Source organism: Vicia villosa, linkage group LG3, assembly GCF_029867415.1.
Source record: "Vicia villosa cultivar HV-30 ecotype Madison, WI linkage group LG3, Vvil1.0, whole genome shotgun sequence".
NCBI classification, from domain to species: Eukaryota; Viridiplantae; Streptophyta; class Magnoliopsida; order Fabales; family Fabaceae; genus Vicia; species Vicia villosa.
Genome location: NC_081182.1, coordinates 54,004,512 through 54,076,600, shown reverse-complemented (window position 1 = coordinate 54,076,600; position 72,089 = coordinate 54,004,512). Strand labels below are relative to the sequence as shown.

At 33.9% G+C, this 72,089-nt stretch overlaps 6 protein-coding genes across 6 annotated transcripts; 5 read left to right on the top strand and 1 right to left on the bottom strand.

Annotated features, from left to right (window-relative positions):
- The first annotated feature begins 10,560 nt into the window (after positions 1 to 10,560).
- On the top strand, positions 10,561 to 12,525 carry LOC131655757 (WEB family protein At3g02930, chloroplastic-like). The gene has a single exon (XM_058925564.1). The coding sequence runs from the start codon at positions 10,697 to 10,699 to the stop codon at positions 12,353 to 12,355; it is 1,659 nt and encodes a 552-aa protein (XP_058781547.1). The 5' UTR covers positions 10,561 to 10,696; the 3' UTR covers positions 12,356 to 12,525.
- A 10,129-nt stretch (positions 12,526 to 22,654) lies between these two features.
- On the top strand, positions 22,655 to 25,141 carry LOC131655756 (lanC-like protein GCL1). The gene is made up of 5 exons (XM_058925563.1): positions 22,655 to 22,879; positions 22,970 to 23,145; positions 23,454 to 23,565; positions 23,915 to 24,385; positions 24,631 to 25,141. Exons 1-5 carry the CDS (start codon positions 22,733 to 22,735, stop codon positions 24,970 to 24,972), a joined length of 1,248 nt encoding a protein of 415 aa, XP_058781546.1. The 5' UTR covers positions 22,655 to 22,732; the 3' UTR covers positions 24,973 to 25,141.
- A 15,974-nt stretch (positions 25,142 to 41,115) lies between these two features.
- Positions 41,116 to 43,876, top strand: LOC131655755 (serine/threonine-protein kinase SAPK2-like). The gene is made up of 9 exons (XM_058925562.1): positions 41,116 to 41,411; positions 41,576 to 41,650; positions 41,813 to 41,914; positions 42,338 to 42,391; positions 42,509 to 42,601; positions 42,685 to 42,777; positions 42,904 to 43,008; positions 43,121 to 43,219; positions 43,307 to 43,876. Exons 1-9 carry the CDS (start codon positions 41,289 to 41,291, stop codon positions 43,604 to 43,606), a joined length of 1,044 nt encoding a protein of 347 aa, XP_058781545.1. The 5' UTR covers positions 41,116 to 41,288; the 3' UTR covers positions 43,607 to 43,876.
- Positions 43,877 to 52,777: 8,901 nt separating this feature from the next.
- On the top strand, positions 52,778 to 60,148 carry LOC131661462 (uncharacterized). The gene is made up of 15 exons (XM_058931009.1): positions 52,778 to 52,999; positions 53,094 to 53,182; positions 54,072 to 54,138; positions 54,214 to 54,329; positions 54,770 to 54,836; positions 54,944 to 54,992; positions 55,115 to 55,200; positions 55,338 to 55,588; positions 55,720 to 55,775; positions 56,166 to 56,251; positions 56,920 to 57,012; positions 58,105 to 58,405; positions 58,545 to 59,035; positions 59,168 to 59,402; positions 59,483 to 60,148. The coding sequence occupies exons 1-15, from the start codon at positions 52,847 to 52,849 to the stop codon at positions 59,659 to 59,661; spliced, it is 2,319 nt and encodes a 772-aa protein (XP_058786992.1). The 5' UTR covers positions 52,778 to 52,846; the 3' UTR covers positions 59,662 to 60,148.
- Positions 60,149 to 63,931: 3,783 nt separating this feature from the next.
- LOC131658065 (uncharacterized) lies at positions 63,932 to 64,541 on the top strand. Its single transcript, XM_058927400.1, has 2 exons — positions 63,932 to 64,024; positions 64,125 to 64,541. Exons 1-2 carry the CDS (start codon positions 63,932 to 63,934, stop codon positions 64,539 to 64,541), a joined length of 510 nt encoding a protein of 169 aa, XP_058783383.1.
- Positions 64,542 to 67,916: 3,375 nt separating this feature from the next.
- Positions 67,917 to 71,298, bottom strand: LOC131661461 (ras-related protein Rab11A-like). Its single transcript, XM_058931007.1, has 2 exons — positions 70,978 to 71,298; positions 67,917 to 68,443 (listed from the first exon to the last, which is right to left on the bottom strand). Exons 1-2 carry the CDS (start codon positions 71,208 to 71,210, stop codon positions 68,002 to 68,004), a joined length of 675 nt encoding a protein of 224 aa, XP_058786990.1. The 5' UTR covers positions 71,211 to 71,298; the 3' UTR covers positions 67,917 to 68,001.
- Between the last annotated feature and the right edge of the window lie 791 nt (positions 71,299 to 72,089).

The following is a 72,089-nucleotide window of genomic DNA, read 5'->3' as shown; positions in this document are numbered from 1 at the left end:
TGGGCAAAAGTATAAACCCTATCTCTCGATTGATAGTTCAACAATGATATAAAATAAAAGCAAGTTTTTTCATTCATAATAAAGCTTAAACAATTGTTCACAGGAATTAATCAAAGTAATTGCATCTTCATAGGTTAACTACTACCTTAAACTCAACACAATGGGGTTTAGCTCTCCATAGCCATGAAGAACACACAAGATTTCATGGAAGGATTCATCTTCATCAAGGGAATGTCTTCAATTGATGTTGAATTCTCCGTCGGAAGTTGTTTTCTTCTCTAGAATAGGATTGCTCTCTGAAATTCGTTCACCAAGGACCTCTCTCTTATGAGGATTAGGGCTTCTATTTATAACACTTTATCCTTGTAACGCAACCATCGCGCCTCGACACGTATTGGCGCGGCGCGAACCCAAGTCAGAAGGGATGGCGCGTCTCGCTCCTTATTGGCGTGGCTCGGCCTTTGTTTCACCTTCCTTCTTTGTGATTCTTCCTCTCTAAAAGCTCTACATCTATGTGTTTCTTCGTCTTTACTTCTAAACTTCAATATCTGCACAAATAACACCCGAAGTGACGCAAGTTGTTCTACGATTAGCATCGAACCTCTAAAATTCAATTCTAACCATAAAATCCTTAAAAAGCACAAGATATGTTCACTTTCAGCTCAAAAGGTAGTTAATTTGACAAATGAAAACACTACTAATTCACTCCTAACAACGCCTTATTGCAAAATTCAAGTCCATTATCAGTTCCCAACCTCTTGACCTTTCTACCAGTCTAATTTTCGACCAAAGTAATTATACTTTTGAAATTCTCAAAAGTTTCATCCTTAGTCTTCTGGATGAATACCCATAATTTTCTGTAATAATCATCTACTATGGATAGAAAAATACCTTGCTCCTGAATGTGATGGACACCTTGCAGGCCCCCAAAGATAATCATTTATGTAATCAATGGATCCATGTGTTCTTTGTTTGCCTTTGTTGAACTTCACTCTACAAGATTTTCCAAGTACACATGGTTCAAAAAACTTCAGCTTTTCCGACTTTTCTCCACCCAGCAAATTTTGTTTCCCTAATTCGACCATACCCCTTTCATTGACATGGCCCAATCTCATGTGTCAAATCTCTATCTTCGACAAAGGTTTCGTGGATGCAACATTTGTCGACCACTTACAACTTTAGCCTCAAGGGTATACAAGCCTTGTTTCTTCATGTCTCTTAAGAATTCTTCGACCCCTTCATGACTTTTAGGATACTTTTCTCTCCTTGAAAAACATATCGTTTCTTGTCGAATTCACCAAGAGAAATCAAATTCTCTTCAAATCAGGTACATGCCTAACTTCAGTGAACAAATTTATTGACTCATCACGGAGCTTGAATCTCATAGATGCAACACCTGCAATCTTTCAAGCTTTGTTGTTTCCCAGCGATACATACCCACCATCTTGATAACATAATTCCTCAAACAAGTCTTTGTTTGGAGTCATGTGCCAAGATACAACCTGAATCCATAATCCGCTCCTTACAAGAGTCACTTCTCGAAACCACAAGAACATGAGATAAGCTGAAATCATCTTGAACATTGGTTGCATTGCCATTATCCTTACCTCCATGATCTTTCATGCGTTCAGGGCACAAATTTCTTGTGTGATCCTCCTACTTACAATGATAACATCGAATACCAAATGCTTCGCCACTGTAAGACTTCTACTGACTTTTACCTTTCTTCTTGTCGAACTTACCATCCTTTCCCCAAGAATTTTCCATTAACGGCCTAACCTTCACCAACCGTCACGGGTTTATGCTCCTTTCGCTCGGTCAAGTACTTACAATACAAGGATGATTGAACTTCTTCGAAGGTCAGGGACTCCCTTACATACTATAGAGTTTCTTTGAAGTGAGCATGTGTTCTAGGGAAAGCGCACAACAGCAACAACACTTGATCTTCATCATCGATCTTTACATCAATATTTTCAAGATCAAGAATCAGCTTTTTGAACATATCCAACTGCTCAACCAACACTTTGTCTTCAATCATCTTGAATGAATACAAAGCTTGCTTCAGGTAGAGTCGATTTACCAGTGATTTGATCATGCACAAAATTTTAAGTTTCACCCACTACCCTGATGTCGTCGTCTTCTTTGATACCTATCAAAGAACCTTATCACCAAGGCTCAACAAGATTGCGCTGTGGGCTTTCTCTATCATGGTGCCTTTTCTTTTTCCGTTAATGTAACATCCATAGTTGCCTCTCCTTTCAACGCTTCCAAACAACTCTGTCGGACTAGTAGGGTTTTCATCTTCAAGTGCCATAGATCGAAATCGTTCACTCCGATGAACTTTTCAATCTCATACTTTGTTGAAGGCATCTTCTCTGCACTTACTGCACCAATTTTTTGTGGAAACGACGCCTTGATAAATAAAGTATAAATTGTTTCTTTGTGATCAGGTAACACAAGGGTAGAAAAGATGATAAAATAAGAAGAACAACAATGATTGGTTATAACTGCTATTCTTTACTTTCTCTTTGAAACAAGATTACAAGTGTTACAAGAATAACAAATAACCCTCTCACCCTAAATTAGGATTTACAGTATGCAATGATGAGATACTAATATGCTATTTATAATAAACCTAACATACTAAACTAATGGGCTTTTTCACAAATACCCATAACAAGCTAACTTAGGGTACAAACTAACTTAAACAATTGGACATAACAAACAGACTCAATTCGAAATACTAACAACCCTAACATTTCGACACCCACATACTAGAATACACTTCGACTACAGTATGTAGGTATTTGACATCATCATGTGAACATACTTCGACAACATACATAAATCCTGTCGAACAAAAAATTACTCTTCAACTCGATAGAGTTCGATCCAATATCTCACATACACTTTCTCAAATTCTACTTTCAATTAGAAGCATTTACCTTCTTATATCCTATCCCATTCCACACTTTCATTTACAATGAGCATGCCATCTATCATTTGGCTAACTTGAATAAAAGTGATTTGTTTTTTTGATATGAATGCAAGGCTCTTTTCAACCGACTGGCCAACAACTTTGACAGAATTTTGTACAAGCTTCCCAGAAGAGAATCAAGTCTATAATTTGTAAGTGCATGTAAACATATAATTTGTAAGTCCATGTAAACATATTCTCTTTGGAACAATAAATGCAATAATAACAGGCTTAGGTAATTTAACATTATGATGAAACTCATTTAAAAATGCCAAGACATCATCTCTTACCACATCCCAACAAGCCTTATAGAATTTAAGACTAAACACGTTTAGACCCCAATAAGCTCATGTATTATGAAGGATTCTATCAATATATACTTCATCCAAAGTTGGCCGAGAAAAATCTCTTTCTTTAAAAGTCTCATAAAATGACTTTTAGCCTTGTCTTCTATCTTATTTACATTCATCCACTCATTTCTTATGACTAAAGCATCAATTTAAGATCTTTTCCTATTGGATTTAATGCAATCAAGGTAAGATCTAATGTTGGAGTCCCCTCTGCCAACCCATTTTGCTCTCAACTTTTGGCCAAAAAAGACTTTATTTAATTCAAATTTGATCCCAAAAGTGTTAGTGCACCACTTTTTTCGTATTGCCATATGATCACATAATATTGACATCTCATCCAGTTGTTAAAGACCTATATTTATATCCATAATTCCAAAGACTTCATTGTTCCATGCTTGAAGCTTATACTTTAACAATTTGAGTTTTACTTTCGGCATACGCGTTTTGCATTCATTAATCACGACCAATTTTCCTTAACTAAACTTTAAGAGTATTTAGTTTCAGTCCAAAAATTGTTAAAGCAAAACAAATTAGGCCACGAGGGTTGTCTAAGTGACTTCAAACACAAGCGGGGATGAATTTTGATATAAAGGTTTTTCATAACTTCAAAGAAAATAATTGATTTTACTTGGTCAATTTTAAGAAAAGAGATGAAGCAGAGATTTAAGAAAGGAATATTAAATAACAGAAAAATAAAGAAATAAGGGAAAGAAAAGTGCACAATAGATTTTATACAGGTTCTACCTTAAATTGGAGATCCATATCTTTATCATTTTCACTTTGACAGTTTTCATCTTCTAATTTCATGTCATTGACATTTGTGGCTTTCAATGCAGAACTATCTCTTTTCTTATCGCCTTCTCCACTTACAACAGGATGTTTTAGCTCAATTTCATGTTCCTAAAATTTACCAAACAATGTAGTCAAATTCATAGAAGACAAGTCTTTAGATTCATTAATCGTAGTGACTTTAAGTTGCCAGCTACAACTTAAGCAACTAAGTACTTTTTAATTAAACTAACATTTTGAAAAAAAATTACCCAGAGTTTTTAAATGATTAACAATAATAATATACTATTTTTCCATGTCCTGAATATTTTCTTCATGCTTCATTCGAAACATTTCATACTCATGGATTGATGTGTTTATTATAAGTACAGGGTGCAACCTAAGAGGAGGATGAATTGAGTTTTAAGAAAATGTCTCATTATTTTGCAGATGTTTTGATTATATTATTTTTATGAAAGAATTATGATGAACGAATTAGTAAACGTGCAGAAAAATAAAAGTGCAGAAACAATAAAAAAAACACAAAGATATATCCTGGCCCCCCTTTCTAAACTAGGGTAGTCCAGTTCCTCTGTACTCAGTGAAGTATTTCACGGTATTATATCTTTGTACAGTCTCACACTAAGACTCTCCTACAATCTTCTACGACAGACACACCAAACCTACGGTGAACTTTGAATCTCCCCAATGCAAAAAACCTTTTTACAAACAATAGAAAGAACATCTCTTCCTATTTGCAAACACCTGTAGAAGTACACACACTTTCCTTACAGACAATATCACCCATATACTTGGTGAATAATTTACAATAGATAGATAAATTAAATATAACCAGTTTGTATGCTTTCCAATATCTTTAAAATTTAATCTTCTCTTTCAATGAATAATTTAAGAATATATAAACATTAAATGCTCAATGGTTTATGAATCTTTTTCTTAATGAATGAAATTTAAGTAGTAAAAGTATCTATGACATTGTGTATGAACACTTGAAAAAATAGTAAGAGTTGTTTGAGAAATATGAGTGAAAGAGGTGATTTGAATTATGAAATCATTAGATGCCTCTTAAAGAGGTATGCAATGTTTCAGAATTTTCAAAAAGTTTCAGGATGTTCATCGATTGACATATAATGTCAATCGATTGACTCAATTCCAACATTTAAAAAATATCAAAAAAAATCACTATGTTAACTGATTGACATAATGAGTCAATCGATTGACTCTTCAACATTTTTGAAATTTCCCAAACAGAAATATAATCAATTGATTGAGTGTTAGGAGAAATCGATTGACTCTTAATCAAACATGGAATCCTGGAAATCATAGGAATAAAAAGTCAATTTCCATGGGTGGCGCCTCTACTTTATTACGAAACCACAAATGACGATGATTGCGGAAACTAATGTGGAATGGAGCTTCTATTACACTTCACAGATACAACACAGTAGATTCAAGGTTAGAATCACAGTGCTTCTTGAACCAGAGGTATCAGTGTTGATATGACGCTAATAACCAATGTTGATATCTCCAATACAGTGAACTTAAATGGGGAGAGGGGTACTTGCATGGTTATCACTCCAACGCCTAAGTTAGTTTAGGGTTCAAGATAGACGATAGTCAATGTGGAGATTAGATATTTTGTACCTTAGAACCCTTTACGAAGGTATTTGTATCTTGGGTCTTGTGGAGTAGGCTAGATAATCGGCCTCATATTATTGGGCATTTGGCTGGCGCATAGCAATGGAGCAGTGGGTCTCGGGTCTCTAGACGGCACATAACACATATGAATTTCCATTCTAACTTAATTTTCATGATTAAACCTTTTGATTTTCAAAACTTATCCAATCTTGATACTTTATTTCAATCTTTTTCTTTTTTGATCTTTCTTCTATGAGCTTTCGTCTTTAGAAAAACTAAGCTTAGATAGATGAAAAACATCTTCTTCAAAGTCTCACCATTTTGATGATGACAAAATATATTGATGGGAAGTTTTTTCTTGACACTTGATTGCTCCCCAATCTTGTATATCTCCTCCTATCCTGCATATCTCCCCCTTTATATTGCAAGTTAGGCCTTTATCTTTGGTATCCTGGAAAAAAAAACCATCTATCTCCCCCCCCCCCCTTTTGACATTATAAAAAAAAAAGAGTAAAATCCAAAGAAACATAATATGTAAGGGAAAATATACATTAGATATAAAAATACTTATCTTCTTCACACTAATTTGATGTTCTTCAAATCATCTTTAATCAAAAGAAAGTTTAATTCTACCATATCATGTGGTCTTGTATCTTGAGAAATCAATTTTTATTTGACAATATTAGCATATGGTCTTCAAGTACATACACAAACAGTTAATAGTAATTTCTAGGTACCCAATATTCTTTGGGTCTTATTGGGTTAGTTCTCTTCCTTACCCTTAAATACTCAATATAAGGAACACCATAATTTCTTTTGTAGCAAGCACTAGAAGTATATCCTTTTGTATTACAATAAAAGCATGTAGGTCTAAAAACATGATTCCTTTTATAGACATAAGAATTATTTCTATTATAAGACATTTTAGGATGAATTACACCATGCAATTTCTTTGGTTCTACATTGTTGAATTTTATGCTAGCTTTAACAAAGATTGTTTTACTTGGGCTTGATTTATCAAGTTTAGAAAAGCCTAACCCACATTTATCTCTTGAATATCTTTGTCTAGCACATCTTCCAAACCAATTTGACCTTTTTCATATTTCTTTGTAACTTAGTTTAGTACAACAATTTAGGATTCTTGCTATTAACATTTATTACATGCAAAATTTTTGAGCTTATTCAATTTCACATTAGTGTCATTAGCCTTGCTTTCTAGAGATAAAATTAATTTCTTTTGTTTTGCAACAGTTCTAGAAAGTGTCAAACATTTCTCATGTAATTCATGAAATGCATTTTATAATTCCTCATATGAAGGTTTATCATTTAATCCATAATCACAAACCTCGTGTTCATCATCAGAATGGTGTGACATCATTAATACAAAGTTTGCACATTCTTCATTTTTTGAGTATGAAGATAAGTACAAAGTGCAACCTAAGAGGAAGTGAATTAGGTTTTAAGAATATTTCTTGTTATTTTGCAAATGTTTTGATTCTTTTATTTTTCTAGAAGAATTATGATGAGCAAATGAATAAACGTGCAGAAAAATAAAAGTGCAGAAACAATAAAGAACATAAATATATATCTTAGTTTACCTTTCTAATCAAGGTTAGTCTAGTCCCTCCACACCCCGTGAAAGATTTCACTATGTTAGATCTTTGTACAACCTCACACCAAGACTCTCCTACGACCTTCTAACACAGACACACACAAACTATGGTGGACTTTGAGTCTTCCTGATTCAAAGGACCTTTTTACAACAAACAAAATGAACACCACTTCCTATATACAAACACCTGTAGAAAGTATACACACTTTCTTTACGGATAATATCACCACATACTTGGAACATCAAATTTATGGCTAATGTCCCACAAATAACTAGGGGCGCTTTTGTGTTATTTACAAATTGTTCAGGTTGGTAGGAGTCCCGATGCACCCAGAGGATATGATGATCAACCCTATGCTTCCAATCAAAGCAAGTTCCATCTGCAAGACCCTCCACCATCAACATCCAATCAGAGGCCAAGAGGACCAAGGAGAAGAAGATGTCTACCATCATGAAATGCAACAACCATTTAAAGGAGTCCATCATCAACAACAACCTGAACAAATGCAACTGTGGGAAGAATTTGCCTCGGTCATAACCACTTAGGCACATGAAGCGTTGCCAAATCTATACATAAACAACACCAAGATGATCTTAACCGGTTTCACGACTTCTATCACCCAAATGATAGTTTCTAATTCAGCAGTTCTACTTTTAGTTCCTTTTGTTTTGTTTTATTTCCATTATGCACCAATCAAAGGAAGATGGGGAGCTACTAAAATTGTTCTACTCCAAATTTTGTAATGCTTAGTTTTCTTTAATTAATGAATTTTGTAATGCTTAACTCTTTTCCATTGAATAGAAAAGCAGTCACAATGAAAAATAAATAAAGTGATCTAAATTGAAGTGTCCAAGCCAAGTGATGGCTGATGAAGAGAAGAGACACAATTGCTGGTATTCAACTGTTAGATATTTAAACATGAGCCAAAATATTTCCAAAGTTTACTTATTTCTTTTTTGAGTGTATCCATGCGATTGTAATATCTAGAATTTGCATTTCGTCTATTTAATTAGTTGATTTGATAAAAACACATATAGGCAGTTGTTTGTGAAAATTTTATGGCCTTGTAAACAACTCGTGCATTATGATTAGATCCCTTGTTAACCATTTTGAGTCTTTCCCATTCTTTTGGTGACTTAGCCTATTATATTATAAGCCCTTGGCTTGAAATATAAAAACATTTGCACCCTCCTTACAGTTAGGTGGATAAATTTTATTTTCAGTATAAGCTAATCACTAAGTTTGTGGATGCTCTTTGACGTTAGCAACCTTTAAGTTTGAGGTTGAGGATACTAGACAAGGGGTCAAATAAAAAGATAGAAAAAAATATGTCAAAATCATGGCATTTTCAAAAAAAATAATGAGAAAAAGAAAAGAAAAGGACCACATATTTGAAAAATATCTAGTACCCAAATTGAAAGAAAGAGTGATATGACCGGAATAAAATAACGAAAGGACAAAGAGGTACCTAACTCCAAGATTTAAGGTGATTATCCAAAAATTTATCCTACTCTAGCATAAGCCAAGATACAACCTCAAAATTCCACAAATGTGTGTTTAAATATGATATGATTGAGTTTGCATATAGCTTACAAATTCATTGATTTTTACTCTTGTATGTGATTGAGTGGACACCCTTGCAATTGAGTGCATCATGGTGAGTAGATAGACATGTTGAGTATTGATGCTGGAAGAACTAATCTGAATTAGTTAAAGCAAAGCAGGGAAGAAACGTCTCAATCAGCAAAAGCAAGTGACATTCATGTGGTAAGGTTTGTAATTTATTTTTGACAAAGTTTGAGTGTGCAGATAGGTTACTTGAAGACAAGAAACAGTTCAAGTTTGGGGTTATGATGACGGGCTATCAGTGCACGTCATTTAGCAAGAAAAATTGACGAATTTTGACAAGAATTGAGCAAGTTAGAAGCATTTAAGTGAAAAAAGACGGAAAAAATATTTTTGGGTGAAAAAGGACTTAGTGAGAAAGTTGGTGAAAAAAGGAACAAAAACACTTAGTGCAGTGAGCTACACGCCAAGGGATTGAGTGTAGTCTTAGTGTTAATTCGTTGTGTTACTCTATATTCAGTGCATGTCTGTTAATGCACGTTTCATCAATCAAGTAGAAATAGGGAATTCTGACAATAAAACCTGACCGCTTTTTTCATCATCGTTATACAACTCTTTTCTTGTGTTTTTGACCAAAACAATATGAAAAAACCATGTTATTGTTTTTAAATTGTATCGCACAATGTATCTTATTTTAAGTTCGCAATTCTTGTGGAGACAAATTTATTTTTATCACTTCGATAACAACACCAAGTACACTTGCTATTAAATTGTCCATCACCATGTCAATAAGAGAGTGAAAAGTGAAATTTGAATGAAAAAATTTAAATACCTCTAAAGTGGCATATTTTCCTCGCTAAATAGGAAAGATAGTTGATAATTGCATGCATGTGGAACGACATGACTTGTAAATAAATATTGAATTAGTTTATGCGATTGGCATGATATTTTTGTAAGAAATTATCTACGACATGGAGAAAAAATGGTCTACCTGCTCCGCATTTAGTAATTTGGTGCATCGTAGATTGGTCTTTGTATTTTGAATCTTCTAAACATATTTTATTTTGTTATTTTTGCTAAAATATAATCAATGCCAACATTCAAATTGTTTGGTGTCTTAATTATATAATATATTGTATTTTAGATAAATGTCAAATAAATAATAAAAAAATGTAACAACAATAAATTAATAAAAATATTATGTAAAAAATATAAAACAAAATTTTAAATATAAAAGACTAGTTGCAAAAGAAAATTGAGAACACTTGAATTATATTTAAATGATGATACAGTGGTGAAAGAAGAAACGTAAATAAATAGACAAGACTCACAATTAATTAAATATTTAAAAAAATTTCCTTAAAAAATTTGTAATGAAAAAAAAAAGTAAGCTGAGATAATCAAATATTTAAAATCACCGTTCACATGAGAGGAAAAGAGTATTTGGTCACATTTAACATCGTCAGCCGCTTAAAGGCTGCAATTGAATTCAACTTTATTCTTACCGACGAAATTACTTTGGTTGGTTCGACGTTGATTCCGTCCAAATTCCAAAATAATTACTACTTATAATTAATCCAATTTCAAACTTGTTTTTTTCTTCTTCTACCAAACCAAAGAAACCCCGTCATCTTCGGAGATTTTATATAAAAACCAAACCCATCTTTTTCTCTGATTCTCATTCTAATTATACACTTTTCCTAAATTCACCCTTCGCTTTTCATCAAACATTTCTTCTACAATATCCGCAAACCATATTTCCAATGATGCAAAAGCATCGTATGGAGCTATATGATGATAAATTGAGTCAAACTAAGGAGCGTATGAGAGAATTGGAAGAAGAGAAAGGTAGAGCGATTAAAGAGCTTAGAGAGATTAAAATGGTGGCTGAGAAAACCAATGCAATGGTTGAAGAAGTAGTGGCAACAAAGAGGACGGTTTCCGAGACGCGAAATGATAATACTGGAATGTTGGTTAAAGAACATGAAAGGAAATTGTCTGATAAAGATGATTTGTTGGCTGAGTATAGAAGGAAGATTCAGGAAGCGGAGGCGGAGGCGGAGAAACGGAGAGAGGCGGAGACGAATTTGTTTGATACGTTGGTGATGCAGACGAAGCAGCTTGAGCAGAATAAAGGTCTGCTCGAAGAGGCGAGGCATGAGATTTCTTCACTTGAAGAGAAACTGAAGACCTTTCAATTAGGTGCGAACAAAAACAATGATTCCGAGGGAAAAAAGGCGAACGAACAAGAGTTGGCGAAGAGGAAGTTGAATGAAAGTCGCGAGGACGAGAGCGTGGAAGAGGAGGGACTATTCGCATTGGAGGCGAGTAGTTTGGTTGAAGAATTGAATTTGCTTAAGAGCGAGCTGAAAGCAGCGACGAAAGCGGAGGAGAATAGCAAGAAAGCTATGGATGATTTGGCGTTCGCGTTGAAAGAGGTAGCGACGGAAGCTAACCAAGTGAAAGCGAAACTGACGTTGAGTCAAGTTGAACTTGAGCACACGAAAAGTGAGGCGGAGCGTTGGAAAGCGATGTTGGAAACCACGGAAGAGAAGTACAAAGAGCTTCTGGATGTGACGAGGAAAGAAGCGGATAGGTTTAAGAACACCGCGGAGAGGTTGAGATTAGAGGCTGAAGAATCGCTTTTGGCGTGGAATGGGAAAGAAACTGAGTTTGTGACTTGTATTAAAAGAGCGGAAGAGGAAAGGTTGCTTACACAGGAAGAAACATCAAGAGTGGTTGAATTGCTTAAAGAGGCTGAGGGTAAAACAAAGATTTCGAAAGAAGAGAATCAAAAACTGCGCGATATATTAAAACAGGCATTGAATGAAGCTAATGTTGCAAAAGAAGCTGCTGAAATCGCAAAAGCTGAGAATGCTAGACTAAAAGATAGTCTCAATTTGCTTGTTCATGAGAATGAGATGTTGAAGATTCATGAAGCTGCGTCGTTCGAGAATATCAAAGAGTTGAAAAGATTGCTATCGGAAACATCATCAAAAGAGTTCCGAAACGAAGATATCGAGAAATATTCTGCGGCAAAGGAAGGTGTAAAAGCAAAGGAGCATCATAAGGAGCATAAAGAATCAAAAAGTTTAAGCAAAACTTTTAGTCTTAATTTGAAAGACATGATAACAATTAAGCAACCACCTAAAGTGGTGAATAATGAAGAGGTTACTAATAACAAAGAAAGTAAAGAAGATGATACATTAAAGGGTTCAATATTTGATGAAGTGGATGATACATCTGATGAATCACCAAATCATGATGTTGATATGGGAGTTCCAGAAGATTTTGATAACTTAGATGAGTCACATTTTGATGATTATGAAGGTGATAAGAACAATAGAAAAAGAAGAGCATTGCTGAGAAGATTTGGTGATCTTATAAGGAGAAAAAGTACAATAGAAAAAGTACAAACGTAATGCAGATTCTACAAGGATTAAAAATAAAATTAGATTGTAATAATGTTGATATTGTTTTAGTTTGTGCATTTGTTTAATGTGTATATTATTTCAAAGATTGTACAGTTTGTAGTAGTACACCTATTTTGAGACCTAGTGTTTTCCCTATTCAGTTTCTTTGTTTTTGTTTCTCTTTATTCTTTTGGCTTGAAGACTGGTGTATTTTTTTATTTATCAATAGTTGATAAAGTTTTTTTTGTTTTGTGTTTGTTTGAAGAGTGGCGTGTAACTTCTCTCAAATTTACCTAATTTGATGAATGGACACCATTCTAATATTGTTGAGTTGAAATACAGTTGGTATTTTTTTAATAAATATTCTTTTCCTAGATTTACACATATTAAGTCTACTTGTATTTTAACTAAAACATCCAACTCTCTTTAAATATATGAGGATTAATTGTCTATGTTGGGTGAAAGAGAGAGAAAAACTGGAGTATCACTTTTAATAGGAGTTAATTTGAGTTTTTTTTCATCATAACAACTATAGTCTTGAAGTATTGTTGAAATTTCTATCTTCATTGTGGTCCGATCTTTGTCACCCAAATTGTGACATTTGTCTTGTCTTCATCGTAATCTCATCTAAATTACTTTTTCTATGTCGGATTTGAAGAGGTGGATTTAGTTTCACATTGATTAAAAATATGACTTGTGTTGTGTTCATAAATGAGGACAATCCTAGCCTTATAAGTCAGTTTTGTAAGGATAAGTTAGATCAAATTATAATATGGAATCAGAGTCTATTAATACGACCATGGGCCACCCATCGTTTATATCCACGCGTTAAACTCAAAAGAGTGTAGGCATAAGGAAGTGTATTGGGAAAATCTCAAGTCTCACATTGGTTAGACATATATGAAAATAGTTTATATATAGTTACGTCTGTCACCTTAAAAGCCAGTTATGTAGGAATGATTTTAAGGGTGGCAAAGAGGCATGTCCACACCGTTTAGGCCCGCCTCGCAAAAATCCATTAAAAAAATAGGGCGGGTGAGGCATGCATAGTGGAGAGTGCGGGCCTAAAACCTTGTCCCGTCCCACCAAAGATGAGGGTTGGGTGGCCCGTGGGCACTACACATTTTAAACCTAAAAATATTAAAATTTTATGTTAATACCCGTGGGCGCAAAAACCCGCCAAAAAACTGAGTGGGGAGGAGTAAACACATTAAAGTGTGCGAGCCTAAAATCTTGATCCATCCTACAAAAAAGTGTGGGAAAACGGACATGCGCTAATCTTCTAAATTGAAGAATTTTTTGTTACTTACAGGATCAACTAGATTGACCATAGGACATGTGCTTTAAATTTCAAATCTCATTCTTGATTATGAAGAACTTCGACTACATTCATGTTCTTATTGAAAAGTTTGTTTGATCTATGTGATTCTTTAAAGTAATGTTATAAACTTGTAAGGAAAAATAAAGTAAAAGCAATTGAATATAAATTGCAAAAATGTAAATTTTGGAAATGACAAGTTGAATAAAACTGTAAAAAGAATATAAAATGGTGTTTACACGTACATTCTCAAATGACTTGTTTCTCAACACGCATATACTTTGAGTTTTTTGGTGAGATTATGTACACAAATGAACACACGAATCTGCAATATTAAGTAGGTCTCATACAATATTTGTTGCATACAATGTATTTTTAATATTTCGGCTAAACAATGTAATCATTTTTATAAAAAAAATTATTTTATACTAACCCCTCGGTTTTAAAAAAACAAGGGGTTATTGTTTACTCTGAATATCAAAGATACGTTGTATGCAACAAATCTTCGCAGAATATCAAGATTGTTTACCTAAAATATTAAAAATATAACATGTTCAGGTCTCATACAAGATGCTAGAGGTCTGCACTTGAATGTCAGACCTGCCTTTGAATGCATCCAACTTCTAATTAAGTGTTTGTTTCAAAAATTGAAAAATAATTTTTCTGCACTTGCAATCCATTAGTAAAGACTGTTAGGAATAAATCATAGTTGTTTAAAACCTTCAACAACATCAACACCATTGTTTGAGATGAATTGCAAAATCTGAAGAAAAAAAATATTTTTCAAGGTAGAAGAACTTTTTATTCCAATTTTGCAATTCATCCTAAAAAAATGATGCATTCGACGGTGGGGAGGCTACAAATAAGATAGCATTAGGGTGAAATTTGTTCCGCGAGTATCTTATAGTAAAATTTGATTATTTTATTCCTCGGGTTATCAAAGAAACCGAAGGGTTAAATAATTTCTTTTACAGTTGTTAACAAATAAAAACATAAAGTCCATTAGTTGAGACTCAAAGCATATCCTAAATGGGTATGTCACATCGGTTTTTAAAACAACCGAGGCATATATATATATATATATATATATATATATATATATATATATATATATATATATATATATATATATATATATATATATATATAGGAGTGGAATGAAGGGTATGAAAACACTTAGAAATCGGGGGGGTGAATAAGGGGTTTTCTTTGGGAAATAAAATTCACACGATATTTATATCCTGGTTCGTTTGAACTCAAACTACTCTAGTCCACCCGTCAAGGTGATTTTGCCTCTCTCCATCGAGGACTTAATCCATTAATCAAAACTTGATTACAATTGATTCACGAAGGCAACTGCCAACGTCTTCTTGAGAATCTTAACCACAACTTGGTTACTCAAGTAACAATATACAACGTCTTCTTGAGAATCTTAACCACAACTTGGTTACTCAAGAAACAATATACAATGTATTCTTGAGAATCTTAACCACAACTTGGTTACTCAAGGAACAATATACAACGTCTTCTTGAGAATCTTAACCACAACTTGGTTACTCAAGAAACAATATACAATGTCTTCTTGAGAATCTTAACCACGACTTGGTTACTCAAGAAACAATACAACAATAACTTCTAAAAATTGAACTTAATGCTTCTTAATCTAAGCTATATCACAACTATGATTTTTCACTATGTTTAAGTACAATGGATATGACTTTAGTATGATAACATAAACGAAGTATTTGTTAGAACAAGATTGGGATCTTTGTTCAGAATCTGGTTTTGATGATAACAAGCATATATTTTGTGAGTAACAATTTTATTACTAATGATTTCATTGAGTGTGTAGATGTTATGCTAAAGGCCTTATACGACATTCATCTCTTCTACAAGCTTAATGACTGTATCAGAAATTGGCTTAAAGACTAAGAAATGAAACAGATCAATAATAGTATCAGACAAGCTCAAAGGAATAAACCAGAAATATCATATGCATGAAGTCTCAAAACAACAAGAAGATCACAGAAATGAAACATTGTTAAATGATCAGATGTTCTGACTGAAAGCAAGTTCAACAATCAGAGTCAGAAGATCAGAAGTCATCAAAGAAACAAAAGCTCGATATTACAAAGAAAAATAAGCTTCATCAGAAGAACAAGCAACATCAATGTTCACAAGCAATGTTCTGACCTAGTGATCAGAAACTTCTAAGAACATCATAAGTTGCTCCAATTAAAGTCACATGCAAAACAATCACGGCAATCAAAGTAAAGACAAAATTATGACATCTATTTTGGTCTACATATTGGAAGAGTGAAAGAAGATACACCACCAATAGTAACCATCTTGGAAGAAGAAAATTGAAGAATACACGCCGCCAACACCAAAGATAAGATTCGCCTCGGAAATAGGTTTTTCCTGATTCAGTCTATACCAAGCATTAAATGCTATGTTCAAATATTGTTCAACGGTTATGCTCCAATGGTAATATACCAGAATTCTATATAAATAGCAGAACCTTGAAAGTGAAAAATATAGTGCAAGCATAAGATTGTAAGAAAAATAAGCTGCACCATTACAGGCAACATGCACGAAGTGTGTGATGAGAAAACAAGAATGTTGAAATACACAACATAAGGCTATGAAAAGAAAATCTTAGGAGAGAAATAGAAAAGTATGCATGTTATGCAGTATGCTCCAATGAAGTAATGAGAGATCTACAAATACCTGATCGGTCCAAATAATCTTCATATTGAATGACTAAAAAAATTGAATACACTGAGTTGTTTCTCTATAGCGTTTCATGTTTACTTAAGATCATTAATGTGTCACTAGTTGTCACAAGCTCCGTGATCAATATTGAAGAAGAAGAAGATGAAGATCAATGCACAAGAAGCAATCAACATAAGAGCTGTTACTCCACATTTGCTTATGAAGAAGGAAAGAAGATGGTCTTACAAGAAGGAATTACATTCAAGAGTTGAAGCTCTAATCTCCTTACTCGAGAAAGAGAAGAACAAGTTAAAGAAGAAATTTGAAACAAGAGTTGTTGCTCTTAATTTGCTTTTTGAAGAAGATCTCATCCAGAAGTTGAAGACAAGAAAACTACAGGATATTTTAATCTTGTAATAACATGTAAAACACAAGAGCTGTTGCTCGTATTGTGTTATTTTTTAAGAAACTTCTGGTAGATTGTTTAGGCACCAGAAGTGACTTCTAGTCAGTGTGTCATAAACAATATGCACTTAGAATAGGAGAAAATCTGCTTGATTAGAAGCACATTTGTAATCTCCAGAAGAACAATTCTAGTTTGAATTGGTGTTCCATGAGTATCTTTCTGATTTGGATACTTGAGATGTCCAAGAGGTCTTCAGATCATTGGAGGTTTCTAGGTCAATGAACGTTATATCTTGCTAAGATCACTGAACGGTTCATTGTCTAGGGTTAGTCACTTGCGGGTAGCTTGTGCGGGAGTTTCTAAGTTGATGAACGTTATATCTTGCTGATATCACTGAACGATTCATCATCTAGGGTTAGTCACTTGCGGGTAGCTTGTACAGGAGTTTCTAGGTTGATGAACGTTATATCTTGCTGAGATCACTGAACGATTCATCATCTAGGGTTAGTCACTTGTGAGTAGCTTGTGTGGATGGTTAGTCACAAGTAGGTTGCTTGTGCAGTTATAATCAAGACTGATTATAGTGGATTAAGTCCTCGATGAGAGAGGAAAATCACCTGAGGAGGGTGGACTGGAGGTAGCCTTATTGAGAAGGTGAACCAGGATAAAAATGAATGTGTCTTTTACTCTCTAAACCGTTCATTTAACTCAGAACTTCCACGCAGTCTTTCTTCAGAATTGTACGTAACAAAGTCAGAAGTTCTAACGAAGAAAATAAGGTAAATGAATGTATATCTCATTGGTTATGCATTATTATTTCAAACATGCTTCCGCAATATTATCCAAAGCATATCCAAGAAAATGAGATACTAGAAGAAAAGAAAAGACATAGAGAAAGGAAAATAAATATTGAAGAACACAATTCAAACCCCCCTTTCTTGTGTTTTTCTCCAACTTCAATTGGTATCAGAGCATGGCTCTGTTATTGATTCCAGAATAAAACACTTAACCGTGTAGAGAGATCCAGAAGGAAAAAAACCACACTGAGCAGAAAGTAAATCAATACTCCTACTCTCAGTGTCATCAGAAACTACAAAGAACAAAGACATTTCATGATCCGAAAATACAGCTGAAGAATTCTTGCTCAAAACTCTAAGGACAATATCAAATTATCTCAAGACAAGCACGTGAATCAGAAGGAAAGCTTAAGGATGCTCAAGGCATCAGAAAGAAGAACACATGGGCTGAAAGAAACATTCAAAATCAAACAAGTGTAGCTGACTCAAGCCAGTCGGTCCAGCTCAACTCATGAGATCAGATTAAAAGGAAAAGACACGATAGAACAAATATTCTCAAGCAGTAAGGAAAGAAAAGAAAGCATTACAACATACAAAGATGTTCCCTCACAGAAAATACTAGAAGAAAGATGCATCTTCAAGACGGTCAGATCTTTCTAAACCCTTTTCTTTTACGATTCTGCTAATTAAAGTAATTTTTGTCATAAAGGTATTAAGAATATATATAGATCACTCTTGCATGCCTAGATAAACAGTTTGCATTGCCGCCCACTCTACTATTTCACCCATGCATAGCTCATTTTCTCTTACTCTTAAAAATTGGTCTAAATCATCTCATTAACTCTCTTATCTTTTTTTAGGTTCAATAGTTTGTGTCTGTGTGTCATTACTTCTCACTAACTCCTATTTCACCATGCCTTCACTAACCTTTCTAGGAAATGAATACGTTATTAAACAAAGGGTAATATGTTTAGAGGTTAAAAGTGTAACAAACTAATGTGTATCAATCCCGCATGCATGTGTTGTGATAAGTGTCAAATTGTAGTTATTTATGTATATAGTTTTACCACACTTATCGTCTCTTTTTCCACAACTTATGCGTGAACGCGTGCATTTTCGTTATATTTGTAGATATTAAATATTATTTGTGTTTTTTATTCATTTATGTATCGTTTGATAGTTTTCTATTCATTTTGTAGGTATTGATGCGTATTTGGAGCATGATCAATAAAGTGTCGAAGACACCACTTCAAACGCGCGATTTTGAGCAATTCATCGGCGGATAAATCTCAAAATAAGGATGATAAAAATCATCAATTTGGTTTCCATTTATTCATTTTTAGATATATCATGGAATAAGCTTTCCAAAACTTCGAACCGGGCGCAAATCGGAGTTACGGTTCTCAAGTTATGCCCAAAACAAGATTTCATCTTTCTGTTGAGGGTGCTAAGCGGGATTAGCGCGCTAAGCGCGGTCTAGGCGTTTTGGAATGTCATTAAATAGAGAAAATCACATTTTTAGGTTATGTTTTGGGGGTTTTTTTTTCCCAATCTATCAACCATCATTTTTTGGATAGATTAGCTTAGAAAACAACTATGGAGCTTGCATTTGGTTGATCGGAGGTGGATTGATCATCGATCGGAGCTGACAAACCTGGAGATATTTGGTTCATTTCTCTTCTTCTTTGTGTATTCTCTATTTGTTGGGTTTTGTATATGTATTTACTTTGAAGTCATGTATATTTGTCCCCCATGGCATTATATAAAGCTTGCTTTACAAATCTTGGTTGATTGTTGTCTTAGATTTTTGCTATGTGCTAGGGATTTGGGTTGTTGTAGAGATAAACTTCTTGAATCCTTATCTAGGATGATTATCTGTTAGTTTCTGAACTCTAGACATAGATTTAGAGCTAACAATCTATATGAGTGTCGAGGCTTAATGCTTTCGTGTTGGTTGTGTCGGTTGAGAGATCGTCGATACGATTGATATGGATGTCTGCTGTGTTGTTGAGGTTGGATGAGAGATCGTCGCCGAGATGATATAGTAGTTCTCTCTACTTTGGGTTAGAAATTTCTTAGGGTGTGAGCGATGCTGAGTGACATTGACGAGTATTGTAGGTTGAGTATAACTAGTCGATGAGTTTAAGTTTGTGAGAAGTAGATTGTATGTAATACTTGATAAATCTTTTCTTTCCGAAGAATGAATTCTTTTTGTGTTAATATTTACTTTTCCGTTTTCATATTTCAACCCATTCAAACCAAATCTCGAAACCGTAGAAACCGTTGAACAACATTCTAACGACCATCTCTGTGGACACGATAATTCTCGGATATATACTTCCAAAACTTTTGTTGCTTGCCCTCTACCGCTTCAACATGTTGTAACTCTAAGTTAGCTTTAACTTCTGTTTTCATTTTTAGTTGTCTATTTTTGTTTAAACAACCATATCTTGAATAAATCTAATTCAAACAAAAATATGACTCTAACACTTAAACGTATGTCAGTGTCTTTTGCCTGCTCCTGTATGCTCACTAAAGTTAATAAGAAAAGACTAGACTCTTAGGCGTGTGTCAGTATCCTTTCATATCTTAACTAACATCTCTTTGTCATCTACTACATATACTATCATAAGATCTAAAACAACTATTCATCAAAACACTTTCATTTGCCAAACAACACCAAAATACTTCTCATCCTCCATCCAAATCTTCTTCATCTTTATCAAAAGCATGTCTGCCATGACCTTCCGTGGAGATGTGAACCATCTGAGAATCATCTCTGAGAAGGCTCCAAACCGTGCATTTCTTAAGGATGATGTAGGGGAATTAATATGGAGCTCTCAAATCCAGTACTGGTCAAACTACTTCGCAATGCTTTGAGGTCCGATTCTTCCTGAGTTGGTAAAAGAATTCTGGAAATTTTCCAGAATCAGTGATGATGGAAACACCATCCTCTCCGAAATCTTCAAACTCCCCATTGTTATTACCATCTCGTCAATTGTCAAAGCTACAGGCTGTGTCTCATTTGGAGTCACCATTGATGATTTTCAATCTGACTTAAGGTTGGTAAAATCTTTCAAAAAATCCTGTTTGATGACTTTGTTCCTTATGAACCAAACAATCTTGATCACCTCCTCCCATATCCTAAAATTTGGTTCAAATTCTCCCTAACAAATCTTTGTCCTAGGATGCCAATAAGGAATGTCATGACCCACAATGACAAAGTGTTTGTGTTTCTTCTAACACACCACTATAGGATCGACCTTCCTAAAACTATTTTCAACCATCTGAAGGACACCATTAAGATATCCAGAAATCAGACACATTTTCACATTCCATATGGAAGAGCACTGTCTGAACTAATCATGAACGATGGTATCTGGAGATTAGTTGGACAAGTAGGGCCTGAGCGTGCACTTACTACAGAAAAGTGTGATCGGGTAAACAAGATTGAAGAACTCGGGGACTAATTTCTCTTACGGAGGAACTCCTTCAGAAGTTATGATCAAGGCACTCAGTGCAAGTCATTTGAAAAACTGGTGGGAGAAGTGTTATTGATAATCTGCCATACTATATGTCTGTCTAAGTCTAGGATTGTAGTGATGTGATGATCAATGATGTTTGTACCCTATGCCTAAACTCAGTAAAATTACTAGCTGAATAATGTTTTTTGTATTTTCTTAATCTTTTTTAGAATGATTAACTCACTCACAAAAACATAATGTTCATCTTCATCCTCCTTGATATAACAATGATCAAGTCCACGTAAAATACAACCAAGTGAGAATAACTGTCCCAATTGCGTAAAAGTGTTCAGAATCAAGTTCCAGAGAACATGCTATCCAAAATTCGAACCAGTCTAGGTTCTAACAGTGAAGAGAGCCATTAGTAACTCAGTAGCCTTAAGTGCTTTTCCCATTAGTGCATCACGCTTGGGGACTGTGTACATCCTGGGAAGGTTATCTAGGGTATCGGCGACCAACAATTCAATGGTCTTAAGTGTTTTGCTACTTAGAGCCTCGCGCTTGATGGATTGTGTACATCTTATCGTCTCAGTGAATAGACTGGATAAGATGAAAGTAGAAGACTGACCATGTAAAAACCGACTTCCATATCCCGATTATTTGACAAGATATGATAAGAGTGAAGTACCAGGGTTAAACAGAAGACCAAGAAGAGTCATACACATTGACCCAAGTCGGAATATCACAAACAACTTTTATGAGTATTTATCGTTGTGAAGTCATTATGTCTAAAAATATCTACTCAATCCCATAATGAACAATTATATGTTTTTATGACAATTCATTGGCATTGAAGTACCGTTGTCTTCCTTACCTCCTATTTAGATATGTGAATCAATATATAAGGGAGGGACTTAAAACAAGAAAGGACACGAACAATTCTAAGACTAAACCTTAAGTTAAGAGACAGAAAAAGTCACCAACTTATGTTATCCTATCTAACTAGCAATTGCCTTATCTCCTTTCTTAAGCACGTTTATCTCCTTTCAACCAACAACAATAAAATAATCATACAATTATTGCCTTATCTCCTTTCTTAAGCACGTTTATATTAAAAATCAATTCAAATTGTTTACCATCAACAAATAATAAAATAATAGTAACACATTTAACATAAAAATATTCTCTTAACTCCTTTTTAAGCAATTGGAATTTAAATCATATATTTTTATAACTGAAAATTTCCCATGAATGAAACAAGTCCCACACATTAAATTAAATACCATAGTCTTTCACACGAAAAATCAAACAAATCCTTCCATATTTTCCTTTGGTTTACCTTAACAATTGAACTGAAATAGCTAAACAATTCTCATAACAGCTACCACATGTATATCTGATCATGTGCACTCCAACAACCGAATTATGAGGAAAATATCTTACCCATATAACACACGTGATTCGCGTGATACTGAGTTTGTTACAAATATTGCTTACGTGGCACGCAAGCGTATTATCTTACCATACACCGCCACTACACACAACCACAGCTCAACACGTTGCTTCTTCTCTCACAGTCCTATAAAGTTCTAAATCAAGTAACCGAATATATTCACTTGGATTGGCTCAGTCCCTTATCGATCATTCTCTTTCTTCTGCTTCCAGTTTTTTCTAACCATAGAGACAATGACATCTTCAGTAATTGAAAATGGACACGATGAGGCCAAACACGAACCATCCGATTTGATCGCGGAGAAAATGAATCCTACGGTTGTGAATCTTTTGCTTCCGAATGAAACGTTCTTGAAAGCTGCGATTTCTCTGAAAGACGAGGTATGTGTTAATAGATTGTACTAGTAGTTCATAATGGAATTGATTTTGAAGAGTGTTGGTTAACTTGTGGTGGAATTGTTGTGGATGCAGGTGGTGGAGGTGAATTGGAATCGGCGGGAAGTGGTTGATCCGACGGTGTATACCGGTTTGCTTGGTACGGCTTTCACTTGCCTGAGGTCGTTTGAGGTTACCGGTTGCCGTGAGGATTTGTTCTTATGCTCGGAGATCATTGACACGTGTGCCACTGTCGCACGTGCCTCCCTCAGGTACTTTTTTTAGTTGTATCACTGTCATTTTAATGCGTGTGTTAATTGATTAATTATATTTTAATAATTCATTACAAAATTGATTGTTCATACTTGCATAATGCATACACAAGCTTTTTGCTTAAACTATGAATTTCTTTAATAAAATAAATTTCTATTTCTTTTCATTTTCCTTTTTATCATTAACTAATCTTTATAAATGGTAATAGTGTGAATGAAGTAGACACTGATTCAGTGACTATTATTGTCTGTTACTCTTAAACCTGTAATCTAATGAAAAGATATTAAAATTGGTGTGATTGTTGTAGGCACGTGACATTTTTGTGTGGTAGAGGAGGAGTATATGCCCTTGGAGCTGTCGTTGCTAATTACATGGGGGACCTTCCAAAACGTGACCTGTTTTTGGGTCTATTCATTGAGGTAAAATCAATATTCATTAATTGAAAACCCTCATTTTCGAATTCAGTTAGATGGCAACAATTTTTATGTTGGACAAGTCCATATAAAACAAAACCAAGTTTTGGTTTTGATTGCCCGTGCTATGACGGTGGAATTGATCTTTTTAAATTAGTCGGTTTTAAATTAGTCGGTTTTTGAATTAGTCAATCTCAAGACCTAGATACTAACTTTAAAATAAAAAAAAATTCAATTGAAGAGTTTAGTTAAGAGCTGTAATGACAACAACATTCATTCATCATGGAATCTTAATTAAGAGTTTAATTTTGATATATTGATACTAAATATTATAATCATTTTTAATGATCTGTAGGTGGCAAAAGAAAGAGCTCTGCCTGTTGGACCAGAGGAAGGTGGATTTGGAATGTCATATGATCTTCTCTACGGACGAGCTGGATTCTCATGGGCTGCATTATTTGTAAACAAGCATCTCGGAGAAGATGTGGTGCCCAAAGATATTCTAACGGCTATTATTGATGCAGTATTGGCTGGCGGTAGAGCCGGAGCGTCTGATATCAAAGACTGTCCGTTAATGTATAGGTGGCATGGGACTAGATACTTAGGTGCAGCAAATGGTCTTGCTGGTATTCTTCATGTGCTCCTTCATTTTCCACTTCCAAGTGAAGATGCTGAGGATGTTAAGGGAACTTTGAGATACTTGATAAGTAAACGTTTTCCTCATAGTGGAAATTATCCATCAAGTGAAGGGAATCCAAGAGATAAGTTAGTGCAGTGGAGTCATGGTGCAACTGGGATGGCCATTACACTGTCTAAAGCAGCACAGGTAATAATAAACCCTATATGTTTCGGTCCTGGCCAGCCCATAACAGTTGTCCTAGTTGATGCGATGGAGTAGGGTGCGACGTGATCCTTTCCGCTACCAATGTTCTGGTCGATCTCAAATCCGTGCCTCTCTGGCTACTACGCCAAGAAATGTAGAACTAGTTTGGCCGGTCCGGACCAATATGACAATGATAATGACTTGACCAATATGACAATGATAATGACTTTTGAATATGTGTGTTGCAGGTTTTTCCAAATGATAGAGAACTACGAGATGCAGCAATAGAAGCAGGAGAAGTTGTGTGGAAAAGTGGATTAGTGAAGAAATTGGGACTGGCTGATGGCGTATCTGGAAATGCCTATGCCTTTCTTTCACTCTACAAACTAACTAAAGATAGTATATATGAAGAGAGGGCAAAATCATTCTCTTGTTTTTTGTATGATAATGCTAGAGCTTTGGCAGCTGAGGGGCAAGCTCTTACTGGTGGCAATGACTACTCTCTCTTCCATGGACTTGCTGGGACAGCATGTCTTTGGTTTGATTTGATTGCACCTGATAACTCTAGGTTTCCTGGATATGAATTATAGATGGTTTCATGGAAGTAATTGTTATGTTGTAATAATATTGTGTGAAACTTGCAGGCATGATAATATGTACTAAAAGCCTGGATTGTAACACTTGTTTACATACAAAAATGCCTTTAACCCTAGTTTGAAAAAAAATTCTTAATTTGAACATGTCATTACATTCTATTTCTGTCACTGTCTCTTGACCCTAATCGATTAGTGCATAATACTAATCTACCAAATTTTGGTATCTGCCAAACTAATTGATTAAGTATTTAGACCTTGTTATCTGTCAAATTAACAGGTTAGGTAAGGCAGTCAGTGTTTTAAAAACCGGACCGAACATCAAACCGGTGAGGGTACTAAGTCAATGGTTTATTGGTCGAACCACTGAGTCATTAGTCGAACTACATAACTAAACCGGATTAAACTGGATAACTCGGTTGAACAGACCGGTCGTTATAACAAAATTATATAGGTATAAAACATGTCGAACATGATGATTCAGTCTCTACAAAATATAATCGGCACTTAAATTTTTTAAAAATATCATATCCTAAATAAATAATTCACAAGTTCATAATTTAAATTCAAATTTTAAACATAAGTATCACACATAATAAAATTGTACAAAATTACAAAATATATATTTGCAAAGAAAATTTAATCGCAAAATAATCTAATTGAATAAATTATAATAAACTAAATTTAATTTCAAAGAAGAAAAGGTTATTTTAATGTTAGTATAGCCTTCTTCAATATCAAAATCACCTGTAACAAAATTAACCGCATCCAAAAATCTTTATTTTTATTTTTTTTATTTTCTATTTTTTATTTTTAATTTTAATTTTAATTTTAATTTTTCATTAAAATAATTAAAATGATGTTGTTTTAAGTTTTTAAAATAAAAAAAAATATAAAAATGCATTTAAATCACCGATTCTAAAAAATCGTCGATTTTTCCAATTTTACCGATTTTGACCGGTTCATACCAGTTTAATGACATATCTGATCCAACAATCGAACCAGACCGATTACCTGGCCGGTTCCCGATTCAACCGGTCCTATTGGCCGGTCTGGTCCGGTTTTTAAAACATTATTGGGTAAGACTTGCTTTTCTGATTTACTAATCGCCTAATAAACTCTTAGCTATGAGATTAACAAAGCACACAGCCACCTAATCTAATCCTGAAAAAAGACATCATCAAAATCTAAGACAAGACAAGACAAGACTACAACATTTAGAAAAACAAATACTCGAACTCATAAAGTGTAAGTGTGATATTTGAGCAATTTAAAATATAATAATTTGATCTGATGATTTTAATAATAAAATTAATATTATTTATTAGAAGAGATAAATCGATATGTATGATAAGTGTAAAAAACTTTATAAAGTTTTATACGGTATACATCATAGCTATTCATAATTATTATTTTAAATATAATAAAAATAAAAGTTAAATATAATTTAAAATCTGACAGCTATCATTTTTTTTACACTATTAATGTATTTTAATTAAATTTTTATTAAAATATTTTTATTAATTAATTATAAAATCTGACAGCTACCATTGACAGTTACGATTAATTGACAGGATAAAATTTCTTTACATTATTAATATATTTTTATTAAAATATCTTTATTAATTATAGTTAATAAAATAGTTGAATATAATAGAGAAAAATAATAATAAATTGCAATGGTATGGTAAATAGTAATTTATGAAAAGGAGGGAGAAGACCCATGCATTCATAATTTCTACGACATTTAGAAAACATATGCACTCATAATTTCTTTTGGAGAATAACAAAATTTCTTAACACTACATTTTGTCGCCAAGTGAAGATATGAGATATCCATGAATTTTGTAAATTTTTAAAACCTTATCCTTCTTTTTATATGCTCAGGCTGAATCTTTTACTATCTTATAATGTAATAAAATATATATATAAATGGTCAGAACCTCCTAATCAACTATACTAGAAGATGAACAAAGAAAGGAATGATTAAATACAATAATATTTTAATAGATGCTAATGATAAAAGTAATATTCCAACTCTCCCCTTCAAAGTGGTGTATATATATCATGTGTTGTTTTTGTTGCATATTTAAGTAAATTGAGGTTTTAAATATTCATTCTGACAACATTCATATATGACCCACAAATAAACCACCGTAAAAATGGAGGTTCAAAAGTCAAAGCCAACTCGCTGTTAGGCAAAGGGGGAAAATTGGAGAGGATGAAAGTCAAAGCAAATTTATATTTGTCCTCTATATTATGGAGAATCTTCAAAAAGTTTTGCTAATAATTTTTTCCTTAAAACAGCTGCTGCCTCACGAATAGTTCGACTAAGATCATTTGGATCATACACAGTTTTAAAGTAGCGTTGAAAAGCCTATATCTCTTTTACATGTTTGTCTCTACCTTTTTAAAACTTCGTCTTCAAGAGAGTGAAAATATCTGTTAGATATTGCGACAATTTTGCGACTTTAATAAATTCTGTGGCATGGTAGGCTCTCCGCCAAGCATCAAATTCTATGATACAATAAAAGGATGGTCGAAAGGACAGTGGCGTGAGTTGAACACCGTCAGTAGCATGTCGATCCAGGCGCTCAGTATATTGGGCCTCAGAGAAATCGACAATGGATATGTAGAGTTCATTATTTTGATTAATAAAGGACTGACAAAATTTTGTTCATCCTAAATTATCGAGACACTAGGTTAGACTGATAGCACAATATTTTCACACTATTCTTAGATGGCCTAAGCCTAGTCGAAAGGAGTTTGGGATTGAGAAAAGCTTTCCATATCTCAATGGATCAAGCTTCATGGTCAGCATTAGGAGCAGAAAATTCACGGGTGAACCACTCAGGTCCATGACTCCATTTTACGAAAGGAGTCATTGCAAGAGTAAAGTTGTGGCGTTTCACAAACATCAGGAAGTACCTTGTAAAAGCTTCTTGCAAAGTATGACCACTATCAGTATGAGTTATTTGGCTAGTCGAGCACCTTTGACCCTATGATGTTTGATCTCCTCGTCATAATCATTTGGTGTGTTGATTTGCAAAGATGGTTCAAACATGAAATTTAGCCATAATTGGAGTTGCCACTAAGGGTCATCTAATAGAAGTTTGGTTCCAGATTTGAGAGTTTTTAGGGTCTCGAGAGCTAGTCCTAAGGTCTCATACAAAGAACCTAGTATCATTTGACTCAGACAAATTTTTTCGACTGTCAGGTAATTGGTTAGCTAAAGTCAAAAATCTTTTCGCCACCTTCAAAGACTTATAAAAGAAGATACAACGTGACAGCCACGACGCTAAGAAAGTAATATGTTCCTAGTCAGATACTTCGACAATGGTGGTGTCATGATGGTCACGGGTCAGCAATGTATTTTCCAAAACTAGCATTGTCAGTGTCGAAATTAATGGTATCCTTATCTTTGGTGTTTGGGTCAAAAAAATTCCCAATTGGACGAAGGCTAGTAATGGTTTCTATGTCGAAAAGGGTAGGTGTAACCATACCACAAGGAAGATGGAATGTATTGGTGGTGCTCTCCTAAAAATACAAGGAGGCGACAAACATATTTTGGCAGTAAGGGGGTCATGCTTTTGACAACTAGATTAAATCTTAAATACCCTTATCTTTCCAGGTTTATGCTTTCTTGATTTTGACTTTGTCGAACCAAGAAATGTAGCCCTCAACTTTCTTTACTGAAGGGGCGGAACAAAAATTTCAAAAAGTATGACTCATGTAGTCTAACGTTATGGGATTCTTTGAATCAGCAGTGGGTTTCTCATTGGGATTCTTTGTATCAACAGTGGGTTACTCATTGAGATTCTTTACATCAACAATGGGTTTGTCACTAGGGTTCGTTGTACTGACAGTAGATTTTTTCATGCTAACGATGGGTTTAGTATGGTGGTAAAAAAGGAAAAATCCCTTCAGTTCATCAACATTAGCTTTAGGGTAAGGTAGTGAACCCATAAACGCGTGAATCTCACCAAAAATAGAAAAGCAATTAATATGTGAGACTTGTAGATAAAATATTTCTCATCCTGGATTGGTGGTTCAGGGACATACTCGTGGTTGCCGACGATGATTAGAGCTTTGAGTCTGGTGGAAAGAGGCAGAGAATCTTTAGTCCTTTGAACTCTTTGATTTTGAAGGAGCAGCCATTATTGCAGATGATGAATGATTGAAGAAGAAGAGTATAAGGTTTTTTGTGTTTGAGAAGAATAGAGAGTCAAAAGGAATTTGATGGATGATGTATCAATAGATGAAAGGAAAAAGAAGAAATGAGGAGAAATGATATTTATAGGAAGAAAGAGAGAAACTTATTCAGTTTTGTTTTTGACAAATGGCACCAAACGTGGGACACATGTTCTTTGCCTATAAGTGGAATCAAACCGTTGATCTGCATGGCCCATGTTCTCCTTGAAAATTAGAAACATGATAAGCTTTTTGTGTCAGCACGTCTCGAAGTGACGTTTTGGTAAAGTGGTCATGATGACCATGATGTCAGCACATTACTGGGCATAGTATGGGAAGATTAAAAAACAACATTATCTCCAGTTAGTCGAAAGTAGTGTTTTAGGGGGACAATTTGCTACCCTGGATGTTCGTCCACAGTGACCTCGGTGTATGAAAGAGAGGTTCAGGAAAAAACTAAGCAACACTTGGAGAGTCAAATGAGCATTTTTACACAATCTCTTCAGCTCAAAAAGTCAAAGCTTCAAGCAGAAGGTAGAAGTTGGGACTTAACGTATTTCTTTGGAATAATTGTCCAAAGATTTCGACGATAAATGATGCAGTCAAGAAATCGACGGAAAGGTTAGCATAAGTCTTCGAGTGCAATGGATTGGTGCGGAGAAGAGCAATATAACAGTTTTTTGGACTTATTCGAAAGTACACGTTGAGACAAAATCCAAGGGCAAAATGCATGCGGCTAAAACGTGTCAACTTCTAAGGAACAAGTTGTTGGAGGTGTCAAAATCATTACGAAAATTCACAAACTCAAAATATCCAAGTGTCAAGCGAGAAACGAATCCGTTGAGCGAAATGTATGATCCTGAACACCATGTTATTTACACTTTAAGAAAAATTCATTTACTTTAACTTGCTTTTCTGCATTTTATCTTTACCTTTTCACCCTACTTTTTACAAAGATATCGACCAAGTCGAAATCCTTCATTTTCTGCAAAACTTTACATTTCAAACTTAGTAGAAATCAAAATATATTTCACTTCACACCATACACTCAAACAAAGTCACAATAATTCATGAACATATGTCCTAGGATCAACTTGTCGATCTTGCAAGTAACCATTTTTGGAAGACTGACGCTTGTTTACTAAATTTCACGGTAAACAAACCGTCACTTTATTTCTGATTCCAACCTCCCTAATCCAATTTGTCGTCACTTCTCGTGTAGCAAATTTTTGTGTAGTTGAAAATATATCAGTGGTATCTACACATGTCTGGTTTTTATCGCATATTATCAAAGGAATATCCATACATGTTAAATATAATTAAAAAAATCAATAAAACATAAAAAATCAAAATAATATGTACCCGAATAACTTATAATAAAGAAGTCCAGTTGGTAAAAAAATATCACCAGAAGACTTGGATGGATGTTATCTGGTTAATAAATAAAGTGAATCGGTAAACATAGAGAAAAGTTATTTGGTTTGGCTTTTGTGAACCGGGTGACTACATAGCATGTTATTCGGAGTGTGCAAAAATTGAACTGAATTTCATTTAGCAAGGTTATCCGATTTAGAAACATAACATATCGGATGTCTTCAATGCAAGTTATCCGGTTCGCATGAGTGGAGTATACAATTGCCAATTTCTGATGAATGGTAAAAATTTAAAGATTAAAGTGAAATTTAAAAAAGGGTAAATTTGAAATATTTACAAAATTGTTGGGGTGGGGGGGACATGTGTAGGGGTATAGGGTAAAATTTATCTTCAAAGAAAAACAATTTTAAAATTAGAGGGAGAAGTCTTAAAACTCAAAGGCACTCCAGAGATTGTGACAGAGGACCACGCATCTCTTATCTCTTGTGAACGACCAATTTAGTATTCCTTATACTTTAGAAGAAAAGTTGGAATCAATTTAGTATGATACTTGTCCAAATTTAAAAATTGAAATTAGAAACTTAAAGGGGCAAATAACACAGCTCTCCAAAACTCCAATTATTGTTTCACCGAATCTAAATGATGAAAGATAAAATTTTAGAAAATAATATAAGGGAAATGTTTATATCATTATGAAAAATAGAAAGTATCTCATCTAAAGTAATTTGTCATATCATTCTAACGACATGGTTACTTAAAAATCTTGGATCTAACCCCAAGGGCCTAACACAAGGTAGGCACCTAAATTACCTTGTTGATCTTTAATGCAAGAGTGTCTTACAACCCCCAGTATGATTTGGTTCTTAGATAATAATTGTTCAAGACACATGAAGAAAAATGAGTCTAGGTTTATTGACTTTATCAAAAAACAGGGCCGGCCATTTACCGACGCAGTAGGCTATAGCGCCGGGCCTCATAATTTAAGGGGGCTCATTTTATTCTTTTAATTCCTAAGCGGTGTTCTCTTTATGTGTGTTTTATTACCATGTGTGTGGTTTATTGTGTTATAATAATAGTGGTATCCGCGTTGCACCATTTGACATTATTAATTCATTTTACGTATAAAAATAATTAAGTCAATTTCATTCCATATTGTTACTGTTATTAATACATTTCATTCCATATAGTTAAGTCTATCCATTTTTTTATAAGAGTTCTATCCCATATAACACTGTTACTATGTTAGTAGTTAGTAAATAGATATAATATAATTATAGGATATTGTTACTACAACTTTTATATTAAAAAATATATGAAATTTTTAATTATCAGATACTAATTTTTCTTTTATTAATTTAATAATTTATTTTAAATATATATATATATATATATATATATATATATATATATATATTTATAATTGTATTTTTATGCCTCATTTAGTTAATATATTAGTTAAAAAGTAATGCACCGACTCATCCAATAGAAAATCATCAATCTATCATGTCATTAAATTTTTATAAAAATAAAAGAATGGTTTAATTGAATACATGGTAGTGATTGATTGACAGTGTAAACATACTTTACATTGTCGGTGCATCACCTCTTTTCTCAATATATAATAATATTTTTGGTATATAATTTTTAACCATTAAAATTATACATTTTTAATTTAGGCCTATTTTTTAAATTTTGAACCGGGTCTCGGGATTCATTGGGTCGGCCTTGTCAAAAAAGAGCGCGACTATGTAATTTATGGAGATAATAATCTAGATAAAATACTAGGTGAATGTATTATAAGAAATCCTTCCACAACTACCATAACTGGTTTGTTATTTGTAAAAGGGATTAAATATAATGTCCTTAGCATTAGTCAATTATGCGACAAAGGATATACTATTATTTTTCGATACCCTAGATTGGCTATTAGAACATGAAGTTGATAGGGAGAAAATGTTTAAGGCTTGGAGAGTTTAGAATGTATGTACATTTAATCTAGATGATGTATCAACCAATGGTACCAGTGACGGTTCTATAGCACGGTGAGCCTGGGCACGCGCCCGGGCTCAACCCCTATTTTCTTTGTATTTTCCTTAATTTAATAGTCGAATTTTAGACGAAATTAGGGGCAAAATTAATAAAAATAAGGGTGTAAAAATTAAAATAAATGAGTACCCAAAGGTCCAGACAGGCCCAACCCCATTAATTATATATGAATTATAACAAAAAAAATTTAAAAAATTAATTATGCTACAACGTTATAGACCGGCCGGTGTTTCATCTTTCCCCTCTTTGTGTTCTTGCAATTTATGCTTTCAAAATTTATAATTGATTAAACCTTCCCTAATTTTATAATTTTTTTTTTACTACTTTTCGATTATAATTTTATAGCGACATTATAATTTTCCATATATTATAAAATCAAACAAGAAATCACGGGCGTTTAAATTTAATTGAAAGGTAAGAGTAATACAAATTGAAATGTATGAAAATGTTGAGTTTTACTATGTGGTTAAATTAGAGAGTTCAAGCAAAATTAATTTGTCAATATGAAAAATTATCTAAGTTTTCCACATAATAAATAACATTAAAATTTTTGAGGTTTCTTTTAAGAAATAAGTTGAAAATGTTCAACTATTATTTTGTTAGCTTTTGAGGGATTATATTTTATGTCCCTCATTTTTTTATTGAATAAATTATCTTTAATAAAAATAATATTAAAATTAATGTATAAGTAAATTTATAGTTATAAAATAAAATTATAATAATTTGAAATTTCAACTCAATTATAGATATTATAATAAACCAATATAAAAACTAAAGTGAAAAAAAAAAACTACTTGAATTTTTAGAGTTTTTTAGTTTCCTCAAGGGCACACACGTTTACAATTGAACATTTACTATTGCTCACTATAAATTGATCTAACAAAAACTAAAGACAATTGGAATACTCTTTATTTCCTTATCATCTTTTTTTAGAGTACAAGTTAGAAAAGGCAAGGTACTCGAAATCATGGGCGGGGCTATAGGCCAGGAACCCGGGCACGCATCCGCGCTCAACCCCTCCTTTCGTTGTGTATTTCCCACTTAATAGTTGATTTTTTAGACAATACCAGAGGCAAAATTAGTAATTTTTAGACAAAATTAAGGGCAAAATCAGTAAAAGTATGGTGTGAAATTTTTGGACAAAATAAAGAGTTTTTTTTAGATAAAATCAAGAGCAAAATTAGCAGAGACATGATGTAAAATTAGTAAAAATAAGGTGTAAACTTTTTGCTCAGGCTCCTTAAAATTTATGGATCCGCCACTGAATGATACCAAACGTTTAGTCATCCGAATTGAAGACTCTTGATTGTGACATAGGCCTTTAGGCCATGTTCATTTTAATTTAATCAATAAGATACTCCCTCTAGTCTCATTTATTTTTTAAGTTTATTAAAAAGACAATATATTTGACTCATACATTATCTAGATACATTGATTACTCGAAAAAAAAATTCTTTGGATAAAACGAGAGAGAATATTATCTAAGAATCCAATCATGATTTACCTAAGATAAAATTTTCTAAATAAAAACTGATACATGTCAAATGGAAAAGCAACCAATAAGGCGTTGTATGCATATCAACGATTCTGATTGGAAAGGTAGTGTGCTCGTGTGTGACTCCTATGAATGCATGTCCACCAGTAACGTGAGAGACAAACATGTCTTAATTGAATTGGGCTATGAATTAAAATGGTCTTTATGGTCCATCGGTTAGCCCAAAATAAAAGATAAATATATGAAACTAACATCGGTCAGCCTAAGTGTAAGTTGAGGAAGTAGTGTACACACAAGAAAAATGAAGGACAAAAAATATGTCGGAGTCCCTAACCTCTCAATAAATAAGAGAAGGTTGCAACAAGTTGCAAGTTCTTTTGATGTAATCAAGTTCACAACCTTTTGTACGCACGCGTCTATTTCATTTCATTTGCACTCTCTTCATGGAAACGCGTCTATTTCATTTCATTTTCACTCTCTTCATGGAATCAACAACAAACTAAGCTTGCTTAACGTAAATCACCTTGCATAACGGCCCCACACCCGGCTAGCTTGCTTCTCAGTCTATTCAATTCGCCGTCCATGTCATTCCCTGTCTTCATGTCATTCTCTTATTACTAGTACTATCTATTCAAAATAAAAAATCACAGAAAAAAAGTAGTATCTATTCATATATATTAAAATTCAAATTATAAGCCAATAAAAAATATTTCATAAAATTTAGGTGTAATTACATTTTTAGTCTACCTATTTTATATACTTAACAAAATTAGTATTTCTATTTTAGTCTATCAAAATGAAATAGGAAGATTAAAATTATTTGAATATAAAATAAAAGGACTTGTTTCATGAATCAGTTAAATTATTGGGACCAAAACAATTATTAAACTTAAAGTTTAATACTATTGGATGTGTTTATATTTTTTCATGCATTTACATTAATATAATATACTACATTAATCTTGTTTGAGTTGACCCAAGATGAAAGTTTCAGTCGTAAAGCGAAGGTAGTAAGTGTAGAGAACATGTAGTCATTTATCATCTATGAAGTAGTTAATTTTGTCTTCAAGAACACTGCCAGCCGTTTAGATTAATCAGGCGGCAGATCGCGATCCATGATGTATTATTTGATAGGAAATTAAGATACAATAACAGACCAATACGCAGCAGATATAAAATTCTCCAAACTTGTAAGAACCTATTAGGATCAACAACAAATATATGACAGCAAATCGAACAAATAAAATCACAAAAGAACACTGATATTTTAACGTGAAAAGCCCTTCGATATGAGAGTAAAAACCACAAGTCGTCCAGACCATAGAAATAGCTTCACTATAATCAAATAAAGGTAAAAGAGAGTCTTAAAGTGTTTCACAAACTATTGCTAACAACTGCAAATCATAAAACAAACTAACTTACAAATAAGAATCAAGAAAGCTGAAAAATTGTCCAAATCTGCCACTTCAATGCGAAGCAAATATCTCTCAGCTCAGACATTGTTTTGAAATTCTGAACGGTCAAAAGTTAGATATAGGTGCTGCAAATCTGCCCTCTAAATTTGAGCTTGATCCAATGCTTAATGAATCCAGGATCGTCGACTTAGTGAAATTGGTTGCAGAGATACGAGAATAGGTTTCTCTTCTCTTTTCTCTCTTTTGAATCCTTATTTTCTCTCTACCTTTCTCAACCCTAAATTAACCCTCTCCGCTTAAATAAGTGAGACAAATGAGTTATTCATATTTTGGTCTTTCTCCACATAGGAAGAGAGCCCAAACCCAACAAATCTCCCCCCCCACAACTATGTGGAGGAAATCGCCAAACCGACGATATCACAACAATATTTAAATTTCCCTCTTGGTAATGCTTTATTCATTATACCATAATCATTATCATTTGTATGAACTTTACCTAACTCCAACAACTTAGCATCCAAAATATCATGTATCCAATGATATCTCACATTAATGTGCTTGGACCTATTATGAAAAGTTGAATTCTTATTAAGATGAATAGTGCTTTGACTAGCAACAAATAACACATATTTGTCTTGACAAAATCAAGCTCCTGTAAAAATTTCTTCAACCATAGTAACTCGTTGCATGCTTCGGTAATGGCAATGAACTCAGTCTCTCTAGTAGACAATGCTACACACTTTTGCAATTTTGACAGCCAAGTCACAGCTCCCCATACAAATTTAATCATGTAGCTCTAAATAGACTTTATGGAATCGATGTCTCAAGTCATTTTAGATTCAGAGTACCCCCCACTAGAGTAGACTTATCTCCTCTAAAGCAAAGCCTCATATAAGTAGTATTGCGAAGATACCTTAAAATACATTTTACACCATTCCAATGCTCTCTACATGGATTTGACAAAAATATATTGACTGTACCAACAACATATGTTATATCAATTGTCTCACATAAGGAACACATTTCATATCAATTGTCTCACCTTTACTTGAAGGACTTTGATTAGAACTCAACTTGAAATGAGTTGCAAGAGGAGTGCTTACTGCCTTAGGACTTTTCATTTGGAATATTTGTAGAACTCTTTCGATATAATGTTCTTGTGACATCCAAAGCTTCTTCTCCTTTCAATGCCAAGAATCTGTTTAGAAGCTCACATGTCTTTCATGGCAAATGACTTTCCCAACTGCTTCTTTAACATATTAATGTTAGAAATACCTTTCCCTACAAGAAGCATATCATTAACATATAACAACAGGATAATGAAGTCATCGTTAGAATTTTTTTAACAAAGACACAATTATCTGAAGTAGTCTTCTGGTATCCTTGATCAAACACAACAAACTCAAACTTCTTGTACCATTGTATTGAAGCTTGATTTAAACCATATAAACTCTTTCTCAATCTACACACATGACCTTCTTTGCCTTTAACTTGAAAACCATTGAGTTATTTCATGTATATCTCTTCCTTTAAATCACCATAAAGGAAAGTCGTTTTCACATCCATTTGCTCAACCTCTAAATCAAGAGTAGCAACCAAACTCAACACGCTTCTGATTTATGACATCTTTACAACAGGTGAAAAAATCTCATTAAAATTAACACTCTTTCTTTGACGAAAAACCTTTCATCATTAATCTGGATTTATACCTTGGAGACTTAGAGTTACTCTCATGTTTAATTATATAAATCCACCTATTTTCCAAAGCACTTTTTCCTTTAGAAAACTTCACTAAACCATAAGTGTGATTAACATGCAATTATTTCATCTCATCATGCATTACATCCAACCACTTTTAATTTTCATCATTTTCTATGGCCTTTTGAAAAACAATCAGGTTCACTCACCTGAGTCAAGGTTACATACTCATCATAATTACACCTTGTAGAAGGTTGTCTCTATCTGTTAGACCTCCTAGGTTGAACTTGAGATGATTCTAAAGTTTCGCCAAGATTCTCATCATGTGACATATTGTTATCTACTTCATCATCATTAGTTGGAATATTTGCCTCATCTCCAAGTTGTTGATCATCAATATTATCATATGGCTCACCATTCTAATCATCACCACTAATAGCATCTAGATTATGACTAAGTAACTGAACTGGATCAATATTAGACAAGTTGATATCTTTCTTGGGTATAGCCTTCTTTACCTTATCAATGTATTCAATAGTTTTGTCTTCCATGAACACCACATTGCGGTTTCATAATAAGCTTCTTCCCTACAAGATCATACAACCTGTAATCAAACTCATCTTCCTATAGCTAATGAAGATAAGTTGTTTTGACTTTGCATCTAACTTAGATCTTTCATCCTTTAAATATGTATAAAAGCCTTACAACCAAAGACTCTTAAATGATCATACTTGACATTCTTTCAAAAACAAATTTTATTTGGAACTTCACTGTTCAAAGCAACAGTAGGAGTGAGATTTAGAACACGCACTTCCGTGTAAAGTGCCTCACCCCAATAATGATTGGGCAACTTAGCTTTAGAGAGAATACACCTAACTCTCTCAATCAGTGTTTGATTCATCCTCTCTGCCAAACCATTCAATTGAGGAGTTTTAGGAGGAGTCTTTTCATGTGCAATACCGTGCTACTTGTAATAGCATCAAATGGTCCACAATAGTCACCATCATTATCAGAACGAACACATTTCAGCTTCTCGTATGTCTTCCTCTCTACTAAAGCATGGAATTCTGTGAACTTCTCTAACACTTGGCTTTTTGTCTTCAAGGCATAAACTCATAGTTTCCCAGAACAATAATCAATAAAGGTAACAAAATAAAGTACACCGATAAAGGATTTTATCTTTAATGGACCACCAACTCCATAATGTACCGATTTAAGTAAATTTGTATAGATTTTACCTTTAATTCATGAGCAGTAGAGTAATTTTGTTCTAGTCGCTTCATATACTCTTTGGACAAGACAAGGTTATCAAGATGCATCTCACGAAGAACGTCCTCAGCCTTTTCTGACCTTCTTGAGACTCATTCAAAGATATTTCAATCTCTTGTATTCTTTTTCGAATCAACCTTCACCCTATATAACGAAGCCTGAGCATAAATTAAGGCCTCATTCTTTTTTGTTATTTCCTAAACAAGTAGCTTCACCTTCTCAACCAGAGTGTCAGAATACCCGAAAGGCTCCATGACAAGGGTAAGGGAGTAACAAATGAGATGGGAGCTTCCTAAATCTCTTATAAAGACAAACTTTGCTCAATGGTAAGGGAGTAAACATGTAGTTTGATCACCTCAGTCCCCTTCTCAAGATGATCATATATGAAGATCTCCCCTAACATGACAGCTCCAAAAGCTAAGAAGGTTGATGTCCGACGGGTGTGATACGTCAAATCCAATAACTCCTCCTAGCAAGCTTCTTCAAACTTTTTAAAATAATAATAATAATCTTCGTTGAATATGGAAGATTGGAACTCCATATCCGTTCTTGGACCAGGGAGAGCTAGTTGTTGATCAGTGGTTTTTACTCATTTATTTGTCGTTGATTTTAGTTGTCTTTGATTTATATAAAGTTTTATTACATTCTTCTTCATTTTATGTGTTAGTTGTGTGTTTTACTATTTTTAGGATCAGATGAATAAATCGGGACAAATCAGTGCGGAAAAGTGCAAAACTTGGAGTTTTGGAAGAAGTGCAAAAATCACGCTTCAAGAGGCCTGAAACGGGTGGCAGTGTCACCTGACACGGGCCGTGTCAGGAAGAAGGCTTGGACGAGTGCAAAATTGTGAGAAGTCAACGGTGCAACACAGGCGGTCGTGTCAGCCGATACAGGCCGTGTTGCACATCCTAGGACTTGAGAAAAGAGAATAATTTGGCAAAGACCCAACACGGGTGCCCGTGTTACCAGACACAGCCCGTGGTGGGTTACGAAACTGATTTCAGTAAATTATGGTATTTTGCTCTGTAGTTGGCCGGTAAGGGTGATTTTGGTATTTCCAACAAACCTAAGTGAATGTCTGCTATTTAAATGAGTTTTGAAGAAGAATTAGTGATTTTTTTGGAGGGGAGAATACACGATTGAAGATTGGAGAAAACAAGGGTTTGGGAGAGAATGGGGTTTTCATGAACGGAAGCGATTGAAGATTAACTTTCATCTCGATTCTTGTAATGTCTCTATTTTATATTTTATTTTCTTTAAACAATATGAGTAGCTAAACCCCCCAATGCTAGAGGGTGTCCCTGATTTGATTATGTAAATGACTTTGAAGCATTTGTGTTGTGGTGAACCTTGAAGAGATGGAAAAAAATTTAAGGTTGGCACACTCCCATTGTATTCGCGCAAGTATTAAATACTTTAATGTAAGCCTAGCTCACCTGATGCAGTTACGAAGGGGAGATCAACAAGTGATTGAAAATGTTAATGTCAAACATGTTGAAGGGGAGACGAAGACCTATCAAAGAGAACAAACACTTATGAAGATGGATGACATACCTATCATACTTGTTACATACCCTTTTATCTTTCTCAAGGATAAGCACTCCATAATCAGACTGGGGTTCCACCTCAGTAAAGGTTGGATCAAAACAGTCCTCTTAGACGAACGTAGAAGTTGTGTCCAACGTCTCCAGAACTACCCACACACTCAAGAAATACCCCATTTTCCTTGCAATACACGAGGGACTCTCTTCAACGTGAAGATTGGAGGTGAATGAACTAAATCAATTTGTCCTTTACAAGCCATCGTGCTTGAGGGACTGAGTACTAGTATAATTGTAATGGAACCTACACAGAGATATGTTTACCAAGATTGAAAGAAAAGGGCCCAAAGAAAGCAATACAAAGCTCGCTGAGGGTAGGCGAATACCACATGTCGTCTAAAGTTGGATTTCTAGTTGGCCATTAATCGCAACACTTGCCCCCTATTGGACTTGGGTTAGAGCATCCCCCGCCCACTTATAAAACGTGGGAAATGACATATCCTTAGACACTAACGGTATGAAAAGCTCAATCAAAAGTTGAAAACCACGTTCTCTAAAATGATATGGGGTCCCTCTCTTTTGAAAGAGGAGGAGAATAACCGCTCTTTGAATCTAAAAATTAGTTTCAGACCCAATAGACCTCCCTAAATATCTCAGGCGCATAGTAGAGAAGGATGCTATTCACCCTAAAATTCATATATACATAATTTCATTGCATAGTGAAAACATACAATCAGGATACTTTTTACAATCCGCAAGAACAATTTTCACATAAAAAATCAAAACATGATTATTATCGCATTCAACTTAGATTCTAAATTTGGACACGTTTGTCAATTAACTATGAATATGATAGATTACATCTCCATCAAATATTAATGTATGAGACAAATTAATAATTTTAGACGTTGTTAGGGACGGTCATATAAAACTATAGTTCCTCCAATAAAATCAAACAATTGCCACGTAGGACCAACTTGTTTTAAGTTCGCAAGAATTTCAACCACTACATTATGGCCACGTGTCATTTATACCATTTCTGTTTGAGCCCTCTTTTTGAAGGCATATTTAAATTCCACTTGTGACAAGTTGTTGACAACAACATTGATATAAACCGCAGCAAAACCAAACATCTTTAATTTATTTCCCAATTGAAAATCTGAGGTCATAAAAAAGAAGAAGAGAATAATTTTCAATATTGCTAGTGGCAAGTTCATATATTCTTCAAAAATATATAACACTTGGTTCTTGTAATATTAATTGTGTATACTATACGTCATAAGAATGGAAGAAAGGTATGAAACTATTAAAGATATTGGGTCAGGAAATTTTGGAGTAGCAAAACTTGTGAGGGAGAGACAAAGTGGTAAACTATATGCTATCAAAATCATTGAGAGAGGACTCAAGGTTTGTTTGTTGTTTTGTTTTTGTTTTTCACTTCATTTCTCAACCTATGCATGTTGTCTTTGTCTATAGGTTGTCTTAGATTGTCTTAGGACTAAGGTTATATATATCCATGTATGCTACCTCGTACCTTGGTTTGTCTTAGGTTAATTGTTTGGTTGTTGCAGATTGATGAACATGTGCAAAGAGAGATTATCAATCATAGGTCCTTGAAGCATCCCAATATCGTTCGATTTAAAGAGGTAAAAACTTTTTGTGTTTTCTTGGTTTATTTAAATTTATCTACTTACATAAGTTTATTGAAACTGTTTAGTAAGACTTATGAAAACAACTTGTAACACGCTCTTAAGAAATTTTCAATATAATTTATGAAAATAATTTATAACATATGAATTATTCGACAGGTTCTATGTACTCCGCTTCATCTAGTTATAGTAATGGAGTATGCTGCGGGAGGGGAATTATTCGAAAAAATATGCAGTGCCGGTAGATTTGATGAAGACGAGGTTAGCTAAAATTGTTTCTAAATTTCTCATTTTTAATTGTTGATAATTGAAAGATTAGTTGACTAATATTATAGTGCTTTTCGTCCATGAGGCCATTATATTAGTTATGTAATTTCTTAAGCAGTAATTCAACAAAAACAATAGTATTAAAGATTGCATCCACGTTACAATTTGTATTAAACAAGTTAGAGTGTCACTTCATTTCTAACTTTATGTAATATTATTATTAGTGTTGAATTTTTCAATTGCAAGTTGTTATAGCTATTTTGTTCTTAAACTGTTCATTAGATGTTAGCTTCTACAACTATCATATTCTAATAATAAATGTTCATTTTTGCAACAATGTTTTCTACTTTTATTTTCTTAAAAAAATAATTATACAGTATTTCACAATTTTATTTTATTCATCTGTTTTGTCCATAGGCAAGATATTTTTTTCAGCAGTTGATTTCTGGAGTCAGCTATTGTCATTCAATGGTACTGTTCTTGACTTCTTGTCACAAATGAACTAAATTAATTTTTCTCCAATTAAATATTTTTCTTATGAATAATATTATTTTAGCTGGTTTGAAAATAATAATTTTGATTATGTAGGAAATTTGCCATAGAGATCTTAAGTTGGAAAATACACTTTTAGATGGAAGCTCTTCTCCACAACTTAAAATATGTGACTTTGGATATTCTAAGGCAAGAGCTTCTCAGTTATCAAATTTTAATTTTGATACATTGTTGGCATAATTAAGTTAACAATTGTTGTCATTTTTCTTCAGTCTTCTGTTCTACATTCTCAGCCTAAATCAACGGTGGGAACTCCGGCATATATTGCACCAGAGGTTTTGTCAAGAAGAGAATATGATGGAAAGGTGATTTTACTACTAATGTTGTTTTCTAGTTGCATATAATTTATGAGTTTTTTGTTTTTTGTTTTTATAATAAATATTGAAGCTAACATTGGCCACACAAATATTCTTGTGTTGGAGAATGAATAGGTTGCTGATGTTTGGTCTTGTGGGGTTACATTGTATGTGATGCTTGTTGGTGGTTATCCTTTTGAAGATCCAGATGATCCAAGAAATTTTAGAAAAACAATCGAGGTTAGTCAATTAGACAAATAAGTATTTCGCGGACGTCAACATTAAAAAAATTACGATGTCAACAAATTAGATGATCAGACTAATATTCTAAACTTGTAATATGATTTTACAGCGAATTCTTAGGGTCCATTACTCTATTCCAGACTATGTTCGCGTTTCAAAAGATTGTAGAAATCTTCTATCTCGAATATTCGTGGCAGATCCTGAAAAGGTATACATTAATTTATTCTTAAATAATTTTGTTTAATGAAATATTTATGTGATTTTATATCCATTAGTTTCTATGTTGTTGATGCAGAGAATCACTATCCCAGAAATTAAAATGCATCCATGGTTCCTTAAGAAATTGCCAAATGAATTAGTGGAGGATGAAAAGCAAAAGTTAGAAAATGATGGAAATTGTGTGGATGATTCATCATCTCAGAGTATTGAAGAAATATCATCGATAATTCAAGAGGCAAGAAAGCCAGGTGAAGGACCAAAACTTGATGGACAATTTGTTGGAGGAGAAATGGATTTTGATGAAATGGATGAAGATGATGATTTTGATAATGATATAGAAACAAGTGATGATTTTGAGTATGTTTGTGATATGTGAGTGAAAAAGAGTGTTAGATTTTTTTTTTTTGTGTTTTGAAGAATTGTGTTTAAGCATTAATTAATAGGCTTAAGATGATAAGAATTTGTCTTAATCTCTTTGCCTAAAGTTTGAATAAAGGGATGTCACAGTTTTTTGCTACATATGATATATATGCTTGTTTTATTATTTGGATTATGTGTAACAAAATAATGACAAAATATGAAATGTGACTAGTTTATGATGTGAATGGGTATTAGGATTGGTTTAAATATTGGTGTGGAATTGGATAAGGTTTGAAGCTTATATGAAAGTTATTTTTTGTTATCTTAATTTTCTAAGGTTGCAAATTTGGAAAGCTTGAAATATTCAATCTAAGCATTTTTTTTATTACATGCCTATCTTTTACGGCTCAAATATTGATCATAGTCATCACCATCACAATCATTTTTATCATATCAACAAGTCATGATTTACATTTATTTATTGAGTGAAAATGCTAATTATTCCTCTAAACTATGAGTATAAGTCAAAATGGCAAATCATATCAACAAGTCATGATTTACATTTATTTATTTATTGAGTGAAGATGCTAATTATTCCTCTAAACAATGAGTATAAGTGAAAATGACAATAAATTTTGCAAATTGACAATTGTATCCCTGAAGTTTTAATGGATTAGTCAAAATGAAGAATTTTATAACACATCATTATAATTTATTAGTTGATAAAGAGTTGACTCGTCTAAATAATTATGGATTCAATTTATACGACTGATCTCATAACTTTTATAAGTATACTCCCTCCATTCTCTTTTATAAGTAAATTTTGACTTTTATTACAACAGCCAGCAGGAAGAGCTCGCTGCTCGATTAAGGGCGAACTTGAGGGAGGTAGCTTATAACGAGCGAATCCTCGACTCCTTCGTCCGGAGTCAACTGTCAATCGAAAGACACGTAGAGGCCGCACTTGTGGCGGACGAGTATTCCCCTAAAGTTTCTTTTGAAAGAGGTTCACTAAATAATTGATGTATCTGATCTATATATAGTCTAAATACATCCTTTATTGAGTGAACTTAAAAGTCAAAATTTGCTTATAAAAGAGAATGGATGGAGTATTTTTTTTACCACCCGACTCTATTTCCATTACCATCAAGAGGATGCTTTTAGAGCCATGGATTCATGGCTTCCGAAACGACAGTAAACACAATTTTTTTATGTTTGAAATTTGTTTATGATTTCAAATAATTCATTTAAATTAGACTAAAATTAGGGATGAATAGGAACATCTACGGCGCGCAGTAGGATTGCTCAACATGTCAATATTCGTATAGAGAGGTCTCTTTCGTCTCCGGTTGGACTAAACTAGTCATCTCAGGCTCAGGTGTCTTAATATGATCCAAATCGGATGTTAGTCTAGGTCTCATGCATGATATCATTTTTAGTCTCAATCCAGATCTTGTTCTCGTGCTCAACCTGAGCCTTAGATTCAGGATTAAGTACATACATAAGCTCATGCTCAAGCTCAGGCTCCCGTACCGATAGATTTTTTTGGGGGGTATCAAACATATAAGTGTTGCATCTAAATAAAGACCATTCTGCTCTTCATATATGGAACAGAGAGATAAATATTTAATTAAATTTTGATGTATCAAATATATAATAAACATATTATGTGTATTGATTACAAACACAACTTCTTCTTTTTTTTTAGTTTCATGACACATTAAAGTGTGTGAGCCATGGCCAGAATATATTTGCGCCAGTGCCGCCTGATGAGGCATGTTTTTAGGATATACTGAAGACATCTAATCTAAAAGATGTTAGACTAATTGGATATAAAAATAATTTCAGCGTTTACTAAGAGATGGCACTTGAGACACCGTCTTTTCATCTACTTATTGATGAGACGAGCCCTACTTTGAATGATGTGTCATGTCTAATCCACTTTTCTATCATTGGTCGATCAATAGTTAGATCATACTCGATTCATACGGCTGAGGCATTTGACCTTTTGGTTGATGAGTTGAGAGCTGACGTCATGGATGCTAAAAAGAAGATTTAACATATCCAATCATGTCATTCAAGATTTAAATGGATGGAAGAATTGTATAGCCATCATTTGACATCATTTCTTTCTCATTGCGGTGATAACATGTGCATATATCATCACCGACTTTATGATATCAGGAGTGCCTCATATAATGATGTCGTGTACCTGAGATACTACACAAATATAGACAATATCCAAGAGTTCTCTTGGGGAACTACATCTCTTGTTAAATTATACGCCCAGATGGGCGATGCAAGGAAGTTAAAGACAAGACACTTGTCTTTTTAGATAATATTCAAAAATTAAGCATCATTTATATTAATTTCTTAATATATTTTTTGTAAATTTCCTAGTATTTTTGTTGTAACCTATTTTTAGGCATGGATAATACAACACTTTCTGGCTATTGCTTCAAGGGAAATTTGCAATGACTACGATGAAGAGTTGCATCGGGCGTGTATGATTTCTCCATTGAGGAGGAGTACCATCATTTGCATTGAATCGTATATGCATTTTATAGACCTAATTTTAGTGGATGGTATATGAAGGGATGGCAAATAAGCATGCTCACTCTGTTTATGCTTGCCTCGTAAAAGCCTGCAAAAAATGGGGCGTGCAGAGTGTAACACCTCAGTTTCAATTCTAATATTTTTAGTATTATTTTAATATTTTTAACAATATTTTAAATAATTATTTGAGTTTTTATTTAATTAAATAAATATTATTTAATTATTGGGTGGTTGAGTTTTTATTAAGAATTAGTTTAACATTTAAATTAATTGAGAATAATAGAAATTAATAAAAAAAATATGGGGTATTTAATTTTAGGGGAGAAAATAAAATATAATAAAAATTGAGGGTAAAGGTAGAAATAGTGAGAAAATAAGTGGGTTAAAGAGAATAAATAAAATAGGACTAGGGTTTGGTTTAAAAAGAGGAGTTGGGAGATGAAGGTTGAGAAAACAATTAGAAGGGGGGTTGAATAAGTGATTCTTTAAACTAAACTTGATGAAGCAAAGATAAGAAAACACAATTATTTTTATCCTGGTTCACCTTCTCAATAAGGCTACCTCCAGTCCATCCTCGTCAAGGTGATTTGCCTCTCTCAACGAGGACTTAATCCACTATAACTAGAATCTAATTACACTTGCACGACCAACTGCCGTGACTCACAACACGGTGCACGAGCCAAAATGCTGGTGACTAACAATCCTGCACAAACCAACTATTTGTGACTAACCAACTTCTAAGACTCAACTAGTCCTAGACTTCTTGAGACTTCTGATCCAACCGGTCTCTCAAGGACTCAGTTACCACGTAACTTCTGATGACAGTGTATAGTATTGCTTCTAGAAAGCTGTAATCACCACTGTGATATTTCACTAAGATTAAGTACAAAGTAATAAACTCTAAGAATGAATATGAAAATTTGCTTCAGAGATTTTTTATTCACACTTGATGATTTTCATAATAATGATGTTCTCGTGTGTGATTGTTATTTTTGATTCAAGAGATCGTGAGTATATATAGACTCAGGATTTTTTCCCGTTAACTTCAACTCCTTTTCGCAACATTAAATGGTTTGCGTGTTTGTCTCAGCTTTTGTTTTATTCCAAGGATTTGCATGTGGATAGCTTCTTCAATCAACCTTGGGAATTGCGCTTTTGGAGTGTTGCAGCCGTTTTACTAGTGATTATGTCTTTAACGGCTTTATTTTGAATTAGTCTTCGTGATCTTCTGATGAGTTATGCATTTCAGCTTCTGTTGTAGATATATTCTTTTGTGATCTTTTGTTCAGCTTTGTATTTCAACTTCTGTTGTAGGTGTATTCGCAGCGATTTGGTGCAGTATCAGAAGTTGTCTTGAAGACTTGAGTATCTCTTGCATTTATCCAGCTTTACTTTTATTCCAAGTTCTGATTGTGCTGGTACTGGTACATCTTTTGAAATCAGAAATATATAATTAGAGTACCATGTTTGCTTATACAAAATTTATTTGTTTGTTATCATCAAAACACTAAAATATGATTAGAGCCAAACTATGTTCTAACAATCTCCCCCTTTTTGATGATGACAAAACATTTACGTTCTGTTCTGAAATTTTGTATATGAAAGAAATGTCCTCCCCCTGAGATATGTAATCTCCCCTTGAAATAAATATTTAGAGAGAAATATAATAGATAACTTCCGTGAGATTTTTTCTCCTTGACTTGATTCTTCAGAAGTTTGATGGATGTGGCAATTCATACACGCATCTTCACAGAATATCTAAGAATATGTATTCCTGCATTCTTTTAACAATAGAGACTTCTGGTACACAAGTTATTGAAGATTTATCCTTGATTTTACCCTTTTCTGTTTCTTCAAAATTTCTAAGAGGTTTTAATTGACATACATTTTTGTTTATAATTCTCCCCCTTTTTGTCATAATCAAAAAGCGTATGATGATGTATGAGTTATTTTAGTCAGGTAGGACTGTTATAAGCATTAAAAAGTCATATTATCTCAGACAGAAAAAAATATTCATTGATCAGAAAAAGATGGATACAGACTCAAGGAACATAAACACCTAGTAGTTAGATTCATGATAGCCTCCATGAAAGAAAAAGCGATTACTGTAATTCCCCAGACTGCTTTCGGGATGATCGACTGACCCCACAAACCAACACGAGTCTTTTCAGCATGCTTTGACCTCACTCGCACACTTTCTGGGAAACTTCCCAGAAGGTCGCCCATCCTTAAATTGCTCCAAGTCAAGCACGCTTAACTGTGGAGTTCGTATGGAATGAGCTACCGAAAAGAAGATGCATCTTGTTGGTATAGGTAGTACCCATCAATCCTTATAAGTCTTCATTCAACCATGCAGTCTCATACCTGCATAGCCTCAGGATTCCTCTCATTCCGATGTGGCGACCACCCTTGCCATCTTAGACCTCAGATGTTACATGCGGTGCAACCACCCCCCGCCTTCTTCGGCCTCGGGTGTTACATGCCCACCAGCTTCCGCATGGTTCGTCCTCAAACCACATCGGATTGGGAGAGGTCTGACTCTGATACCATTTGTTACGCCCCAGACGGCTTTCGGGATGATCGGCTGACCCCACAAACCAACACGGGTCTTTTCAGCATGCTTTGACCTCACTCGCACGCTTTTCGGGAAACTTCCCAGAAGGTCACCCATCCTTAAATTGCTCTAAGTCAAGCACGCTTAACTGTGGAGTTCTTATGGAATGAGCTACCGAAAAGAAGATGCATCTTATTGGTATAGGTAGTACCCATCAGTCCTCATAAGTCTTCCTTCAACCATGCAGTCCCATACCTGCATAGCCTCAGGATTCCTCTCATTCTGATGTGGCGACCACCCTTGCCATCTTAGGCATCAGGTGTTACATGCGGTGCAACCACCCCTCGCCTTCTTCGGCCTCGGGTGTTACAGACAACACCATTGTTGGCAAGACCACTGATAGAGCGGCAACAACTGCTAGGGATGTTGAAGCATAAGCTTCCCAGCTATGAGCTATACGACATGCTTTGATCGGTTCTCCCCAAAAGCGAATGACTGAGCAGGCACAAGGCCAGTTTCGTGCACCCCGATGTCGAACTGCTAGAGTTTCTGCTATTGAGGAGGTATGTGTTGTTATGGAGGTACATGTGCTGGCTGAGCAAGTTCCTATTGCTGCTATGGAGATACCTGAGACGATTGAGCAGGTTCATGTTGCTGTTGAGGAGGTACCTATGCCAGCTGAGCAAGTTCTTGTTGCTGATGAAGTGGTTTTTGTGCCGACTAAATAGGTTTTGTTGTCGATGATGATGTTACTCCTACTGATACAAATGCCATGACTCGTGCTTCTACAGAGGCATCTGTTCACACAGATTGAGCCTTCTATGGAGGACCTAGTGACCGAATGGCAAGGATAGGTAATATGTTATATTTTTTATTTGCAAGATATTTATTATGGTTCAGTGATGTTTTGAAAGTTTACTGATAATTTTTTTAACTTTATTTTCAACAGGAGCGTTCGACGCTAAAGGTCACATCCCGCAGTTCGAAGTTGAAGAACTTTCCCCTAAATTCAATGCATGCGCAGGTCAGACGTATTATTTCTGATTTCAGTCTCATGGAGTTCGCTGACTGCTCATTGACCATGCTCGTTGCCTCCCTTCGGTCTGCTTTTGTTGAGCGGTGACACTCAGATACATCTTCCTTTCATTTTCCATTTGGGGAGATGAATTTCACTTTGGAAGACGTCTCCTCGTTGTTTCATCTCCCCATTACCGGTAGATTCTTTATTGGTCTAATCATTAACCAGATGACATAATTACTCCATGTTGTAGAGGATCTGCAAGTCATTATGGATGTAGTGCTAAAAGAGTTTGATTTTAAAAAGGGACTTGACCTTCGAATGTATTGGCTGCGGGACAGGTACCACGAGCTTGTGGAGGCAGAGAGGTATAAGGCTGCCGCTAAGGCGTACATGCTACATCTAATGGCACGTACTCTCTTTGGAGATAAGTTAGGTGTTTATATTGATATTCGATACTTGTGGTTGTTTAATATCCTAGAGACTCTATGTTAGGGTTGGGGAGTAGTTGTGTTGATCATGCTTTATACGACACTTGGAGTTGCGGCTGTGTCTGAGGCCAGATAACTTATTGGTTATTTGAATATATTCCAGGTATACGAGGATTTCTTAATTATGTTTATTTGATTGTTGTTTGTGACATTAATTAGTTATAATTTCTCCAGTGTTGGATATACGAGCATTTCCCCAACATTTGTGATAGGAGAGCGCAGCATGCCACAATAGACGCTCCACACATGAGGAGATGGAAGTCCAAGAAAGCTTTTCAGGGTGGTGTTGTGGAGTACATGGGGAGGGTCGATGCTTTGATAGTATATGATAACGTATGAACACCATACACAACTCACTGGGCCTATCGTGCATTCGATGACACCACCTTATATTCAGGACATATGAGGTGGAAGAACTCGTTGGCTAGACATTTTTCTGAGAGGTGTCTGTGACAATTTGGTTATGTCCAGGGTATCACTCGACCACTTCTAGAGGCTCTAGAAATGGGCATTAATAGATGGTTTCAGAGCCATATTTTTAGCTCTTCCCGTGACATTAGATCTAAGGCAATGAGGGTTCAACACCCTTTGCAGTGTGAGGATGGTTACTTGGTGTGGTATCTCACTATATCATACTCTTGTCTCATACTACATGATGTAGGGTCTTTCGATGCAGGGGGCCTTTTGATGCTAGGGTTTCTGATGCTGAGGTACAGGCTGACGCCATGCCGCCACTACCACCTCCACCAGGCATAGATGACCAGGAGCGCCTCTAGTTGATCGTTGTTATTGTAAATAACCTCATGGGTTTGGTAAACCCGGATGGTGAGGTTTTTACAGGATTATCTCGGCTAGCACACATAGCCCATGGGCCTATTTAGATTTTTGATTTGATAGTTCTAATTTTTGTATATTTTGTGACTTGAACTACTTCTCACACTTTTATTGCTTAATCTTTTGGTGGTTACATGTTTCGATTCGAAGATGAACATAAGAGAAGACAGTACAACAATCATAAATTAAAAAAAAAACAAAAAATGAAAACCTAGGTACTAATAGATGATTCTGGATGTTTCAGCATCTTGATTATGTCGTTGACAGATCTTGAAATTTGCCCATCAAACTCGATTGACCTCTTAGTTATCCTACATTACAATAATTTTCACATGGCTGACACATCTTCGTCGGTCTTCAACTCAATCAGGTTGTATTTAACCCTTTCATTACTATCAATCTAATCTTCGTGAAACTCGGTTTTTCTCACTCTTCTGTTATCGGTATCAGGCAGTAATTCATTCAACTTGTCTGTCAAGTTGGAGAGAGATGTGGCGTCATTCGGAAGCTTGAATTCAACAGGAGTATTTTCTCCATTGAACTACATTTCTGCCTTAATTAGAAAATGAGGAAGAGACATTTTTGAGATATTTTTCTCTATAACTAGGGCTGGCAATGAACCGAACCAACTCGAAAATAGTTCAAAACTCAGTTCAAAAAATTACATCGTTTAACTAAGTTCATGAACCAAATGAGCTGAATATGAGCTCAAAACTAAATTTGTTAACTAAGTGAGCTGAACTTGAACTATGCATACTTCAGCTCGTTAGGTTCATGAATTATCTCGATTATTTATGAGATGAATTATATTGTATTTAAGAGTAGGTTTAAATATCTTCTCCAAATCTTAGCCCTATATTTTCTTTTAATCTAACGGTTTTAATTAATAATTTATATTCTCAAGTAAGCAAAATATTTCTAAAAATAATTATGCAAATAAAATCAACATCGTATAAATTCTAATCTTTTAACTTTTATTTTATTTCTACATTTTTTATTTTTAAAAATATTAATTTAAAATGTCATATTATATATATATATATATATATATATATATATATATATATATATATATATATATATATATATATATATATATATATATATATTGAAAAATGACTTTTAAGTCCGTGAAGCAAACGAGTTGAACCTAACAAGTTGTTCGTGAACTTCTAGCGAGTCGAGTTTGAGCTAAAAAAAGTTCGAGACGAACTCGAACTGATATTTGAGCTGAACAAATTCTTAACGAGTCGAGCCGAACTGAGGCGAGTTCAACTCGACTCATTTCCAGCCCTATCTACAACACATGCCCCTTTTTATTCAACTTCGGATTCATTCTAGACCATACAAAATTGTCGGTGAAATCACAACCCTACAAAACTGTCGGCAAAATTCAGATCGTTAAAAAAATTTCATTCAATATTCTACCAGGAATTTCACCTTTGAACTAAATTTTTGGCTTAGAATAGTAGATTTTAAAATTTCTAGAAAAAATTGTATCTTATTAAAATTTTCAAAATGAATTACTGGAAATTTGTACATACGAGAAATTTTCAACAACAGTGCGGAAATCTTGTTCGAAAAAGTTGTTATTTTTTGACGAGGAGTATTTTTTGGTATTAAGAAAATATAGAGGGGTATCAGATATAATTTTGAGGGTGGCAAGTTAAATGCTTGATTATTTCTCACGCGAAAAAGGTCCAACTCAAGAACATTGAAAGAAAGGCCCAAACAAACTATCACACCGGTAGTGGAAATGCAAACATCAAGTTCTTTCACTCTGAAACTCAAACTGAAACTGAAATGGGGCGAGGCAAAGGAGGGAAGAGCCGTACTCAGAGGAAGCACTTCCAGCAAAACAGAGAAAATGTTTGGAACCAACACCGTCCAGAATCACTTCCTTCCACCACTAACCCTTACGATATTCAAAACCCTGATTTCGATAACTATTACAAGGCACGCTTTTCATCAACTATAACTATCACCATCACCATCACCAATTCCTTAATTTTTTTTTGTTGCTAATTTCAATCACTTTTCGTGTTTTCAGGAGCAGAACATCGTGCCTCTAGAAGAATGGGATTCATTCATGCAAGTTCTCAGAACTCCATTGCCTGCAGCATTTAGAATCAATTCCAGGTTTGGACTTAGATCTTGTATCTATCAACTAGTATAATAACAGTTCAACTGTTTAGTGTCTATTTATTCACTTCAATAGAATACGAAGCCAATTATCAAACTGTAACGGAAGCTATAACAAAAGCTGTTTAACATGAGCTTGTTCAATAAAGGACTTACTGTGTAAGTTATTTTTACAATAGAAAAGGAAAAGAAGGAAAGTTTCAAGTAAGTTCATGTGCTCGACTAAGTTGAAAATAGTTCATGTGCTCGACGACTAAGTTATTTTCATAAGCTTTTTTCAAGTTGTTTGTCATAAGATAAGCTTAAGTAAGCTCTTCCTACATTCTGTTGCCTGAATTTAGTTCATCATAAATTTTTGGACTATCAATGTCAAACCTTTTATAACTCGGAATTTGAATTTCATAAACACATGATCAAACTAATGCAAATGATGGAGGTCTTGATTTACATCTATAATTTACTAATGTCTATTGGTCCAAGTGATGAGAAGATTTGGATCCTTAATTAAGGTTTTATATTCAAGCTTTGTTCCCTTGGAGTAGTCTATACAACTTGATTCAATTTAGTCTAGATCTAATTTGATTTATTTTTTCTTTGATCCACATATCTAATTTGATTTCTAGATTCTAAGTGTCTCTTATAAAAGTATTATTTTTATATTTTTTTTTTCATAGTTTAAAAAGTCCCATATCTTTAATTTATTTATATTTATAATTTAAATATTTTTAGATAAGTTTCTTTCAAATTTTAAAAAAATACCCTACAATGTATGGATACTACTAGCTAGTAATATTCAAATCCATTTGAAAATAGATTAGTTTATTCAAATTGTTTTGATATATGGCTCACTTTTATTTTATTTTTTATGTTTTTCATGTGATTTCAGTAGCCTTTTTCATGCTGATATTCGGTCGCAGCTGGAAAATGACTTTGCACGTGCTCTTCAGACCATTGTAAGTCATCAATAATCACACTGCTTTTTTTGTTTCTTTAAAGTCTCAGTTTGATTCCTGAATTGTTGCATGTAGGTTCTTGAAGGGGATGAGGAGGATGCCATTAGACCCTTGCCATGGTATCCTGAAAATCTGGCTTGGCATTCGAATTTTTCCCGTATGCAGCTCAGGAAGAATCAATCACTTAAGAGGTAAATAAGTTATTATCTACGATTGTTTAAGTGCATGACATGAATTCGTTCAACTTAGTTTTGCATTGGATACAATGTCGTCAATAGTGGCTAGTAGTGGCTAGCGTTATGGGCCTTATGGCCGCTACATCAAGGTTTAGGGAAACAATACCGGAAAGTTTATACCATACACAAAAGCTAAAAATTAGAAGAATACACAACAATGAAACATTAAAGTCAAATTGATAACTAATAGTCAAAGTTCATTGTTACTTATATTAAATCCTCCAAGGCTTAAAACTACTCTCATAAGCATTTAAGTCCTTGTGAATCTTGCATCACATTTAATTATTTTTCAAAAAAAAGCAGGATGCATGATTCTGTTCGTTGAAATATTTTATACACATAAGTTTGTTCTTCTAACTAATTGGCCAATGCTTCTTATCACATTAACATCTCAGGTTTCATGAATTCTTAAAGCTAGAAAATGAAATTGGAAATATCACTAGACAGGAAGCTGTCAGCATGGTAAGCCTGTTTAACAACTATCGCACGACATGACCATATAGTCTAAAGTAGGCACTTACTTTTCAAGAATTTGACTTGTGCACACAAATGTTTTGTTTGCAATGCAGGTGCCTCCTCTGTTCTTAGATGTACATTCAAATCACATTGTACTTGATAGTAAGCAACTTATGCTGAACCAGTACTTTTGTCATTTTTACCAGCTCTTTCTCTTTTTTATTTATTTGGAATGTTAATTTCAGTGTTTCTAACTATTTTGCTTTTACTTTTCTTCTGTTCAGTGTGTGCTGCACCAGGTTCAAAAACATTCCAATTGCTTGAAATTTTACACCGATCAACTAAAGCAGGATTGTTGCCTGATGGAATGGTTTGTTTCTGAACAAGTGCTTCATGTTATTCTCTATTACATTTGATTTTCCAGACCAAGTAGCTTTCTTCCTATGACCTGTCCTCATCAAAGCTTTTTTTGCATAATTTATTGATTAGTCATTGTTTAATAATAAGGTTATAGCAAATGATCTAGATGTACAAAGATGTAATCTTCTCATCCACCAAATAAAACGAATGTGCACAGCAAACCTAGTTGTCACCAACCATGAAGCTCAGCACTTCCCTGGATGTCATTTGAGCTTGGATTGTGATATAATGGATGCAAGTCAGCAGACTTCCCAACTGCTATTTGATCGTGTCCTGTGTGATGTACCCTGCAGTGGAGATGGTACCCTCCGCAAAGCACCTGATCTCTGGAGGAGATGGTACTTTTTTCCCTTCCATCGCCATATCCTTTTTAGACTCCCCTTTTCTTTTCTTTTTCTGATTTTTTCTCTTCAGCCACCATAGTCATTTTATTGCTAAGAATAAGATTAATTTTGCTTGTTGTATGCAGGAACACAGGGACTGGAAATGGACTTCATACCCTACAAATTTTAGTTGCCATGCGAGGTATGTTTTGATTGATGCCAGACAAATTGGGTGGGTGTGGGTTAATCATTATTATGTTTTGGCTTATTGGACAAGGGAACTGTATTATGCTTTTAAGAACGCCATCTGCGGATAATGCAAAAATACGCTTATTTTCCATTAGGATCTCTATGGATATAATAGAAATACAATTATTATTGGGAAGGGAAGTCATATTGTAGAGAAAAAGCACTCCTTACACCAAGTATTTTTTTTTGCGTAAATTTACTGCCTCTTTTGGCCTTGGTTCTAAAATTTTCAAAGATAGTACTGGCCTACTTAAATATAAATATGCATTTATGAACTAAGGTTAATAAGGCTTGTCTTATTAGACGATTTTAACAAACTCAAAAGCTTTTTTGATTTTATCAGGCCTATCTTTACTTAAAGTTGGTGGAAGAATGGTTTATTCAACCTGCTCTATGAATCCTATTGAAAATGAAGCTGTCATTGCAGAGGTAATCAGCCTTACAAGCTCTGTAGTTATATCTGGTTCCAGCCAAACTAAGTTGTCTTTGGCAGCTTTGTGAATAAAGTGTTTTGTTTTCTCTTTCAAGTAAATAACTTGTGCGTTGTTAGTTGAATCTGTTGCTTCCATTCAAGCACTGCAGTCCCCCCTTCTGCATAAAATTCTTAGTTTAGCCCATTCATGGTATTTGATAGATAACCTGTTTTTATTAGTGAAACTTAGATTTATATTTGAAAGAGTATTTGATAGAAATGTGTAATTTAATTAATGGAAGCTTACTGATGTATTCATTACTGTGCCTCATTCTTACTTTTGTTATTTCTAGCTCAATGTCAATTCATCATTCTTAATGCAGCTAAAATAAAGCATTCTGTGGTTGTGATCTTGTGATTATAAAGGACAAACTCCACCTGAGATGTTACCACTTTTTAATTCATAAAGAAGTTGCATTTTTTGTTTATTATACTTGGCTTTTCATAATTTAAAAATTGCAAGTAAGTTTTTCTCATAAAAAAGAAGAAACATTTATTTTAGGTGCTTTGGTCTTGATGTCTATTAGAGAATACTTTGAATACTGCTTGTGGACATTTAGTATGTTATACAGTGAGGGGCTAGGCTTAATTGGTTCCCTCTTGCCTACTTTTACATCAATTCCAGGTTTTACGGAGATGCAAAGGATCTATTGAGCTTGTTGATGTCTCCAGTGAGCTTCCCCAACTTATACGTCGGCCAGGTCTGAAGAGATGGAAGGTTTGTGTTTTACGTGACTATTTATTGCTTTCAGCTGCGGTGTTTTGAAGGTGCTACATGTAGTTACAATAAAGGAATATCTTGATTGGCTTACACGCGCAAAAACTGAGCATGTGTCAACTGAAAATGTTTACAAAAGTTGTCTAATTGAGGCACTCCATGTTTCCTCGGCTTTCCCTCTCTAGATTACAAAAAATAGATTTTTTCTTTGTATTTTTTGAAAATAGATTTTCAAAAACCGTTTTTCAAAATATTACAAGTTTTTTTATATTCGTTTTTTCTAAAATGAAACACTAATTTTGACATCTTATAACATAAACACACATTATTGAAGACCAAAATTTAGCCAAAATCGCAATTTTTTTAAAAAGTTGTATTTCAAAAATGATTTTTATGAAAATCTATTTGAAATAGCTTCAAAATTAAATGATTTTTTGAAATTTTGATATCCAATTTTTTCTCTCCATAAATAGATGAAATACCTAAAATCAAATTTTAAGAATAAGTATTCAAACAAAATTTTCATTGGAAGCTTTTATACAAAGTTTCTTTGCACAAAATTTTTTCACAAAATTTTGTAACACTATAAAAATCATTTTTAAAAAAAGCCAAAACAAACGGGCCCATAATTGTTTTTTGAATATAATATACTCCTCAATTCTCATATAGTAGCTTTTGGCAGAAAACCTCGCACAGTCTGACAGTTATCTCTTGCAACTCTTGCCACTGCTTTGTTGATATGTTGTTTTATCAGTAAAAGATGTTATTCATTTATGACTATAGACTTTAACCGTTAGGTTTTAGAAATGTGTCTTAGTTGATTTTTTTTTTTCCATTTGTATCATTTGGATGTCCATCTAGTTATTCCTATGTTCATGTTCATAGGAAAACATTGAGTTTCAAACTTCCTCAATAGAAAATTAGTATGTTTTTATCCAACTTGAACTTGCTTTTCCAGCCGCACATGTTGGATTATGTATGTAAAAATGCTCATATTCTTCAGATTTTAAAGACAAGAAAAGGTTGAATTTGTCATGCAGCTCTATGTATTTAAACATGTTTGATAGTGTGGCTTTGTCTTTGGCGATGCAGGTGCGTGACAAAGGCAAGTCCTTGGTTTCCTGCAAAGAGGTTGCCAAGGTTCGTAGAAGTGCAGTTCTTCCCAGCATGTTTCCAAATGGGGGAAGCTATCGAGATATTGACTGTAACAGTAATTGTGATGCTAACGGACATCCTGAAGATGGTGTTCAGATAGAGGAGAATCCTGCAATGCATGGGTTTACTGAGATAGTTTCTGATTTCCCACTAGAGCTATGCATGCGTTTAGTGCCTCATGATCAGAACTCTGGAGCCTTCTTTATAGCTGTATTGCAAAAGATTTCTCCTCTGCCAGGTTATTTCTTATATGATTTCTGTTTTTTTCCTATCTCTCTAAAATCTAGATAAAGGTGGCCAAGAAATTTGGATGAATTTTGAGAAAACTCAAGCTGTCGTTTTTAACATTTTGTATATGTTTATTTACTGTTTTGCAGCAATTGAAGTAAAACGTAGAAAAGAAGTTAATAATCAACATGTAGAATCAGTAAACCTGGGCAATAATGAGGATGCACAAGAAGTTTGCGAACAAGTTTCCGAGGATAATAAAAATGAACCCAACACTGCAGATTTTAAATTTAGTCCTGTTATAGATGAAGAAGGGGATTCCGAGGAAGCCCAGGAGCCTCATAATGAAGAAAACATAGCAAAGATCACTCCAAGTAAAAGAAAGCTTCAGGTACAAGGCAAATGGAGAGGTGTTGACCCTGTCGTCTTCTTCAAAGATGAATCAATTATAAAAAGCATAGAGGCATTTTATGGCATTGATAAGCAGTTCCCATTAGACGGTCACCTTGTAACAAGAAACAGCGATACAAGCAATGTAAAAAGAATTTACTACATCTCCAAGTCAGTCAAGAATGTTCTTGAGTTGAACTTATCAGTTGGGCAGCAACTTAAAATAACTTCTGTTGGCCTAAAAATATTTGTAAGTATAACATTTTTCTCCATGAACTCTCTATGCTTTTGTTCTCATTGTAATGTTACTTAATGCACAGGCTACCTATTCTATTATTTCTTGTGAATAACCAAGTGAAATCTATTTGCTCTTATCATATAGGAAAGACAAAAGTCACGTGAAGGTAGATCTGTAGAATGTGCTTTCAGAATCACTTCTGAAGGATTGCCCCTTATCCTTCCTCATCTCACCAAACAGATCCTAAGTGCATCTGCCATAGATTTCAAACACCTTCTCCAGTATAAAAATGTAAAATTTGCAGAATTTGTTGACGCCAACTTTGGTGAAAAGGTGGCAAACCTAAAGCCAGGCTGTTGCGTGATCGTTCTGGGTGAAGGTATTTATTTACTGCCTTGACACATTGGACACATTCCCGTTGACTTGACTGTTTACGTGACACCACACTTTTTTTTACAGGAAACAAAGTCTCTGCAGAGACTCTCCGAGTAGATGAATCATCAATAGCCATTGGATGCTGGAAGGGTCGTGCGAGTTTGACCGTGATGGTTACTTCAATAGAATGTGAAGAACTGCTTGAAAGGCTTTTAATGCGTTTAGACAGTGTAACAGAAAAAGGGTCCTCCATCCATGCATGAGGACAAACCATCTAATAATGTGAGAGATGTAGAACAGGAATCAAACGGCAACAGTCATGATGTGGAAGCTATTTGATGATAAAAGTCAGAGCACTTATTTATTCAATGTGGGCCATCAAAATACATTTTGAAATTATTTTAATATTATTTACATTTTTTATTAGTTGTGCTTAATAGTAGCATAAACATGCAAAATTTCTAGCAAATAGTTAAATCTTGAGTAGGCATCACACCCATGTTTGCGCATACACAGCATATATGCGCTTTTTTGTCTAATACTCTAATGATCAGAATTTCACCCTTTAAAGGTGAATAAATGAGATTTTGTATTTTTGAACTTGTGTTCCTAAAGTCGAATGTAGATGTACAACTATTATCTGAGCTGAGCTGGTTTAACAAGACTATTTTTTTTAGTCACGACTCTTAATTTTGGTTTTTCATACTCCTTGATCTTCTTAGCAAAGCCAACAACACTGCATCAATTTTGTTTTATTATATCAATAGCAATATTGCATGGTTTTTGTATGGACATAGGTCAAAATAAAGTCAATGATTCGACTTGTTGTTTAGAAAGATGAAGGGTCTTTTTCTTTTTTTTTTGTATCTATAAATAAATAAATAACATGTTTTAAGCTTGAAATTAAGTTTAAGTACTTGTGATACAAAACTCAGTTGGGGATTGTTCATTCAACCTTAAATGTTTCTTTAATCTCTGAATTTTCAAATTTAATCATTTTGGCTCGTCCAGATAATACAACATGGACACACCCTAATCCATCAATAGTTGGAATGATTTTTTTGAAAAAGAAATTTATACGTTCGATGATAGCATCTGGACAGCAAATTATATAGTTCGAATGTTACTAATTAAAGTGTCATGTTTATTGCGTAAACACCATCATACCCTCTCATTTAAGACCTCATTATACATTTCCTCAAACCCTCTAAAAATTCTTCTCTTATTCAATAATTACATTTGGTAACACGATTCAATTATATGTCAACATCATTGAATACTGATTTGGTTTTTTAATTCATTGTTGAAGTTGTTCCGATAGTATCATCTGGAACCTAATAATTGCCTCATAATTTTTTTAAAATGGTTGTCTGAATTTTGTTGATTTTCAATGGTTGTAGGTATGGTGCACTTCGATGTTGTCAACCAAGCTAAATGCATTAGATGACTGCGTATCGGAAGATCTTCAATCGGGTATTGTACACGTTGATGTTGAAAAAAAATTTGCTACTGAATATGAGTTGACATTATGTGGTCATATGCTTAAATGAGTTTGGGCAGAAGCTGACAATTAGATTTTGAGATATTAATAGGGAAATATGATTCTGCTTCTGATAGAAGACGTGCATTTGGTACAATGAGGTGTGCAAGAAGTTGTAAGTATAAAAAACTTATTTGAAAGTCAAAACATGATGACACCTAAGAATGCAATGTGGGAGTCCTTTTAAGTTGTGTGGGCGCCACATAATTTGTGGTATACATAATAACCATGGATTTGATCACAAGTTAATTGATTATCTGATTGTCTATCGTTTTGATTATGGAGACAAAAAATTATTGTTGAGATGACAATGAACATGATTCAACCAAAAATCATACTCGCAACTTTGAAATAGAACAGAACCGAAAGTGTCTCAAATATTAAACAAGTTTATAATGTTCGCCACAAAAATAAGAAAGCGGTAAGGGGTTTAAGATTTGAAATGCAATAACAGTTGAAACTATTTGAGGAATATCAATATATTTCTATGTATAGAGTGCATGATGATGAAAAATTTGTTCGAGAAATATTTTGGATGCATCTTGAATCCATCAAGTTATGTAACACATTTCTTAATGTATTGATAATTGATTCAACATATAAGACCAACAAATACATGTTACCGCTACTTGAAATTGTTGGTATTACTTCTATAGATATGACATATTCAATTGGCTTTGTGTTTTTGAAATCTGAAGAAGAGGATAATGTTATTTGGGCTCTAGAAATGTGTAACAATATGTTGAAAGATTAAGAAAACATGCACATGTGATTGTCATTGGTCGCAATACTTCATTGATGAATTCAAGGGTGAAAGTAGCTGAATCAATTGGATTTCCTTCTTCGTATACTTTATAATGCCAGTATCACATAACCCAAAAAAAAAGAGTGATCTAAAACTAAGAGAATATTGAGAAACAAACAAATCAAGGGTGAAACAGGAAAATGTACAAACCTGTCCAAATATTGAAATTTATAATGCATGAAATGTTATAATAAATTCTTCTACAAAGAATTCATATGTTTATTATGTCACGCAGTTCATAAGTGTGTGCACGAAATATCTAAATTTTTTGAAATACAGTGAAACTACAATTTTAGACTAGGTGAAGGAGAAAATAGTTTGTGTGTGAATTGATCAGGTTAGAAACCTTAGAAATACCCCAATAAATATGGTTGAATCTGCTCATGGTATATTAAAGAAATGGTTGAGAGAAAGAAATAATGATTTATGCAAGGGTGGGTAGCAGTGAATAACATGATTGTAATGCAACATAACGAGATACACATCGACATTTGGTCAAAGAATCATAGTATTATAACATAAATTCAAGGATAAAAAATATGTAGATTTATTTTTTACTAGAACTACAGGTAACAAGTACGGGTGCTTAGGTGCCCATACGGTATGCGTACAAGTATAAAGATTGATGCACACACAAGTATGGACTCGGTACAAGGATTTTTTTTTAACTGTGGGTATGAGAACAGGTACTATAGTACCCTACCCATTATCATCCCTACGAATGACAATATCCAAACACATCGTTGACAGAACTCTAAACCATGTTTAGACATTATATTTAACGTGTAACATTTATCTGAATAACACTATCTGGACAAACTCCTGACTCAATTGATAACCATATTTAGACATCAAACTTTTAATTCATTATGTATCCGAATAACACTATTCGGGCAAACCCCTTGCTCAATTGATAACCGTGTTTATACATCAGATTTTGCAGGCAGGGTTTATCCGGATAACACTAGCCGGACAAACCGCCGGACAAACCTCTAACTTAAATGATAATCATGCTTAGACATCATATTTTGAACACATGGTAGATTCAAATAACGCTATCTAGACAAACCCCTGATTCCATTGATAACCATATTAAGATATCAAACTTTTAACTCAAGGTGTATCCATATAGCACTATTCGAACAAACCCCTGACTCGATTGATAATAGTGTTTATACAACATATTTTCATGCACAGTGAATCCAGATAACACTATCTGGATACACCCTTAAGTCGACTATCAACATTTTGTTTGAATAATAGTGTATTGTTTTAACATACATAACATCTCATTGTTTTAAAGATGTTTTATTTGCACAAATAAAGTTAAATTTTAGAATACGTAAGTCCCATAATTTTAACACACAAAATAAGATATCATACCTAAAACCAGTTATCATACATAAGTCGATTGGTAAAACAAGATATACATATGTAATTCATAAGATAAATGTCATAAATTAAAACTCAAAATATTTACATAAATGTAAATGGTCTATTAAAGAGTCTAACTAGTGCGTCTAGAGCATAATTTGTTCCCCCGACGCGTCTAGAGCATAATTTGTTCCCCCGACGCCTCACATATTATAGTGTACTATGTGTCTCTAATAACATCACATGTATGGTATCCCACGGGGGGTGCCTTCCTGAAACTTTCCTTAATTAATGGCAGCATCATAAATATTGACGATACAAAGACAACTATGCAAGACATCCATATCATGGATTGCCTTAGCATATTTTTCCTCTTAGATATTCTAATGAGTTGGCTTAGGTCGGCGATCTACATGTGGTGTTGGCGTCATTTATGGGTTGAAAACTATGTAAAACCATTGGATATAATTGTATACCGTACTTTATAGACTAGAAACTGCCAAGCTACTTGCATTCTTTGAATGGGGTGTGATCCAACATTGTTTGTGATAGGAAGATGCATGATACACGATACATCATTAAGAGTGATACTCATCTTATTGATGGGAATATGAAATGATGAAGTCACTGTGTGACATAACCCAAAAAAGGCTGAAAGAAGTCCATGATCAATGTAACCAAATTCAGTCCTACAAATTTCCTTCAGTTAGAATGCTACTAATACTTGTTGAATTTGAGCAGAGAGCCACTTATGTTGATGTCAAATAATTTGCGGTACTTTGAGGACTTTGAGCAAATCCATGTGTAGAATTAGATGGGCGCTTGTTTGGTATACTTGTATGCTAAGTTATCTGAAGGATGTATGTGGAAGACGAAGCATGTGACAGGAAGTATCACACTTTTAACGGTAACATTTCTTGGTCTTCTATTGCTTGTGTATCATTTTCTTAATTATTGCAACACCGTTACTAACTATTGATGCTTGTTTTCTGGGCTGGATCCTGCAGCATTTTGCACACATCTCTGGCTGGCCACTTGAGCCAACTTATATCGAGGATAAGCCGCGTGCTTCTGCTTTCTCCCCGCTCAGAGGGAACCAGGCGATAGAGCCGTTCAGGGTGTATATTGATCGCTTGGTCTTTGAGGATATACAATTCCATTGTTACATCGATCACCATGAGACAATTCCTTTTAATGACATTGACTTATACTTGGGGTGGTTGGCTTGCAGGTCGCGTTTGACGGCTCTTCATCTTCCTGAGCGTGTCATGCGTCAGTTAGGCTACATGCAGTTTATTCCTAAAGACCCTTTTGTGTCTACTCCTCTCACTGTGAAACATGAGGATATGAATGTTATGTTTGATTATTATGTCAATCATCTGGTACCAGATGAGCCACAAAATACCATAGCACCGAACGACTAGAGCTACGTAGATGGTTATATCTGATTTTTCTTCCGGGTGTCACATCCTAATATGGTACACGATGCTCCAAGAGATTCACTTAAACCAGCTCATCAGGAGATATTAGAGAAGGAGCTGGCTAGGGAAGACCATGTTGTTGATGTCTTATCTAAGTGTCATAGTATTATGAAGATTGGGCAGGCGAATATTGATGGAAGACTCTTTCCAGATGGCTCTAAGGCGATGGGTGTTGCAGATGCCATGCTTGGGAGGCTCTACAGTACAGGAGACAACACAAAAATATGGGGAAACGAGGGCGAGGCCAACTCATAGTCCGTCATACAAAGTAAATTATTGTATTTGCACTCTAGATATATTTTGGATTGTATTTTGTTTATCAACTTCGGTGTAACTTTTGGATGTGATTTGTGTAATCTTGACTTATAATTTTATATATGTCATTATATTCATATCGTTATTATAGTCAAATCTTAGAATATGTTCTAACACTATTTGATTGGAGAATCATTCACAAATTAATATGTGTTACTGTCTGCATAAATTTGAAATTACATCTCCGACCACTTTATGGATATGTATCTTCGGAACAATCTAACATTAAATGATACAAGAGCGTTCGGAGATACATGTTCAAAAACTAAAAGACTTTTTAAAAATTATATAAAGTATTTTTTAGGTATATATGATTAGAGGTGTCAATTTATGGGGCCAATTAATTTGAGCCCCAGCCCCATAATAATGGGGCCTAAAAAAAATTCAAAAATAATAGGCCCTTAAACACATAGGGCCCAAACTTAAAAGGCCCCAAAATTTAAAAGAGGGCCATTAGGCCCCAAATCAAATAAAATTAAAATTTTAATTTAAAAAATAAAATAATAAAAAATTAAAAAAAAAAATAACTTTTAAACAAAATAAATATATTAAAAATTATAAATAAATAAAAAGTTTTTTTAAAAAAATTAAAAAATTGCGCTAAAAAACTAAAAAAGCAACTTTTTAGAAAAACTAAAAATTTTTATTCTAATACATTGTAGAAAATTTTATTCAATCTTTTATAGATTTTACCTTTGTATTTTTTGACAGGCCTGAGAAAGTTGTTGATGCTTTCAGAATGTTCTTTTGATTTCAATAACTAAAATAACCGAGTCCGAAGGCGTTTTCTCAGTTGAAAGGGCAATCCTGAGTTTTTTTTTTTAAATTGTAAATTTAGTTTGTCATATATTATCCTATGTTTCTTTCTGAAAAATTGAGGAAATGTATAGAAAAAATGCTTTTGAAGTGATTAAATGAGAAGTGATGATCTTGCAAATTATCTATTTAAACTACTTTATATATAAATATGAATAAAGGAGAATCCCTTTATTAGCTTGTGTGGAAGTCCATACATAGTACTTATATAGAGAAGAGAGAAGGTAGTATCCATAGTAATCAAGCATAGGTGTAACGCTACCTACATAACAAATTGAGACAAGTTAGTTAGTTAGTTAGAGATAAATGATTAGTTTGTAAAACATAGACTTGTTACCGTTAATCTTACTTTATAAATTACAAGAGTAATAATTTATATTGGAACTAGAAATGAAATTTTTGAAACAAAATAAGGCCCCTTAATAGGGCCCAAAAATAACACATTAATTAAGGGGCCTAAAATTATGGGGCCTAAAAAATTTCTCATTAACAAAGGGTTTAATAAAGTAGGGCTTTAGTGGGGCTAAAAAATTGGGGCTTTGAAAAATTGGGCTTATTTGACAGCTCTATATATGATGCTTTAAAAAATCCTCCACAATAATAGGCTTAATTTGAAAAAGGCCAATAATGTTATAACTAAGGCTATGATGACCATTTTCAAGTAATCAAGATATCTTTCAATTCAACAAAAAGTCTAATACAATAAAAAAAACATGAGTGAATAACTAATTTAAGAATCCACATGTAACTAAATCTAATTGACGAACAAATATGACTCTTCTAATATGTTTTGAGAGATGTATCACACGACTCTTCTAAAAAGTGACGATGTTGCTCCTAAAGTGCTAGTTGCTCTTTTTGTCGTGCATCTCTCATTCTCTCATTCGCTTAGCTAACTAAATCACCTCGTTCAACACAAAATAGTCCTACCATTGCAACCTCTACTTCGCACCATTATTTTTTTTTAAGAAAGCATAAATTGAAAATATTAATAAAAAGCACATCCAAAAACTCAAAGGGAAGTAATCCACTAAAACAAATTAATGAACTAGATCACTAGTAAAGGTGTAATCCGATGAAGATCAAAATAACAAACCGAATCAATTAAAAATATGCATTCTGATAAAAATATGCAATTTGATTGAGAAAAAACTGACAACATAGCGAATTATTAAATTTGAAGTAATCCAGTGAATGCCAAAATAAAATAAATAAAAACTCAATCAATTATTTGTAAGTGAAGAGAAAATACCAAATCAGGTCAATGTTTTCCAAGTGCTCCGATATGTATTTAGAAGTGATTTTTTCTTTTCTTTTACTTCTCACCAAATCAATTGAAAAAAAAAATTTTTGCCTATCATTGTTCTAGTAAGCAAATTGGTCAACTTGAGTAAAATGTTGGTCAACTTTAATTCCGGTAAGCAAATTGGTCAATTTGAGTAAAATGAAGGGGTGAAGAGATAAATGTTATATGTGGGATAAGTTTTTCATCACATGTAACAAAGGAAAATGATTTTTTATTTTTAAGAAATCTATAACTAACTTCAATTCGGGCTGGGGTTAGGAAGTTTCGTCGGCATTGCTTGAACATGATAAATGCGCTGAGCATTAGCTAAACGAGGCGAATATCATTTCAAATTTTAAAATCTTAGAAACACAATGTTTAATCTTATCCTGAGGTCAAGTATAATTTCCAATTTCCACACTTTCCACAGCGTTAGTATTCTTCTTCAGGTTGATACAGGGTTTATCAATTTATTACTATATAACGTACAAACACACATGTATTACTAACAAAACATGATGGAAAAATAGCTGATTAACATTATTGCAGCTGTCAGGTTTTGCATTGTGCAATACTCGTACCAAGTTTTCTTAACATTGCTGACGATTTGAATCTGGAACTTCAATGAACTATATCTGCGTGTTCAAGCATGCAATATAGATAGGGGAACTGCCACAGCAGTAACTAACCTATATATTAGGCAAATTGATTCTCTAGCTTTCTATATTAGGCTATTTGGTATAACAATATTTTACAATCAACAATATACCAATTCCAGCCAGGCCATCTACTAAACTACTAGGGATTGTAACAAGCAGTTTGTAATTTACTTCCAAACTGCAGGTCTTAAATCAACAACTCAGGCAAAATAAATTTTGAATGATGTAAATTTACACGGGAAATGCGCCAAAACATTAAAAATTGGAGTTAGGAACATAGAGCCAGGAAAATCTAGTTAATCAAAACAAATTATAAATGAACTCAGAATTACTGACAACACATGCTACTCTTAGAAGGGATTACTTGTGCAGGACCAGGAATAATAATCTTCTTGCCAGACAGAGTTGCTGAGTTGCCATTTCCCTGATTCTCATCAGCAGCCAGGTTCTTCTTATTGACAATGTTAAATATTTCTGTCAAAACAGTCATAAAGGCTGTCTCAACGTTAATTGCTTCCAGTGCAGAGGTCTCTAAGAAAAATAAACCTTCTTTCTCAGCGAACTCTTTTGCATCCTCTGTTGGTACTGCGCGCTGGTCCTCAAGATCACTTTTGTTTCCTATAAGAATGATGACTATATTCTTATCAGCATGGTTGCGGAGCTCTTCTAACCATCTAGGTATGTGATCAAAGCTCGGACGTTTGGTAATGTCATAGACCAACATTGCCCCAACAGCACCCCTGTAGTATGCACTTGTTACTGCTCTATACCTGTAGAACATGCCATTTATACATATCAGGAAAATTGTTATCAATATTCAATGTACTTGAAATTTAACTATTGATTGAGTTGAGATGAAGTTTTAAATAAGTCCTAGAAAAAATATTATCAAACTCTGCAGATTAAAAGAACATGGGCAATGACTTTGATTAACAACAGAACAAAATGAGTCAAAATTTGAGTTTTGGAAATATAGAGGGATAGGTTTTCATTTCAAAGAGAGTAGTAATTTTCAAATTAAACGTGCAGCAATATACAAAGCCTTCCTGCAAGGGCAGACTAGATAGAACTCCTACAGAATTGGCAGATGTAGATTATAAAGATGTGGGAAGAGAATAGTAGGGAATTCAGTTTTGTGGATAGTTGGGTTTTTGAAGGAAAGGCAAGACTCTCTTAGAGACATTCATTTTACAAACTGTTTTCTTCCTCCAATCTCACTGACTCAGAGTTGCTGAGATGAGTTATATTAATGAAGCACTCTGTTTTCTCTTCTCCTATTCTTCTTTTTAAGCAACGTGCCTTTTTGGTTCCCTCTTCTCCCAACACCCAGATCCAGTTCCTATGAATATCTTCCTAGCAACACCGCACTTTACAACACAGTTTTTTACAATTTGTCTATTTTTAAAAGTCAACACACTTTAAAGCTAAATAATTTATGAGACAAATGTGTTGCCTAATAAAAAATAGACCAATTATAAAGCAAGTGTGTTGGTGGCACTTTTCATGCAATGGATGTATCTTATTAGATTTGGGATGCAGCACAGACATCAGTAATTATTTCATTTTACAATTTAGGACATTTGAAATCAGTCAGCACATGTCATTTGTTAAGTCAATCTATGTCAACAGTGTTAAAAGTCAGGATATATGTGTCTGACATGGACCCGTATTAATGATAGACGACGAAGAGTAAGTCGTGTTTTGACTTAAAATTTGATGATTTTATCATAAGTCTATAGGATGCATTACTAAGGATGCTATTAATCTATTAAGTTATTGTAGATGACTTACAGTAATTATGATAATATCAAACCCTTATTAGCTTTCTAATATTAAAGTTCAAAAAGATTATTTAGTCACTACTGAAATTCTAATATGCTGATAAAAGGGCATGCAAACTGCAATAAGGCACAACATATATCAAAAACCTACTTGTGATAATTCCATTGTAAGTTCCATATATCTGCTAAGTAGATTTCTAATTCACGTGCTACACTAATTTTAGTAACCTCTAATTCATTTTCTTACTTAGTCACACTCACACCTGCTCAAACTTATCCTGAAGAAAACATAGGTAAAAACAAGAAGCACAGAGACTAGTAATAGACATGATACTTAAGATTTAGCTCTGACCTTGTGTAGCTGACATCAGTCAAACTTATTCAAGGATGCCTCAAATGCATTCATATTAAAGCATATATTTTTAAACATTTGAAACAATATACTCAAGTTCAAAACAATAGAGTTGAACTTAATTTGACTATTTAAAACTGATAACTCAAATTTACAGAGGACAGAAAACTGAATCTATACAGCATTAAACAGACTTCACCGACGCATGCCATTATCAGCACACAGTAGATCAAACTCGGCAAGTAAATCTAAGATCCAACTCAAAGCTAAAATGACAAAAAAATCCTTCGCCGCTATAAGATCGCAGACAAAGAAAGATAAACAGTAAACTACTGCAATGAACAGAAACGAAAGCAAATCCAATTCAAAAACATAAACCAACATCAAAGCGTGCAAATATGATAAGCAGTGAAAACTGAAGAAGAAATAAGATCTATAAACAATAATTATAAAGCTAAGTTTATAGTGCTGAAACTCTTTGTTTTATCCCTCTAAACAATATGTGTGTTGACTAATAAAAAACTGACTCGTGTGGTGGACAACAGTCAAACTAATTCAAACTTCAAAGATGCATCAAATGCATTCACATTAAAACAAAAAAAGTTTTACATCGGTCAAACTATGCATAAACAATAAGCGCCCGGAAATGTGACTTGTGTAGTTGACATCAGTCAAACTAATTCAAAGATATTCACATTAAACCCTAAAAATAGTTGTTGCATCAGTCAAACAACGGAAACAAGAAGCGCCGGCAATGTGACTCGTGTGGTTGACATCGGTCAAACGCGTTCACATTAAACCCTAAAAAAAGTTTCTACATGCAAAAATCAAACTCAAAAGTTCGGAACAATAAAATTGAACATCATTTAAACATTCATAACTGATAAATAAAGTTACACAGAACACAAACTGGATCTTAACAACACTGAACCATGAACATCACACACTATAAATCATCACAACAACAAAAAAAAACCAAGATCCAACTCAAATAACAAAAAAAGTAAAATACCGCAACGAACATAAACGAAAGCAAGTTCAAATCAAGCTAACAGCAAAGCATGCAAATAAGATAAACAACGCAAATCAAAGAATAAACAAGATCCACAAACAAGTATTCATTTCAAGAAACAAAACGAATAGAAAGAAGAGCTCAGTGGAAGAAGATAACCGTTCTTGACCAGCAGTATCCCAGATCTGAGCCTTAACACTCTTATGTTGAATAACCAAAGTGCGAGTCTGAAATTCAACACCGATAGTCGCCTTAGAGTCCAAGCTGAAATCGTTTCTCGCAAACCGAGCTAGTATTTGAGATTTTCCGACGGCTGAATCGCCGATGAGAACGACCTTGAAGACGTAGTCTATCTTCTGGTTCGCGTCACCGTACCCTGTTGCACTCGCCATTTTTGAAAGACTGGTTCTTTGATTTTCTTTCTTCTCTCTTTTTTTCGCTTTTTGGATTTGAAATGTAGCACGCGATTGATTAATTGATTAGTTTTAATTAGCGGGTTTTAATTTAGTTTAAATATAGGGTGGTGTTAATGTCAAAAAAAGTTTCTGACAGGTTGCGAGGGATTGTTGGTCGGTGGGGTCCAGACGTTGAAAGGTGAAACTAGAAGCAGTGTGTAGTAATAATTTAAATTTATGTCGTATTTGGTTTTGAAGAAACACTAAAAGGAAAAAAGTGAAAGAAAGGAAAATAGAAGGAAAGAAAGAAATGAAAGTGAAGTATTTTGTAGTTGTTTATTTTGAGTGAAATTGAATAGAAAATGAAAAGAAAGAAATATATGTATTTAAAATAACTAAAATAACTATTTTTAATTAAATAAAACACTCAAATAATTTTAACTTTTTTACTTTTGTTATGTAATATTTATTTTAATACTTTATATAAATACATATTATATGCAAGTAAAACTAACTACTTAATAGCTTTTTAAAAAATATATCTACAAAACATTGTATCTATTTAATAATTACATCAAATTATAAATGTTTACTTATTAAATAATTTTAGACCCAAATTACTAACAACTTATTTTCTATCTTTTAATTTAATATGATGTTTTTATAATTATTTAAAAGATCTCGGAATGTTATGTGATAGACTTAAAGCCTAATTACTAAGAAAATAATATATAATCTTTTTCTTAAAAACTACATTCAAAAGAATAAATATATCAATTTCTACGTAAATGCTTAATCGCTCCATTTTCTTTCCAAAATTGAGAAGAATGTTTTTGAAAGAGGACCTCACCATAAACTTGCTTTCCTTCTCTTTTG

What these genes read in the sequence shown, in the direction of transcription:
- LOC131655757 (XM_058925564.1), top strand. Translation starts at nt 10,697, where the DNA reads ATGATGCAAAAGCATCGTATGGAGCTATATGATGATAAATTGAGTCAA.
- LOC131655756 (XM_058925563.1), top strand. Translation starts at nt 22,733, where the DNA reads ATGACATCTTCAGTAATTGAAAATGGACACGATGAGGCCAAACACGAA. An exon ending in CGATTTCTCTGAAAGACGAG is followed by an intron (nt 22,880 to 22,969) that starts GTATGTGTTAAT and finishes TTGTGGATGCAG; the next exon opens with GTGGTGGAGGTGAATTGGAA. An exon ending in CACTGTCTAAAGCAGCACAG is followed by an intron (nt 24,386 to 24,630) that starts GTAATAATAAAC and finishes TGTGTGTTGCAG; the next exon opens with GTTTTTCCAAATGATAGAGA.
- LOC131655755 (XM_058925562.1), top strand. Translation starts at nt 41,289, where the DNA reads ATGGAAGAAAGGTATGAAACTATTAAAGATATTGGGTCAGGAAATTTT. An exon ending in ATATCGTTCGATTTAAAGAG is followed by an intron (nt 41,651 to 41,812) that starts GTAAAAACTTTT and finishes ATTATTCGACAG; the next exon opens with GTTCTATGTACTCCGCTTCA. An exon ending in TCGTGGCAGATCCTGAAAAG is followed by an intron (nt 43,220 to 43,306) that starts GTATACATTAAT and finishes TTGTTGATGCAG; the next exon opens with AGAATCACTATCCCAGAAAT.
- LOC131661462 (XM_058931009.1), top strand. Translation starts at nt 52,847, where the DNA reads ATGGGGCGAGGCAAAGGAGGGAAGAGCCGTACTCAGAGGAAGCACTTC. An exon ending in ATTTCGATAACTATTACAAG is followed by an intron (nt 53,000 to 53,093) that starts GCACGCTTTTCA and finishes TCGTGTTTTCAG; the next exon opens with GAGCAGAACATCGTGCCTCT. An exon ending in CTGTTGGCCTAAAAATATTT is followed by an intron (nt 59,036 to 59,167) that starts GTAAGTATAACA and finishes CTTATCATATAG; the next exon opens with GAAAGACAAAAGTCACGTGA.
- LOC131658065 (XM_058927400.1), top strand. Translation starts at nt 63,932, where the DNA reads ATGGGCGCTTGTTTGGTATACTTGTATGCTAAGTTATCTGAAGGATGT. An exon ending in GAAGTATCACACTTTTAACG is followed by an intron (nt 64,025 to 64,124) that starts GTAACATTTCTT and finishes TGGATCCTGCAG; the next exon opens with CATTTTGCACACATCTCTGG.
- LOC131661461 (XM_058931007.1), bottom strand. Translation starts at nt 71,210, where the DNA reads ATGGCGAGTGCAACAGGGTACGGTGACGCGAACCAGAAGATAGACTAC. An exon ending in GATACTGCTGGTCAAGAACG is followed by an intron (nt 68,444 to 70,977) that starts GTTATCTTCTTC and finishes CATGTTCTACAG; the next exon opens with GTATAGAGCAGTAACAAGTG.